Below are 67,368 nucleotides of genomic sequence, written 5' to 3'. Positions count from 1 at the left end.
AATGTTAAAATAAAATAAAATAAAAAGACAAAAAAAAAAAAAAAAGAAGGTGCTCCAAAGGTTTTTTTTTTTTTTTTTAAAGTTTATTTATTTATTTTGAGATTGAGATTGAGAGAGAAAGCAGGGCAGGGGCAGAAAGACAGACAGAATCCCATCACCCGCACCATCAGCGTGGAGCCTGAGAGTGGGGCTCGAACCCACGAACCGCGAGACCATCGCCTGAGCCGAAACCAAGAGTCGGACGCTCAACCAACTGAGCCCCCCAGGCACCCGGTGCTCCAAAGATTTTTGTTGAGTGATTGAACAGAACCAGCCAACCTCCTCCAACGGCTCTAAATGTGTCATCGGGTCTCTGGGACCTGACACCTGTTTTTCTTCAAGTGCCCTGCTCTCGTTTCCTATATATGGAGAGGAACATTCACAAACACCGCATGGATGCACACCCACCCCACATGCACGCACACACAAACACACACATACCCTTGTTCTCTCCTCGGACTTCAGCCTCTAGATCTGTGCTGGCTTTTGTGGTAACCCCTAACCACGTGTAGCTCTGGAGCCCTTGAAATGAGGCTAGTCTGAATTGGCACGTGCAGTAAGTGTAAAATATACACTGAATTTTGAAGACTTGTTTGCAAAAAAAAAAAAAAAAATCCAAAATATCTCAATAATTTTATATCGATTACTGGTTGAAATGACAATATTGTATCTGTATTGAGTCAGATAAAATATATTATTAAGATCCAGCTCACCTGTTTCTTGTGGCTGCTTCATGTGGCTACGACAAAATGAAAGTCACCTATGAGGCTCACATGACCTTTCTGTTGGGCGAGCAGGGCTCCAGATGTTCAGGGAGCCGTAGGTCCCTTCTTTCTCCAGGAGATGGCGATCCCTCCCTGCCTTTGACACCTCCGTTCCAGAAAGGTCTGGAAGGTTCCTGAGGAAACTGCCCTGTGTACTATGTCAGATATTGAACCCCCAGTAAGGACGGGGCTCCACTCAGCCCTGCAGTGAAACCAGCCTATCTATGCAAATGAGGCTTCAAAATAAATCCACAGGAAGTCAAGAAGCTAAACGCCATCCTCCTCAACGGAAGAATCAACACCTGTTGATACACACCTACTCTGGGGGACACACTTCCACTTTCACCCCGGGCTCTGTTTTCCAGGGGCTCATAAAGCCCGTTGGGGAGATGGGCGTCAGCGGATACGGTGGTGTGTAGCCCGAATCCATTTTCAGATCCCAAGAAACCCTTCCCCCACTGCCAGGCACTGGTCGCTCAGGATCACGGCTGGGGTACCTTTCCAAGGGTTGCCCTCGGCCAAAAGAAGGTGCCTCAGCCATCCGATGACTGTCCTGAAGGAGGAACAAAGCCTGGCCTTTCACCTCCATTCAGGACACCTGGGAAGGGCCACCCCGACTTCGGAGCTTCTCCTGGGCTCAGCTGAGGTCTCTCCTAGAACTTCCTCATCAAGGTTAAACTTCTCCCTCTGCCCACTTCTGCTGCCCTTGCTCCCTGAGGACACTCCCAGTAAACATCCTCAGAGTCTTTAAGTCTGTTTCCTGGGCAATCTGACCTGTAATTGGTGCCAAGTGTGGTCCTAGGGAACAGACCCTGAAAGGGATTCCAGAGGGGCTCCTGGGTGGCTCAGTCGGTTGAGCGTCCGACTCTTGGTTTCGGCTCAGGTCATGATCTCATGAAATCATGATCTGTGAGTTCGAGCCCCACCTTGGGCTTCTCGCTGACAGTGTGGAGTAGCTTAGGATTCTCTCTCTCTCCCTCTCTCTCTCTGCCCCTTCTCCTCTTGCTCTCTCTGTCTCTCTCAAAAACAAATAAATAGGAGCGCCTGGGTGGCTCCTTCGGTTAAGCGTCTGACTTCGGCTCAGGTCATAATCTCGCAGTTCATGAGTTCGGGCCTCGAGTCGGGCTCTGTGCTGGCAGCTCAGGGCCTGGAGCCTGCTTTGGATTCTGTGTCTCCCTCTCCCCCTGCCCCCGCCCCCCACTCATGATCCGTCTCTGAAAAACAAACATTAAATCTTTAAAAAAATAAAGAAATAATAAGCAAATAAAAATTTTAAAAAATGAATGGGATTCTACAGCTGGATCATCCGCCTACTAACGGGGAGCTCCATCAGCAGTCAGAAGGAAATGCGGTTAAAAAAAAAAGAAGAAGAAAATCTCAGGCATTTGCAAGGCACGGGAGAGTGGTCATTATAAGGACTACGGCATCTCATGACTATTGCTGGGGGCAGTCGCACTAGAGACAGTGAAAAGCTACGGGTGATGGGTCACCAATTCAAAGCTCAGTATATAAGCCAGAGGGTCTCCTGGGTAGAAACGCACCTCCCGAAGTTAGGGAACAGAGAAAAGTAGGGGATCCGGTTCTGGACTTAATCAGGCCAGCAGAACCCCAGAGGAGGTTGAATTCCCAAACTTGGTGAGTCAGCTATGCCAAGGAGGACCCTAACTGGGAAGAAGGGGGGCTCTGAGACACCTGGGGATATCTGGATTGCTGTGCTCGAAAATCGCAAAGCCTTGAGAACATCTCCTTGAGCCTTCTGGACCCTCACAGGTGTGGCCCCCCTCCCGCCCGTGACAGATTATTGCTTTCTCTTTGCCGGAAGACAAGACTCTTCCTGGTAAGACAAGCGCCAACCCTCCCCCACCCCCGGACCCCAAGGGTCTACTCTATCTCCTCTGTTTGGACCAGATCAATAGCTGGGTCTCAATCACAGCATAACCCAGCTGGCGACGTGCTGGGCCACCTAAGGGAGGAGAAAGGCTGTACCTGGAAGGGCCTGCAGGTGCCAGCCGCTGGTACCGACAGGAGCTGGGAGAACGTGCGACTGGAGTCAAGGACACGGGGCCAAGAGGGGCAGAACATCAAGCTGGATAAGGTGAGTGCGTAGTTCTGGGAACACTTCTCCCCACAGCGGGATTTATCACCCTGGCAAGGACCCCGGAAGTTGGTGCTAACACACCGCCAGGGCGGCTCTTGGCAGCTTGGAGAGAATGATCCAAGAGCACCCGCCCCCTGGCTGGCAGGGCTGCTCTCAGTTCAGGAAGCTTCCTCAACCAAGGTCAATGCAGGGCAAAGAGGCCTGCCCCCTGCTTCATTCAATCTGGGTGTCTCTGAAGGGCTTCCTGGCTCCTGAGCTCCCACGAGATGGGCTGAGGCCTCTGTGGCAATGACATCAACATGACGGACCTCTCCCTCCACCCAGGGCTGCTTCCCCTGCTCCCTGACAGGTTCGGCCCCCCGAGAGCTCTCCCCAGCGAGACTGCTGCGTGCAATCCTCTATCTCGGTTTCTGTTTCCCGGGGAGCCTGCACGTAACAGACTAAGTTTGAAAAGGTAAACTAGGCAAAATGTGCTCAGTGCAAGGCGTGCAGGGCGGATCTGAAGTCCAGGGAAGGAGTTAAGAGAAACAAGCCGCCCTCAAAACCACCAAATAATCGCAACCAGTGGGGCATCTGGGTGGCTCAGTCGGTTAAGCGTCCAACTCTTGGTTTCGGCTCAGGTCATGATCTCGTGGTTCGTGAGTTCGAGCCCCACGTCGGGCTCTGCGCTGACAGCATGGCGGCTGCTTGGGATCCTCTGTCTGCCCCTCTCTCTCTGCCTCTTCCCCACTCGCTGTCTCTCCCTCAAAAATAAATAAATGTTAATAATAATAATAATAACAATAAATGCAACTGGTTGCACAGATGACCTAACAGGGCTGCCTTCCCGGCCCCTTAGGGCCTTTCCGTTGCTTTGCATGGAAAATTGGGGTCTCAGAGCCATCATCAGAGTGTCTCTGGGCCCTGTCTCTCAAGGGGCCCACTTCTCAGTCTCCCCCAGGTGGACTCCCCCGGGCCCTGTAGTGGGAACCAGGCCATTATCCCATTGAGGAGAGGAGGGAGGAGCAGGTGCATCCCCGTGTGGGAAGGTCCCAGAGGTCCTGGGACCAGGGCGTCACTCACCTGGGCCCAGGTGGATGCTCGCTGCCACACTGTGCCAGGCTCTGTGGGTGCATCAGAGTCATTGCAGGTGATGGTGCTGGTGAGGGGAGAGAGGGATGGAGGGATAAGATAGGGGGTGGGGGAAGTCTTGCCAATGGGTCCGTGTGTCTTTAATTTTTATTTATTTTATTTATTTTTTAATTAAATTTTTTTTAATGTTTATTTTATTTTTGAGAGAGAGAGAGAGAGCACAAGCAGGGGAGGGGCAGAGAGAGAGAGAGAGAGAGAGGGAGAGAGAGAATCCCAAGCAGGCTCTGCACTATCAGCACAGAGACTAATTCTGGGCTTGAACTCACAAACCATGAGATCATGACCTGAGCCAAAATCAAGAGTCAGACACTTAACCAACTGAGTCACCAGGCGCCCCGGGTCAGTGTATCTTTAACAGGTGGCCTCTGCCCTGCTGTGACCTCTGCTTTGCCACCATGAGGCCGCTCCCCTGCCTCTGCCCTCACACCTCCCCACCCCTCTCTTCTGAAAGACTTCAAGGCCCCCAGGGGCCTCCGTGATAAGAGCATCTGAGATCTCTTCTCCATTCTGGCTGCACTTGACGTTGCTGACTGCCCCATGGCCGGGACTCTGGGAAATGTCTTTATCCTTTTCCTTTCTTCCTGCTAACGTCTCCTTCCTCCCAAAGAGTGGACGTTCCTTAGCTTTCCTGTGCCAACACGCAGCCCCTCAGAACACTCTTTCAGGGGCGCCTGGGTGGCTCAGTCGGTTAAGCGTCCGACTTCGGCTCAGGTCATGATCTCGCAGTTCGTGAGTTCGAGCCCCACGTCGGGCTCTGTGCTGACAGCTCAGGGCCTGGAGTCTGTTTCGGATTCTGTGTCTCCCTCTCTCTCTGACCCTCCCCCGTTCATGCTCTGTCTCTCTCTGTCTCAAAAATAAAAAATAAACGTTAAAAAAAAATTTTTTTTTTAAAAAGAACACTCTTTCAGTACCCAGACCTCCGTCGTCTGCTCCATCACGAGTATGGCCACATCTGTACCCGTCATCCTTGCCGCTTCAGATTCGTTAGTGGGATAGGGGCTCAGCTGGGTCAGAGGTGAGGCTAAGACGGGTGAGGAGTTAGGTAACGTGACACTTGTGTGGGGGTGGGGGTGGGGGGTGTCTCTATGGGCCCTGAACAGCCTTGCTCCAAACTATCATAGAATGTTCTGGAGCCCTAGAGCAGGAAGCCAAGCCATCGCCCACGGTTTGCTTGGGACCAAAGAACCGTGTGGGAGAGAACCAGAGCCCAGCCCATAACTGCCATTCACATGTACGTAGACCCGTCTGGTGGACTGGGAGACCAGACCGGAGGGAGTGAGGGCGGCACCCCTAAGGGGGAGACATCCAGTGAGGAGGAGTGTGGTTTGGAGGCCAACGGGCAGAGTCAGAACTGGGGAGCAGTGGTTACAGGACCCTTTCAAGGGAGCTGGTGCTTCTCAATGCGAGAAGACTGGCAAAGAGCAAAATTATACCAGGGCGCCTGGGTGGTCCAGTCCGTTAAGCGTCCAACTTCGGCTCAGGTCATGAGCTCCTGGTTCGTGGGTTCAAGCCCTGTGTTGGGTTCTGTGCTGACAGCTCAGAGCCTGGCGTCTGCTTCAGATTCTGTGTCTCCTTCTCTCTCTCTGTCCCTCCCCCCCGCCTCAAAAATAAACATTAAAAAAAAAAAAAAGAGCAAAATTACATCAATAGGGGATCTAAAAAGAAGCACCCTGAGCCAGTGGTCCCCACACAGGACACTGGGTCACACTGACTCCATCAGATACGCAGCTCACCTCTGGTTCTGCTGTTGGAGAGCCTGTGATGTCCTCTGTGATGCCTGTCACATAGATGGCCCTCTTCTCTTGCCCCCTGAGCCTGGACAGAGCCTCAGAACATGCAGGGGGGTGGGGGGGGGCATTCAGGGCAGAGGGCACTCTAAGGTGAGTCTGAGCTTCTGAAGGGAGTCCATTTCTCTTAGGGGGTCCCTACTGGGACCAGTCTCATCTCGGCAGGGCCCTCATGGAATTCACAGCAGTTCTGGCCTGTTGCGGGAGGGTCGGGGGGGGGGGTGTGTGGGGACTCTTGATCTGTTTTACACACTTGACCTCTGCCCAAGACTCCACTTGCAAAGGCGTGCAAAAGTTTGAACCCCTGCTCTGGGCACATGGCTAGGTAGGCACGCTCTCTCTCCCCACAAGGCAGACAAACAGGATGCCAACCTACAGCTCGGAGAACATGTACCTTTTTTTTTTTTTTTTTTTTTTTTTTAAATAAACTCGCCACGTGCGGGGCCCGAACTCATGACCCACAGACCCAGAGTCACATGCTCTGCTGACGGAGCCAGCCGGGGGCCCCTTGGAGAATGTGTACTTTGAACAGTGGTTCTCAGGCCCGGCTGCGCAGAGGAAGCCCCTGGGGGAGGAGCTATGCTCCCGAGGCCCTACCCCAGAACTTAAAATGAGAATCTCTGGGGAGGTGACACAGTGCTCGGAATTTTTTAAAGCTCCCAGATGATTTCAGGGTGCAGCCAGGCACGGGAGCCCTGCTTTGAAGCCGGGGGAGTGGGATCGGTCACAGTAATGGCTAGCGACATCACACCATGATGTACACAAGGACTTCAGCCCTGCCCGAGGCACGGACACCTTCTTCCCTGTGCCCCGGTGCAGGCACGCAATTCTTCCTGGTTCCCTCACTGCCCCTTCCCCGGCCTGTGCTGACCACTCCCTTTCTCAGACCTCACAGACAGAGTAGCCAGATAAAACACAGGATGCCCAATAAAATCAGAATTTTTTAAAAAATCTATTTTTAACTTTGAATAGGGTTGACCTAAATGTCGCGTGAGTTTCAGGTGGAAATCAGAATTTTGGATCAACAATTTTTTTGTGTAAGTGTGTCCCAAATATTGCAGGGGACAGACTTATACTTAAGAAAATTTGTCGTGGGGATGGGGCGCCTGGGGGGGCTCAGTTGGTTAAGTGTCCGACTTTGGCTCAGGTCATGATCTCCCAGTTTGTGAGTTCGGCCCTGTGCGGGGCTCTCTGCTGTAACACAGAGCCTGCTTTGGATTCTCTGCCTCCCCCCTCTCTGCCCCTCCTCTGCTGGTCCTTTCTCTCTCTCTCTCTCTCAAAATAAATAAATAAACTTAAAAATAAGTTATTTGTGGGGCACCTGGCTGTCTCAGTCAGTGGAATGCGCGACTCTTAATCTCAGGGTTGTGAGTTCGAGCCCTAGGTTTGGGTGTAGAGATTAGCTAAAAGTAACATCTTTGGGCAGCTCTTTCTGCCCACGGGGTCCTGTCCCCATGCTGTGACAAAATCACCTTTTTGCACCGAAAAAAAGTAAAAATAAAAACACAAATAAAATCCTAAAAAAAAAAGTTGTTTACCTGAAATTTGAATTTCACAGGGCTTCCTGCATTTTATTTGCTAAATCTGGCACCCTTATTCACAAGGTACATCCCTTGAGGCCACTCTGTTGGTCAGATGAATTTGATGACAGCTCCTCGTGGGGAAGGACACCCCGAGGTCCGGAAGCGGTTGGTGTTCCGACAGGCCTCCAGAGATCATCACTCAGCAAGGCTGGGACTAGAGACAAATGCAGTCACTCTTGACCTTTCTCTTAATTTCACTACAGAGGCGTCCTTCTCTGTCTCCGTCACCCCCGTGTGTCCGTCACCCATCTCTTTCCCTCTCATCGCTGATGGCATACTGTCAGGTTCTTCAGTTGATGGGGACAGCTCACCCTCCCTTTCCCTCGCCTGCCCCCTTGGGGGATCGGGTCCCCAGCTCAGCCATGTTTAGTATAATGATGTCCTGTCTTCGTCTCTGAGGTTCCATGTATCTAGAGGTGTTTTCCAGAAAGAATAGGGCCATACAGTGGTCAATCAAAAGAGAGGCAGATTCGACAGCCTGCTCTTCTCTGGTGGCTCTGGGCGGTGGCGATGGGCATGAGGGGGCGCGGTGGAGCCACAGGGTCTAAGAAGGACAGAGAAGACCTTTCCTGAGACCTTGAGGTTGGAGGTTGAGGTGCCCAGCCCCGGTCCGGGACCTGTCTTCCCAACCAGGCCCGAAAGCCAAGCGTGAGGAGGTCTTCTGGGCGGTCCCGAGAGGTCTGTCGTGGGCCCCCAGAAGGGGAAAGACAGGAAGTGCCTGGTAGCAGTTGGGGTGGGGGGCACGTTAAGCTCTGGGGGTTCTGCTGGGCCTCACACAGCAGAGAGGCCCTGGGAGGAAGGGATCCCACAGATAGGAGCGTGGGTGCGGGGGGCATCTGGGCTGGTCTGGGGACCCCGATGTCAGAGCCACGTAGGCAGAGCTCCAGGACCATGGCAAGAGCAGGCCCTCCTTCTGCGGCGGGTAGACAGGGCATCACCAGGGTGATGGCAGGGGGGCATGAGTCACTAAGGACCTCTTGCTTGTTGAGGTTGGTTTTTGTGACAGGTGATGAGCGAGCGGTGAGCGTGGGGCTTTGACTCTTACTTCTGGACCTGGGTCTTTTCCTCAGAGTGCTCTGGAAAGAGGTAGGCTGGTTACATACGTGGAGGGGGTAATTTATGAGGGCAGGACGTAGAGGGTGTGTCTGGTGATCAGTGGCTTGTCTCCGTCTACCCGGCAAGGTCTGAATACGGCTGCCTCCAGCCCTGCCTGCCTCTCCAGGCTCACTGAGATCGGGGCATTTCCTCCCAAGGCCAATGGGACACCCACTGGCTCCCCTCGCTTTGGCAGACCCTGACCTGAGGACACAGTCTGATTGATGGCCAGCAGGAGTGTGAAGGCGCGGATCTGTCATGTGGAAAATGAACACACCCTGTAATTGCGTGACACAGGGGGACAGCCCGGGGTTGCCTTTCTGGCCTCGACGACTTGCTGGGAGGCTCTAAGCAGGTTCTTCAGCCTCTCTGAGCCTCTGTTCCCTTCTCTATAAAATGGGGCTAATACTGGGCAGGCCTGTCATGTGGATTAAAGGACACTCGTCCCCGAGGCCCAGCACACAGTAGGTGCCACAAAGGGTAGCACTCCCAGCCTGCAGAAGCTGAAAGGACCCTCAGAGGTGGGCTTGCCCAAGCCTCCAGAGCACAAAGGGTGAATGCCTGTCCCAGCCAGGCAGAGCCAGGGCCGGGATTAGAGCTGGACCCCTGAGGTTTTAGCCCTGTGCTCTCCCCGCCCCTCTCTGGGGGCTTCATCAATCACTGTAATCCCTTGTGCATCCAGTAAGTCGTGCTGATGTCTGACAGGCAGAGACAGGGCACGGAGCCGCACAGCCCTGCTGGCTTTGTCCTGCTGGTGTGACAAGGAGGCGGGGCAGGGATTATAAATCGCCGAGAACATCCCATGTTCCCCAGTGACGCCTGCTGCAACAGGCGAGCTGCGCACGGAGGGGGCGTCCCAGATCTCCCCCCCGCCCCGCTCCTGTGCCTGCGGACCACCTCCGGGGTGATCGGCTCTGTGGTGGGAACACTGGGCCCCTGCTGAGGGTGCTGGTAAGTGGGACCCCTGCTCCTGGCTCCCAGCCTTCAGGAACAGGAGCTACCCTGCCTGGGGCTTCTGGATGTAGGGAGAAAAAGTAGAAGGGGGGGGGGCGGTGAGGCAAGGCACGTATGGAAGCCATGGGCTTTTTAAGGGAAGGATGGCCTCCTCTAAGAATCCCCAGGGTATTTTGAGAGAGACACGGCGCCACAGGGGCACAGCGGCTGAGCCAGGGGCAGGGCGGGAGGGGTCTCGCTGCTCCCCAGGCCCGCTCCCTTCTCCCTCAGACTACCCCTGCACTCCTGATGCCTTCCGCATGCGTGCGCGGTCCAGTCTGAGGCCATCTGAGTAAACGTGAAGGTTCCCTGAGAACCCGCTTTGGTTAAGGGCCTTTTGCTCCAGGGCCAAGGGCCGAACCCGCCTAGAAAGCTGGAGCCACGGTGTCTTTCACCCAAAGGACCAGAAAGTCTCCTTCTGGGCAGATGAGACCAACTGTGTCAGAAGTGGTCGGTGGCCACCCGTCCCCAGGCTCCGCGGAGCCCTGCCCACCCTTCCCATCACCTCCTGAGACCTGGGTGTCCCTGGAGGGCAGTGAGGCCAGATCTGGAGGTGTGGAAGGGCTGTTCCGCGGGTACTTCTGTCTGAGACGGAAAGGGGGGGGAGAGGGCACCAATGTTTACGGCCCCCAGGGTCTGCGTTGGGACTCACCTGACCCCAGGTCCGGCCACAAGAGGCAAGACGCGCCGTCACCCTGGCCCGCCCCTATTGGAGAGGAGGACCGTACCCCTGACCCTCGCTCCTCCCCGATGGGTGCCGCAGGACCCTTTCCGGCCACCAAGGCCACTTCTGAAGCTGGGCACCCGGGGACGCACCAGCATCCAGGATGTCCACGCAGAGCACGTACCCGCTGGAGCCCGAGGCCTCGCAGCTGCAGCCGGAGACCCCAAAGGCCCCAGGCCACCAGCGGCGTCATACGCTTCCCGCCAACGAGTTCCGCTGCCTCACCCCGGAGGATGCTGCCAGCGTGTTTGAGATTGAGCGTGAAGGTGAGTGGGCCCCGCACAGGGTCTGGACGCTGACGCGTCTGTCCGTGGGGAGGAGCCCCTGTCCATGGTGGCTGGGCCCCCAGAGTATCAGATCAAGTGTGTGTGTGCGTGTGCGTGTGCGTGGGGATGGGAAGGGCCCCGAATCCCGCTTTCCTATGGGGGAGGGGTGGGGAGTGGGAAAGCACACCTGGGCTTCTGAGCAGATGCTCGGTGGCCAGTGGCATGTGGCATGGTGACCGCTGAGTCACACGCCGTACCTCCCCTTGCAGCCTTCATCTCTGTCCTGGGCATCTGCCCCTTGTATCTGGAGGAGATCAAGCACTTCCTGACCCTGTGTCCAGAGCTGTCCATGGGCTGGTTCCAGGAGGGCCGCCTTGTGGCTTTCATCATCGGCTCGCTTTGGGACCAGGAGAGACTCACTCAGGTGAGGGCAGGCGCCCCTGGGCTGTGATTTCTTCCTCTGGGCCTTTCCCGGGTCAAAAGGACCCACCTCTTTGGAGGGTACGGCTCCCAGTTTGGGGCCCTCCTTGGGTAGGAATGGAGCCCCGATTGGAGGCACTCGAGAGACGCTTGCTCGGCCAGTGGAGCTAGCTGGGGAGGCAGGTATCCACGGAGATGCCCTGGACTCACATCCCTTGCCCGTTCCCAGGAGTCGATGACGCTGCACCGGCCCGGGGGCCACACCGCCCACCTACGCGCCCTGGCCGTGCACCACACTTTCCGGGGACAAGGCAAGGGCTCCATCCTGATGTGGCGGTTCCTGCACCACCTGGGGAGGCAGCCAGCAGTGCGCCGGGCCGTGCTCATGTGTGAGGATGCGCTGGTGCCCTTCTACCAGAAATTCGGCTTCCGCCTCGTGGGCCCATGCGCCATCACCCTGGGCTCGCTCACCTTCAATGAGCTGCAGCGCTCCATGTGGGACCATGCCTCCCGGCGTAGGAACAGCGGCTCCTGATGTCACTGCTCCCCGCACCCCCCCCGCAACCTGGGGGCTCCCACCCGGCCCCAATTTCCCGTTCTCTCCCCAACCCAGCTGCCCAGCAAGCTTCGGTGATACACTTCCCAGCCTATCCTTGTGAGGCTCTCTGGACCACCCCTCTCCCCGGCCCACATTCCAAATTGTGCCAGAGGTGGGGAGTGGTTGATAACCGGGGACAGCAGGAGGCGTCCTGCGACCCGCCTCAGCGACTCCTTCATTCTCGGGAATCAATGGGGGGCCCTCTGGGCAGGCAGCATTGTTGTCCCTGTGGGTTGGGCCTGGTGCTCCGAAGGCCCTTACCCTCCCCCGCCTCACGGAGCCCCTTTCTCATCCTCTGCCCGGAATGAGGGGTAGCTGGGATCAGGAAAGAGCAGAGGCTACCTCCTAGCTCAGCCCCTGTGCCCCCCACCCCCGGCCTCGGACCCCCCGGGGCCTCTCGTCACTTCCCACGTGGCTCCTTGATGTGGGGTCAGGGCTGTGGGTGGGGCCCAGTGAACGGACGAGGGCTGTGCCTTCCCCCCACCGTCTCTGCCAGGGGCAGCCAGACCCTCACCGCCCCTGGGCTCCAGGCATTTAACCCGGCCCTCTCAAGGGACCCCCCGGGACCCCAAACCTGGTTTCTGGCCCAACCAAATCCCCCACAAGTTTTCTGCCATCCCTTTAGGCCGAGGCCCCGCCCCTGAGCTCGTGGCTGGCCCCGCACCCCAAAATAAAGTTCCAGCTTTCACTCTGCTAGAGCCCCTCGGGTCAAAAGAGGTTACTTGTAAAGAGTATCATTTAATACATTTGAGACATCATCCATATAAAGTTAGCGTTACTTTTAAAAATTAGAACCTTAATATAAACCAGTAAAAAAATGGGTCTGACCGAGCCTTGGGCAACCCCTGGGGAACCCACCCCAACTCGGGCAGGAGTGAGTAGCCCAGCCCCCGCCCCAACTCGGGCAGGAGTGAGGCAGAGTGGAGTAGGGCCGGCCTTCTCGAAGCCAGCCCCATGAGGCAGAACACTGACTCCAAGGGAGGGCCAAGAGGGACACAGAGGGGACAGCTTCTGTCTGCTCGGAACAAGCAAGGGCTCTCAGCTTCCCAGCCCAGCTGTGCCTCGTTGCTCTTTTCTGCCCCAGACCGTGGCAAAGCCCTTCCCACAAGTCTGCTCCAGGAGCGTTAAGGGCAGGCTCACCAGGCCACCGATGAACGAGGGGCCCGGGCTCTTAGGGTAGAGAGGGGAGGAGAAACAGGAAGGAGGGCTGGCGTGGTGAGGCAGGTGTGGGAACCCTGGCCACGTCCCAGTAAGGGCACGCTCACAGCAATGGGGTGTGTGTGTGTGTGTGTGGCCGGGGGGCACCAGCAGAGACTGAGGGGGGTGATGGGCGAAGCCTGAGGACCTTGGGAAAGAAAGAAGCCCACCCCTAGGCAGTGGTCCCGCCAGCAGGGGAGCGACGGGCGGGCATGGCCCTGAGCCCCTGAGCTGCAGAGAAGCCCGTGCGCGGAGTGTCCCCCAGCCCGAGGAAGGGGGCGCCTCGCTGCCCCGGGGGAACCCGCCTTTGTGACCGTCTCGCCTGGTGGAGGGAGGGCCCGGGCCCCTGGCAGTGGGTCTCCGGGGCGCGGGGGAGGGGGCGCTCTGCAGCCCGGCCCGGGCCCCGGGCCCTCAGCGCCCCGTGAGCAGCAGCGATGCCCCGCCCGGGGGGCAGGGGGTCAGTGCAGCACCTGGTCCAGCTCGTACTTCTCGCAGAAGCGGCTGGTGAAGGGGAAGCAGGTGAGGTACTCGATCCAGGGCCAGTGCACGGGGTAGACGTAGAGCCAGATGACCAGAGAGGCGAAGAGGCCGGCGAAGACCAGCAGCGAGACCAGGATGAGGGCCCTCTTGCGGTACTTGTCGCTGGTGCCGAAGGTGATGTAGGGCAGGAAGGCGAAGGCCAGCAGCAGGCCGCTGAGGAAGCCGAAGATGTGGGCGATGTTGTCGATCCAGGGCAGGAGGCCGCAGACGAACAGGAAGAGTACGATGGCCGACAGGTTGAGGAAGGCCTTCCAGGGCCGCTCCAGCAGCTGCCAGCTCTGGAAGAGCTCCACGAAGAGGCAGGCGAGGAGGCCGAACTGCGAGCCGGCCGGGCCCACCTGGGGCGGGTGGGGGAGGGGAGAAGGGTCATTTCCAGGCGCCCCAGGGGGAAGCCTGGAGCCCCCCGGGGACCCGGGTCGGCCTATGGGTGGGCTCCTCCCAGGCGCGGGGACCCTGAACCTGGGGCGGGGGCGGGGAGGGGGTCAGGGAGCAGCCGCAGCAGCTGGGCCACAGCTGGGCTTGCGGCACCCACGTTTTCTGCAAACCCTGGGGACCTACTACGGGCCCAGTGGGTGGTCAGTGCAATCAACGCGACAGACAAGCCCGCTCCGGGCAGCGAACGGCGGGACAGACGGACCCTGAGCGAGCCAACAGCGTTAGGCTGAACCGATCAAAAAACTCGCTGTTTCCGTGAGTCTAGAGTGGCTGGGCGTTGGCGATTCCACACAGCTCAACCCACAGTTATGTGACAGGCAGGTAGGCAGGCAGGGTCGCGGTCACGAAGAGAAACGAAGCAGAGGCGAACAAAAGGAGGGACAAGATCTGGGAAAGCCGGAAGGGATGCCTGAGCATGACCCAGGGGCAGTGCTGTTCCCCGGCACCCGGGGATTAGGGGATCGGCCAATAAGCCCACAGCTTAGCTGTCCCATCTGCTGTTGAACCTGGCGTGGGAGGGCGCCGTGTGTCCCTGTGGCAGAGCCAGTGGGGGGGCGGGGGTGGGGAGCAGCAGAGCCGGCCCCGCCCCCTGCCCCGCCCCTCCGAGTGCCTACCTCCGCCCGGTAGGGGAGGAAGAGGGCACTGGCGAGGTTGCCGGTGATGCCGCTGAGGATGAAGATGATGGCGATGCGGTGCCAGCCGGCCAGCTTCTCCAGGTCCCGCAGGATGGTCATTTGGAAGACCACAGACACGAAGCAGTGCACCACGCTGGGGAGGGGGGCGCACCAGGCATCAGCCGTCCCGCCTCTGCCTGCGGCTGCCAGCCAGGCACCGCAGGGGCAGCGGGGTCTGGAGGCTCGTGGCGGCTGCGCGCTGGCCCGGGAGCCCTCCTCCAGGGGTCTCTGGGGGGCGGGGGCGGCAGACGTCACAGGGGCCTGGCGGGGAGGGGCGGGCAGCGAGGGGCCTTTTACCCAGCGTGGAGGAACAGAGACAGCCAGAGCCTGTAGAACTGATCTGGGACCTCGGGGTTGAGGAAGGGCAGCAGCCCACACACCTTGTCCAAGCAGTGCACCTGGGGGCAAGCGCGTGGAGGTCAGTGCCCTCGACCCAGCTGGCCCTGACGTGGGGGGGGCAGAGCCGGGTACCCGCTGCGGGAGGGAACGCGCGAGGCCAGCTCCAGCAGGCTGCGGCGCTCACCTCCTCACGCTCAGGGCCCCGCCAGGCCCTGCCTCACCTGGGAGCAGAGTGTTGCCTCTTCGTGGAAATAGCCGTGCATGAATTCACAGTATTCCCGGGTGGTGATCTCACAGCTGGGGGGACAAGGAGGCCAGGGGATGCGTCAGGGCCCTGAGGACTCCTGCCCATTCACCTGCTGCTCAAGGCCTGGCCACAGCGGGCATCGCTGGCAGGAAGGGGGTGCCGCTCTGCGGGGACCACGGCTCCGGGGCGAGCTCCCTTTCATTCTGCTCACGCCACGGGTGACCCCAGAGTCGCCAGGTAGGGAGGACACTGGCCCGGGGTGGTGGGTGGTGCCAGAGGATAAGAGGAAGCCCTGGGCAGGGTGCCCGGGGCAGAGTGCCCGGGCTGGCTCACCTGCCCTTGGTGCCGATGCAGCACGGGCGGCCCTTGATCTGGCAGTCCATGTGCAGGAAGCCCGTGCGGTTACTCTTGGCCTGCTCCGTGCAGACCTGCCGGGACGGACGCCGGGTTGGGCCCGGGCAGCGGCAGGCACCCCCTCCCCGCCCTTCCTAGAGCACGCTCCACCCCGGACACTCACTGGCCACTTGGTGATGTCGTCGGGCCAGATGTGGGCGCCGCTAGAGGCTGGCTCCTCACAGGTCCTGGAGGCAGGGGTGAGAGGGGGCAAAATGAGGAGCTGTGCCCCGCCCCCCAGCCTGCCACACTCCCCTCCAACGTCCCCGCAGGAGCCACGGGCAGGATACGCAAGGCCGTCTTCTCATGGGTGGCCCAGCGGTGGGCCACCCTGGGACCGTACCTGGGGTCCTGATGGCACACTGCCCCCGATGTCCGCCTCTGGCCCAGATCAGACTTGTCCATGGGGGGGCCCGTGTCATCCTGCCACTTGACAAAAGTGGCCAAAGTCTCCTGGAGGGTGGAGGAGGGCTGCTTACGACTAGGCGAATGTCCCCGTGAGAGTGGGCAAGGGACCCTCCGGGACAGGGGCTCTTCCCCTCGTCCCCAGGGCTCAGACCCATCTCCCAGACCTCTACCCCCGGCTGACGTTCCCAAGACCTGGCTTCCGCTCCTCTGGGGAGGTCGGCACCCTCCCCGTGCTGGCCCGTGTACAGGGGTGTGTGGGGCCGGGAAGGAGGGAGGGGATGGTCCTCCAGGGGCCCTCCCCAAGGCTAGGGCAAGCGGAGGGCTGGCCCCACCGAGCAGTCTTTCCGCTGGGTCTGGATGCAGCCCGAGTGGTCGTTCTGGACACAGCAGCCCGAGTCCCGCTCAAGGTCTCGCTCCCGAAGCACCAGCTGGTCGATCTGCTGGTCCTTCCGGATGCAGGGCGAGAACTTGGCTCCCAGGTGGATCAAATCGATCTGGGGGAGGGCACAGAGTAAGCGTGGGCCCCGACCTGGCCACTCTGTTGAGTCTCCCCTGAGGGCCCCCTGACGAGGGGGGGGGGGGGTCCCCGGGGCAAGCCGACCCCCTGCCCAGCTGGGGGTGACGGGGCCCAGGGCCTTCCCGCTGTGGTGCTGTCCCACCCGCCGGGCCCCTCACCGAGCTGGGGCCGATCCAGAAGTTCTCCTGCTGGATGTACTTCACGCTCTCATACACACCTTTGTTCCTGAGCACCTGGGGCAGAGGCAGAGGGAGGGCGGTCAGGGGGTTCCCCATGCCAGGGTAGGGCTGAGGGGTAAAGCTGTGGTGAGCCCAGAGCACCCTCCTGCACGGGCCAGGTTGTGGCCACGGGAGGGATTCGGTGGCCGACGACGCTTGACGCCTCTCGGGCGGGTGGGACCCCCGGAGCGGAGCACCCCTAACTTAGCCTGGCTCACCAGCTGGGTGGTGACGTGCTGGGCAAAGCCCACGGGTGCAATGCCATACGTGCAGATCACCAGCAGCGTGATGATGATGTGGACGAAGGTCAGCCAGTAGGTGAAGTAGGGCCTGGGGGACACAAGCCCGGGGTCAGCGGAGCCGAACCCACATCCCATCCCTCAGTCTGTCGAGCCCATCCCCCATCAGCTCCCCTTCTATTCCCCTCCAACTCATCCTTCGTCACAGTGGCATCACAGCCCCTACAGGGGGCGCCTGGGTGGGTCAGTCAGTTAAGCGTCCGATCAGTTAAGCGTCAGATCTCGTGGTTCGTGAGTTCGAGCCCCGCATCGGGCTCTCTGCTATCGGCACGGGTCCTCTGTATCCCTCTGCCCCTCCCCCACTTGCGCTCACTCTCTCTCTCTCTCAAAAATAAAAAAGCGTTAAAAAAAAAATGCACTCCAACATGTCTCTCCCTGCTTAAAACCCTTAGATGGCTTCCTGCCACCTTGGAATTAAGTCCAACATCGTCCCCTCCTGCTGGCTGCAAGGCCTTACTGTGCCCACCCACATTCTTCTCTTACAGTTCCTGGAACAAACCACAATCCTCGCGGCCCCAGGGCCTTTGCACACGGTGCCTCTTTTGTCAGAAATGCTCTTCACATCTCTCTTTACCCGGCTAACTCCTGCTCACGCTGGCTGCACCCCTCCTCACCAGTTCACTCTCATTCTCCGTCCTCCTTGGGACGCTTGCTATCCCCGTTATTACTTATTTATAATCGGGGTTTAATGTCCATCAGGTCACTGCCCATCGCACACTGGGAGGACTGCCCTCCTCCAATCCTCTAATTTCCCCCAAGGTCTCTGTGCACATCCTGCCCCACGCTCCCCTCCCTCATAGTCCAAGGTTCTGACCGTCCCTCTGGCCCACCGTGCCCTCCCGGTCTCTCCTGTCGGAGCTGTTCTGGGGCCAGTGGGGGATAGCACTCAACGCACGCTTGTCGACTCACTGCTTTCGGGAGCCAGGCTGAGGATACAGGCCAAGGAAACAGGGAGGGTGAAGAGGCAGCAAAGCGCCCGGGGACCCCTCCCAGGTGACGCACATGGTCGCAGGGCAACCCCGGGGACTCGTCCCTGCTTCCCTCACCCACGGGGGGTGCTCGCCAAATGCCGGCTCGGTGAGTAAGGGGGCTGCTGCAGGCGAGGGTCCTGGGGAAGCCGGAAGCTCCCAGGCCTCCCGGGGTGGCCCTCGGCCCTCCTGCCCTCTGCCTGCACCTGAGGGCGGGGACGCCGCCCACAACGCCCGGAGCCGGCCGCCTCGCGGCTCACCGGTGGCTGTCGAAGCTCTCCAGCTGGCGCTGCACGGTGCTGCTGATGCTGCGGCGGTAGCTTCGGTTCAGCCAGTTGCCCACCACGCCCAGGCCGTAGTGCCGCCTCTTGCGGTCAAAGGCAAAGTGCTTCACCGTGGAGGCGAGGCGCCTGCTGCGCCTGGCCCCGGGCGCCGCCGCCGCCGCCGAGGCTCGGCCGGAGTCCTTCCTGGTGGGGGAGGGCTCTCAGCCGGCTGCCCGGCTGCCCCTTCCCCGCACATCCCAGAAGGGGGCCCGGGAGGGACCTGCTGCGGGCTGGGGGAGCCCTTCCCCACCGCACCACTTCCCTCCGCTTGGAGGAAGGCTGCCCAGAACTCACAGAGGGACCTGCACCCCATCGGGGGAGACCGGGGAGGCCGAGCGTGGGATCCCCCGGAAGTAGCTGGCAGAGAGCGGGGGAGACTCGAACACATCGTCGGGCATGGAGCTCATTTCTTCCTGGGGTGGGGTGGAGCGGGGGACACAAAGAAAGACAGCGTGAGGAGTCACTGTCCCAAATACTGCTCCCGACAGCTCAATTCAAGGACAGAACAGAGCGGGACAGGCTCTTGGGGAGGGAGGTGCAGGGCATGTGCCTGGGAGCCCTCATGATTTCCCCGTTGGCACCTGCCCCGCCAGGCCCCTGACGGAGAGACAGGGGCCCAGGAGCTCCGCAAGGCAGCATATCCCTCCAACCAGGGGGCCCTTGGATCTGTCAGGGGCTCCTGGCAGCGCATGATCAAGGCCAGGTCACCAGTCCTAACTCCCAGGCCACCCCGTACCCTCTTCCCGAGGCCCACACCCCATGCTTGCCTTACTAAAAAATGAGGAGTCAAATGTGTCTGCCCCATCGACCACGTCCTCCTCCAGGAAGCTGGGGTAGGCAAAGCTGCGTTTGATCACCCGGCACCGCTGTCCCGTGGCATCCAGCACGGAGCGCCCCTGTGACAGGGCAGAGGCACGGGCATCAGGCCCCCCGCTCCAAAGGGACTGTCAAGCCCATCCTCCCTGGGCAGAGCGTGGCCAGAGACAGGGCACCATCTTCCATAGCCCTAAACGTAGCGCTCTCTCCGCAGTTGGCCGTTTTCCTCTCCCTGCTGACGTCCTGCCCTCTGACTTGGCAGCTAGCTCGCCACCACTCGTTCCACACCCTTACTTCCCAAAACTCGGGCCATCTCCCCCAGCCCCAGCTCCGCGGCACGGCACACCGTGCCCCTGCCCCCCTCTCTGACCCCCACGTGCCATGCCCCCTCCTACCTCCGGGCCTCTGCGTGGGCCCTTCCCTCTGCTGAGGAAGCTATTCCTCTCCTGGGGAACTTCTCCTTATTTTTCTGGGCTCAGCTCAAGTGGCTTCCCTGACATGAGCCCCTCTCCCGCACCGACCCCGGCACTTCTCACACTGACTAGTGACAACTGCCCCCCGGGCCTGGGGGCTCTCCCAGGGCAGGGACACTGGCTCCTGTCACTCTGCAGCCCCCGTGCCCAGCACATCACAGGGGCCGAGTAAACTCGGGTGAACTGACTGCACATTTCACTTCCGACTTGCCCAGCCCGTGTCGGTGCAGAACCCGGCTTCCCAAACCCTGGGGCGCTGGGGCTGGAAGGCCATGGGCCAGGCCCCGGGCCTCTCTGCCGGGTAACCTCATGCATCCGCTGCCCTTGGCACAGAGGGATGCGCCCAGGCGAGCTCTTGGGGGACGCTCTGGGGGGACAGAGAGGGAGGGAGGGGCGGCGGGGGCCGGGCAGAGGCATCTTCACCTTGAGGAGGGCGGCGGCAGCCTGAAAGCTCATGTGGGCCACAGACATCCTCTTGCGGCGGGGCAGGTGGGAGTAGCCGGAGCGGACGCTGGTGAAGGATGTGAGGGACAGGACCCCGGGGGTCAGGGGCGGGTGTGGGGCATGGGGCCTGTCCACCTCGTCCGGGTGGCGGAACGCCCGTCCTCGGGCCAGTGGATCCACAATCTGGAAGAGAGGGAGGGAGGGAGCAGGTCGGGCCCCTGGGCTCCGTCCCCTGCCACTGCCGCCGCCCCTCCCTCCCCCGCAAACCCACCTTGGGCATCTTGCAGGGTTTTGGAGACTCGGTGCCCTGGAAGGACGGCACCTCCTGGCTGGGGAGCTCCAGGTCCCGCTGGCACGAGGCCTTGAGGCGGCCGTAGCGCACGCTGCAGTGGTGCAGGCTCCTGCGTTGCCAATGCTGCCGCTTCACCTCCCAGTCGCCGCTGACCCCGAACCACTGGGCTGTGCCCCTGCGGGAGCCGAGAGCGCCGCGGGGGTGGGCACGCCGCGGGGACGAAGACCAAAGCGGGCCAGGGCACGTGCAGGGGGGACGCAGGGGGGCAGGGTGCCGTGCACTTGTGTCCAGGGGAGGGGACGTGGGAGGTGACAGCGTGTGTGGGCAGGGGACGACAGGCGACAAGGCACGTGTGTGTGCAGTGGAGGGGGACAGATCGGCTCCCCGCTTTTGCCCCTGGGTTGGTACCCAATGACCAGCTAAAAGGGGTGGGCAGGCCTCCCGGAGTCACTCTGTGGGCCGGTGCCTCCCCCCGCAGCCCCGCTCCCTGACCCACCCCGCAGGCTCTACGCTGTGACTTTCTACAAGGCACACATCGCCCTTGGGCCTCAGTTTCCCCCCCGGAACATGGTGTTAACGGATTCTCACGTTCCAGCCCTGCAGGGAGGGCCGCTCATTAAGGCCTTCCCGCTCCTTCTAGGAAGGGGACCCAGGGGCCAGGCCCGGAGAAGGTCCGTAGGGCTGCCGGGGACGGGGGGGGGGGGGGGGGGGGGGGGGGGGGAGGGGCGGGAAGGGTGCTCACTTTCGAATGCTCTGGGACAGGGAGGCCTGGCGGCGGAAGCCTGGGCGCTTCTCTGAGCTGCCCTCCTGCCATCGTCCCCGTGGCTCCTGGAGGCTGACACTCTTCACGTAGGCTGGGTTCCTGGGCCTCTGTGGGAGGACAGGCTGGGACTTGGTGGAGCCCAGAGCCCCGGCTGGCTCTTTTTTGGCTCCCTACGTGAGAGCACGGAGAACAAGCCTCACCCCCAATTTACACGCCCTGAGCTGCTTTCCTTCCAAATGTAAAGTCACCATCTTTTAACTCTTCAGTGACCCCCAGCGTGATTTCCTAGCTCCTGGTTCCCTGTAGGAGGAAGAGCTCCCCGGGGTGAGTGGGTGGCACCAACACAGCACCCCTTTATGCCCCAGGACACTGTTTCAAGCCTGCTCTCAATGAGCCCTTTATGGAGCGCTGGTCCAGGCTGTTGGAAACGTTGCTCATTTCCATTCTCCACGGGAGCCAGGGGCCGCGGGGTCAGGCTGCTGATGCCCAGCGCGGGGGCCCCTTCCCCCAAGTGTGACAGCCCTCGCCCCTGGGCGGGGTGGTGTGGCAGGGCCTAGACAGAAAGGGAAACAGCCAGTCCTGGGTGGAACCGGGAGGCTTTCTCAGGACCGCACATCCCACCGGGAGACCCACAGCGATCACCGGGAGACCCGGCACCTGCGCTCGGGGCCCGCTCACTGTGACATCTGGAAAGGCAGGAGGGGGCACAGGCCTAAGTCAGGGGCTACACAGGCAGCTGGGGCTCAGGCAGAAGGGGCCTCCTCCGCCCGAACAGTGCTGTGTGGGCACGGCTGTTGTCTGGGGCAGGGCGGCGAGCCTCCAGGCTGCCCCCTCACCTGTCCCTTTACCTGGGGCAGCATGCTGGCCTGCTCGCCAGGGGCCGCGGTCTCGGGTGGAGGGATGGTGATGGACAGATTGGGCGGCTTCCGGCTCTGCAGGCGGCTGCTGGACACAGAGGAGACGCTCTCGCCATTCTTGTCAGCGGAGGCCATGGCGGGCAGGGGGGCAGCGCGGCTGGAATGGAAACAGAGAGGGGGGGCACGAGTGTGTCGAGAGGTGGCAAGACAGGAGGGGACCGGGGGACCTTGGTGCCAGGGCAGGTGGCCCAGGTCAGGCCTAACTAACTCTGGGGTCTAAACCTCGCAACAAGAGACCGAATCTGACCTGGGTGGGGTATTATTGCAAGAAGGTCTATTTCCGTCCTTCGTTTGCATTCCAGGCCGGCGGGGGCCTGAGAAATCCCCACCTTTCCACCTCCTCCCACTGCAGGACCACACCCAGAAAGGAGCCTGAGGGCAAAGGACTGAGCTGCCAGGTGACCTTGGCCGCCTTGTCAGCCTGGTCAAAGTAGGCCAGGGGCCAGAGGGCAGCTTCTTGGGACCCAGAGCCCTGCCTTTGATCTCGGGGCAGGGCCTGGGGGAAGACCAGGAGAAGGCTCCGGGGCCACCCGGTGCGCTGGCCACAAAGAAGAGGTCCACAGCTGTGCGGGGAGCAGGTGCTTTCTGGGTTTCTAGCAAGGAAGTGGCTGCTCAGCCTGATTGCAGATAGAGAGAAAGCCACCATGCTGGTTCCTGTCCCCTGGGCGGCCTGGTTCCTTTTTCACAGGTAACTGAAATTGCCACCTGTCTGGTACTTCTCTCTTTTCATGGAGGAAAAACGCTATATCCCAACCATAAAAGTGACATGTGCTCAGACCCAGAAGACCTATAAAGCAGAAAGTGAGCTCATGGCCTGCCTGTCACCCCATCTGCCACCAAACAGCCTCTTTGCAGCTGGAAAAGGACACACATACTTGGGTTCTACACACGCTCCTGCCACAACTTTTCTTCCAGAGTGTGTGCGTCTTGTCCCATCAATGCACACAGAGCTACCCTATTTTTCTTTTTTTTAATGTTTATTTATTCTTGAGAGACAGACAGAGACAGTGTGAATGGGGGAGGGGCAGAGAGAGAGGGAGACACAGAATCTGAAGCGGGCTCCAGGCTCTGAGCTGTCCCCACAGAGCCTGGCGCGGGGCGGGGCTCGAACTCACAAACCGCGAGATCATGACCTGAGCTGAAGTTGGACGCCTAACCGACTGAGCCACCCAGGTGTCCCCTATTTTTCTTTTCTTAAAAAATGTTTATCTATTTGAAAGACAGTGGGGGGTGGGGTGGGGCACAGAGACAGGGAGATAGAGAATCCCCGAGCAGGATCAGCGCAGAGCCCGACATGGGGCTTGAACTCACGAACCGTGAGATCACGACCGAGCCGAAATCGAGAGCCGGTCACACTTAACCCACTGAGCCACACCAGCGCCCCTAGATTTCATTGAGTGACTACCAAGATTTCATTGAGTGGAACATACCAAGATTAAACCAATTCCAGACTGATGGCAGCTGAGGGTGTTTTCGGCATTTTGGACCTGTGCCTGGTGCTCACCGACACCCCTGCCTAGACCCAGACCGGGTCCTTGTCCCAGCACTAACCCAAGACAAACTTCTAGAAGTGGAGTTGCTGGGTTGAAGAGTAAGTTCATCTTGAATCTCAATGGATCTTGGGAAATGGCCTCGCCAGAAGGAGGTGGCAATTTACTGACTCCGCCCCGATCTGGGGCTTTTCTACTCTCACTCCGGTCACCAGCCCCCACTTCCCCTTTGACTCCACCAGAATCAAGGCCCTCTGCCTGTTCTATTCTCTTCCTTTCATCCCTCACTCTGCCCTTCTTCTGGCTAAAATCTGCGGCTACTTTCTCTCCCCACTTCCCGAAGCTGCTGGAGCGGGTTTGGTTTCTCCTCCCTCCTGTAAGGCCAGGGGCGCCACATCCACCTGCTGATACAGCGGGGCTGACCCCGGGCTGTGCACGGACGCGGGGAGTCACACGGGAGCCCTCCGGGTAAGGGCATGTGGGGCCGATGTGTGACACAGGGTGACAGCAGCCGCGTTTGTCCCGAGTCTGTCCGTCCCCTCCATCTCTACCTGGCCTCACCAAAGCTACCGTCTTCTCTCACCCGAAGGACCACAGGCAGCCTCCTGAACAGTCCACCCGCCGCCCCTCGAGCCCCCACCCTCATGACCGTCCTCTACATAACAACAAAAGTCACCTTTTAAAAGCACCAATCACACTACATCACTCTCTGCTCAACAGTGTCCCACGATTTCCCATTCTCCCTTAAAATGAAGTCCAAGCTTCTCACTGGGGCCTTTGAGCCCTGAGTGGCTTTGTCTCCTCCTTGCCCCCGACCCGGCCGCTCTAGGCCCCCGACTGTCTCGCACCTGCTAAGCTCGGCTAGGGGCGCCGCGAGCGGTCACGGTCAAAAGCACGCTGCAGGTGGGTGGTTCTGGGCTTGACCTGCACAGAGGCCTGCACTTGACCACAGGTCACCCAAGCCCTCACCTTATAATGGGGGAAAGACCTCCCCCTAACCAAGAGAGGCGCCCTGGGCATCAGGTGACAGAATGCACGACACACGCCCAGGCTGTATGCGCGCACAGAAACGTGGGCGGGAATGTTCATGGCAGCATGTTCAGCAGGGCCCAAAGGTGCAAACGACCCCAATGCCCATCAACAGACAAACGGACCAACAGAAGGTCCCACATACACACAATGGAATGATTAGTCACAAACAGCAGGGCAGCGCTGACATGGTCCAGCAGGGATGAACTTTAAGGATGTTTATGCTAACCGAAAGAAGCCAGACACAAGGGACGCCTGGGTGGCGCAGTTGGTTAAGTGGTCGACTTGATTTCCGCTGAGGTCGTGATCTCATGGCTCTCTCATGGCTCTGTGCTGAATTAAATGTGAATTGTAGCTCAATGAAGCTGTTAAAAAAAGTCTCAGGCAGGTGCTCCCCAAACGTCAGGCCTCTGCCTGCGCTGGTCCCTCCATCCCCACGTCAGATCATCACACGGTGGGACAGGTAGCTCCTTCCTCTCACTCTGGTTCCAGCCGGAGCGCTGCCTCCTCCGAGGAGCCCCCCTTGACTGCCTGAAGCAGCCCCCTGGCCCTCCCCTCCCTTCAAGTCTCTCCGTCACTCTACCCGGGGTTGCCTCCCTCTCTCTCTGCCTTGTTCACTGCTGCGCCCCCACCTCCAGAGGAGTCCTGGCCGCAGACAGCATCAGTTCGTACATGTTGAAAAGCAAACAAATGAACAAAGCGGTTGGTGCCTTGGGTCCAGCCCTGCCCCTCCCCCCACCCCCTGCTAACCGGGTTCCTACCTTCGGATCTGGGCTGAGCTCACAGCTTCCTGGGTCTTGTCGCAGGGGTCTTTAGAGCATGATCTAGTATGTTCTAGTCCTTCCCTCTCTCTCTGCAGATGCTCTGGGGTCAAGTTTCAGCTGTGTGGCAGGTGGACAGACGCAAAGGCAGCCGGTTCCAGGCCGAGCAGGGCAGCTCCTTAGGCGCGCACAGTCTCTAAGGAAGGAAGGGCAGACTCAAGCAGGCGCGTTGGGACCAAGGACCTTTCAATCTTCCTGACCTCAGTCTCTGCATCTGTAAAATGGGGTAATCCCACCGGCCTCATGGGTGAGGGGTTAAAGGATATGTTCTCGCCACCTGGAGTAAGAACCCCTCTTGGCGGTGAGCTGGGTGCTCAGACGGCCGGGCAGCCAGGGGGGTCCAGCCTCAGAGGGTTTGCCTAAAAAGCCACCTGCAAGCCCCCCGCCCCCGCTCTGGGCTAGGAACCCCAAATCAGGGTGGCCTCTACTTTATTTTTCCTGTTTCAACATAACTTCACTACACACGTTTAACTTAAACACAAAGTGTTGGCTGTCTTCTGATCATTTCCTTTCTTTAAAAAAAAAATTGTTTTTGGGGGGAGCACCTGGGTGGCTCAGTCAGTTGAGCGTCCGACTTCGGCGCAGGTCGTGATCTCACGGTTTGTGGGTTCGAGCCCCGCGTCGGGCTCCGTGCTGACAGCTCAGAGCCTGGAGCCTGTTTCGGATTCTGTGTCCCCCCTTTCTCTATGCCCCTCCCCCGCTCACGCTCTGTCTCTCTCTCTCAAAAGCGAATAAACATTTAAAAAAATTAAAAAAAAATTTTTTTTAATGTTTATTTATTTTTGAGAGAGACAGAGCGTGAGCGGGGGAGTGACAGAGAGAGAGAGGGAGACGCAGAATCAGGAGCTGTCAGCACGGAGCCCGACACGGGGCTCGAACTCACAAACCGCGAGATCACGACCCGAGACGAAGTCGGACGCTCAACTGACTGAACCACCCAGGCTCCCTTCAACATTTCCTCTCGATTAGAGTAAGGCAGGTATTTCAGACAGTGTTCAAATGATTCAGAAGTCGTATTCGTTCTTTTTTTTTTTTTAGAACATTTTTTAAAATGTTTATTGAGAGAGAGAGAGAAAGAAAAAGAGGGAGACAGACCAAGCAGGTGCCACACTCAGCAGAGAGCCCAACGTGGGACTTGATCCCACGAACCGTGAGATCATGACCTGAGCTGAAATCAAGAGTCAGACGCTTAACCGACTGAGCCACCCAGATGCCTCACAAGTTGTGTTCATTCTTTAAACGATTTATCCAGGTCACATCCACACAACATAAGATCAAGCATCTGAAGGTAAAGAACTCTGTGATATTTCGCTCTAGGAGCTCCCGCACAGGGCACACTCTGCAGCAGACCCTCAGGGAGCAGAACCCTGACAGCTACCAGAGGCAGGACAGGTCAAGTATTCCCGTGCAACCAGGCCTGGCCTGGCCCTTCACACGCATTATCCCATTGTCCTCAAGACACCTTTCAAAACAGACATCTGCCATCGCTCCCCTTTTGTGGCTGGGAAGGGAGGAGGCTGAGGGGTTAAGTAACTTGCCCAAGCTCACACAGCCAGGAAGGGAACAGCTGGGTCTCTTTAAGAAACAGGAGCCACCCCCCACCCAGCCCAAAGCTAGAGCACACTGGGGGCTGGACGGCCCCCTATCAGGGTGACAGTGGAGTCCAGCCCAGAGGGAAATTATACTCAAAAGCACTTAGACTCTGTTCCTCAGAGGCCCAGGGTTACCAAGAGGGGCCCAAGGGGCTGCCAAGGGGCCCAGCAGAGGCTAGGGGCAGGTCTGCGCCCTCCCTCTGACTCCACGGGGCAACAAAGGCTTCCAACCATAGGAGGAACTTTGCGGGGGGGGGGGGGGGGAGGGAGTGGGCGCCAGAGGGGGTCCTGAGGAAGAGCTGGGGGGCCCGGATGTTTCTGCTTTGGGTTTGACCAACAGACTCAAGCATCCTTCTTTCTTCCGCAAAGTGCTGGGAGGCCCGACCCCACACCTCAGGGCAGACTGGCCGCGGACGATGAGGCCGCCCAGAGATCACGGGCAGATGGGCCTTAGCGTTGGGCCAGATGGCTCCTCAGATCCCACTTCGCGTCTGCTCTGGGGACAGCTCCCAGACAACAGCCTCACCTGGGGCCCCTGCACGGAAAGTTCTCCAATTTAGTTTCCTTTGGGACCAGGGTGCAGTGAGAGGGCACCAGGCAGGCACTGTCCTGGGAAACTGGCACCAAGGAGGGAGGGAGGCAGGCGATGGAAGAAAGCTGGGAGAATAGGGCTGCCGAGTCCAAGCTTGGGTGAGCTCATCAAGCATGTAGGATCCTTCTGGAACTCAGGGCTGGTCACACTTGCCTGGAGTAGATACCCAGGGCCCTTCAGAACCTGCCCCGACCCCCACCTGATACACCAGTGTCCCTGCAGATTCCCAAACCCCCACTTTCTTGTCTGAGTCCCTGCACCTCCCCTGGTCGCACAAGGCTCCACCTTGTCTGCCTGGGCGACGCCAGGTGAAATGTCACCTCCTCCAGGAAGTCTGCCCTGTCACCAGACAGAACCAACCACTTTCTCACTTGCCTCTCCTGGCATTCTGCAGAGATCTGCCCGTGCGTAGGCCTGGGCCCTGGGCAGAGGCAGGTCTGGGCAGAGGCAGGTCTGGAATAATCAGGCCCCTGCTAAGGGCTGATGGGATGGGAGGCAGGTGGGGGGGGGGGGGGGCGCGTGCATGGCTACAGACTGTCAGTCCACATGGACCCTGGACCAAAACTACCTCCCCCCATCCTGCACCCAGCCCACTCTGGAAAGCTCCACAAAGTGCCCACTGCCCTGCTGTGGCTCTGTGACCAGATGCTGTCCCAGGATGAGCCCCCACTGGGTCCCCCGTTCCCCCCTCCCCAGCACAGCCCAGACTCCCCAGCCTGGGACCCGCTGTGTTGCAGACCATCTGTGCCACTGTCTTGACAGAAATAAGGGCAGACCCAACCTTAGGCGGTAGGACTGGGGAGACTGGACCGGCCCCAGGGCACTTCTGGGGGTCACAGGGAGAAGCGGCCTGGCCCTGGAGAACAGAGGCAGGGCTGCGCGCGTGCCTTCCTGGGGCGCAGCATGGTACCCAAGACCATTTTCACCATCTTCGTGGCCCAGGCCATGTCCTGGCCTGTAAAGAAACTTTACCCTCCCCCCCTTTCCTTCACTGCTAAGCAAGGGAGTTGGACGAGGTGATGGCCCAGTATTGATGCCCACGAGGCCCACACATTTAGTACAAAACACCACTTTCCCACAGCCCCTCTCCACCACGGAGGGGTGAGTCTGTTCCTGAGACTGACCCCAAACTTGTACAGAAGCACCAGAATCCCAGTTCCTTCCCGAGAGCGGCAGGGGGCAGAGGGTAGGGCCGGTAGTGTGGTGGGGTCATGGAGGAACCCAGACAGAAAGTGCTGGAGTTTTGGGAGCACCCCGCCCCACACATGTCTCCCACGCCCCAGAAATGCTTGCTCACTGCAGAGGAAATTGTGACATCCTGGGACCGGGCTTCCTCCTGGCCCACAGTCACATCCGCTGCTCCAAGACCCCCTGGGTTGGTGCAGCGGCCAGCCTCCGGGTCGGGGTGGGGGGAGCGTGGAGGGTCTGAGAGCCTGTCCCACGCAGCGAGGCCAATGCCACCTGCCCAAGCTGGATCCTGGCCTCGCTGGGGCCCTCCCCCAGAAGGACCTTCAGCCCCTGCCCAGAGTAGTTGGAAGACTTCGAAGGGGCCTGGGTAGGGAGAGAGGACTGAGGGTGGAGTCCGTCCGTCGTGGGGTGGGGTGGGGCAGATCCAAAGAAAAAGTGAAGTGCACAGTTCAAATGACCCAGAGGGACCCAGGGGCTGACAACTCTGTCACCCCTGCACCACGCCCACAACCAGTGGTGTGACCCAGCTGCCGGCAGCCAGGCGCACATGACAGAAATGCAGACTCAGAAACCACTCAGTGATGCCCACAGAAAACCTGGTTTCCTCACAAAGGGTGGGGCTGGGCACTACCAGCTAAGCCCTATCCCGACAGTCACAGCCCGGCCTCGGCCGGAGAGGTCCCCTGCCCGAGATCTGGCAGCGCACATCCAGACGGGGCGCTGGAGGGGCCCCCAATCCCCTCCCCACCTGCCTGTCACCGATGCACCCTAGCAGGTTTCTGAATGCTCCCCTGGTCTTGCCCATGGTGGACGGGGTCTCCGGAATCCCCAGCCTCTGAGGACTTCACGACCCAGGGCAGGGAGTGAGCCACGGCAGCTGACATCAGCGCTTAGCCTGCGTGTGGCCAGAACTGGGGACCAAGGGGAGGGAGGGAGGGACTCGGGCAAGGGGCAAGCATGCCCTCTGGTAGAGGACAGAGGGAAACCACTACCAGCCACCAGATCGGATCAGGAAGTTCAGGGGACCTCCTGGGGGGGGGGCGGCGCAGGTCCCCTGAACCGAGGAAATAAAGAAACCGCCACTTGGCCGTGGTGGGTGAGTGGGCCACGGGAGGTCCAGAGGGAAGGGAGGCGGCTCGGGGCTGCGGGGAACCTGTCTGTCCCCTGATGAATCACAGGATGACAGGATGACAGGATGACGGCCAGGGGCAAGGAAGTGGCCTCTCTCCCCTGTTTCCCTGCCATAGAAACTGAAACCGGCCTGTCCCTCCGCCACAGCCCTTCTGGGAACCAGGTCGTTTTTAGAAAGCTGCGAAGAGGAAGCTGGCCCTCACCCACTGTGCAACCCCCAGGCAAACCCTGGCTTCTGCTGACCTCGGGAAGTTGCTCCAGCTCAGGGCCCAGGCGCTTATGTAAAGGCGGTCGTTTGTCTAACCCGTCTCCCTACGGGCTTCCTGATGGCCAGTGACTCACCCGCGCACCTCCCTGCCCTGCTGAGTGGGGCCGGGAGCAAAGGCCGGGAAAGTGCAGAGGCGACTCTGAGGGCCGGGGATCAGGACTTAGGAAGGCAAGGGACGCGGGGAGACGGAAGGGGAAGGGACCACCACGTCCCCCTTGGAGGCTTTGAACTCCAAGTCACTCCCCGGTCAGAGTTAGAGAAGCCAGCAGGAAGTGTCCGCGGGCCTCTCCGTCCCTTCTGGCCAGCACCCACTTCCCCACTACACTGGCACCTGTGCTCAGCCCAGCCTCACCCTGCCCTGCACAGGGAGAGGCCGCACCCACAGAGGACCCCGGCCCAGAGAGCCCCCATGTCTTCACCCCCCCACACCTTTAAGGGCTTTGCTCACACTCAGTTCAGAAGGTAAAGAATGGAGAGGAGGGGGCACAGTCAGGGGCTCGAGGACCTGCTGGCTTGTCCCCACTGTCCCCACCAGACCCCAGGTTCTGGATTCCCCTTGACCCAGTTAGAGTGGCTTCGGTAGCAGGGCCGACCACAGACCCAGGAAGCGGGCCCCGGGCTCCAGGCTGAGGCTGTGAGCCTGTGGGAGTCCGGGGTGGGGAGGCCAAGTTCTTAGAGCGCCGCAGACCCCGACGCCCCTTTGTAGTACGCATCAGCTTTCTCAGGACCGCACGCCAGCGGGGCGGGCGGAGATGTGAAGGCCCCGTCCTCTGTGGGGGCCCTGGGCCCAGGAAACCGGCTGAGCTGGATGCAGCAGCCGCTGGCAACATGCAGGGGCAGGCAGGTGGCACTCAATGCCGCCACATGTCCCCAGCTGGACACAGTGCTGGGCCCTGCCCTCCAAGGTGCCCTCTGGGACTTTCTGGACTCCAGAAGCTGCTCGTAGACGCACACGAGGGGACAGCAGCTGAGCAGGGATGCACGTGCCTTTCCACACCCCAGGAAAGCAGCAGCTCCCAGAGCCTAGGGGCCAAGTGCAGCTTGGGGACAACAGAAGAAAGGGAGCACAGGGGCCCGTCCTGGGGTGCTCTGCCCAACGGCCCAGCCTCCTCTGGGAAGGTGACACGTTCTGTCCCAGTTCTGTTACTCCCTGAGCATCACAGTGAAGAAGGGAGGAGGCAGGGGGGCCAGGCAGCTGGGTGGCTCAGTTGGCTGAGTGTTGGTTGAGCTCAGGTCATGCAGTTTGAGCCCCACGTCGGGCTCACTGTATTGAAGCTGAGGTCGGCACACGTGGAGCCCACGTCAGGTCCTCTGTCCCTCTCTCTCTGCCCCTGTCCTGCTTGCTCTCTCTCTCTCTCAAACATAAACTTTACCTATCTAAAAAAATTGTTTTGTAATGTTCATTTTTGAGAGAGAGGGAGGCACAGGATTCAAAACAGGCTCCAGCCTCTGAGTTGTCAGCACAGAGCCCGACGTGGGGCTCGAACCCACGAACTGTGAGAACGTGAGCCAAAGTTGGACGCTTAACAGACTGAGCCACTCAGGTGCCCCCAAAATGAATAAACTTAAAAAAAAAAAAAAAAAAAAAAGAAGTGGCATCGGGGGTCCAGAGGCCCTGACTCTTTCTGGGCCAGATACCGGGGCAGAAGAGGCTCCTAGAAAGGGAGGACACACCGCTGGAAGCCATGTTGACCCGAGCTGGGTGCGGACTGGGCTTTGCTCCAAACAGGCAAGAGGATCTGTCTCTCTTAGGATCCTGCCGTGCTGGGAATTGGTTTTTGTTGTGTTTTCAAGTTTATAATTATTATAATTTCACAATCTCTGCATCCAACGTGGGGCTGGAACTCACAACCTCGAGATCAAGAGCCAACCCTTGAACCAACCCAGCCGGGGGCCCCTGGCAGTTGGGTTTTCACTGGCTGAGGCCCAGCCCATGCTCAGTGGTTGGGGGAAGGATGGGGTCCAACATCGGTTGGGGAGCGGGGCGGGCCTACTTCACCCCTGCTGGAAGCTCCCTGACACCGAGGGGTGACCAGACTGTTTCCAGACAGGACCACACTCACTACACAGAGCAGGGCTCTGTCTTGAGTTTGCAAGGGTGGGGGTCCACCTACTTTCCACCCACCTCCTTGTGGCCTGGCTCCAGACGGTGAAAAGACGGTCCAACTGGGGCACCTGGGAGGCTCCGTCGGTTAAGTGACTCTTGACCTTGGCGTAGGTCGTGATGTCACGATTCATAGGTTCAAGCCCCAGCTCAGAGCCTACTTGGGATTCTGTCTCTCCCTCTGCCCCTTCCCCCCTTTCTCTCTCGTATGCTCTCTCTCAAAAGAAAAAAACACTGTCCAACTGGGGGAGACTGGTGCCCAGCCCTAAATGCTGTGTGCTGCAGGCAAGCCGCTTCACATCTCTGACCCTAGTCTGTTTATGCATAGCCTCCCGGGAGTCTGAAATCTAGGCGGCTTTGTCACCATTAGCCAGGGCTCACTTGGGTGGACATTCAGCAGAGGGACAAAGGCTTACCATAGTTTATGGAGAGGTAAGCACCTTGCCCACGACCACTCAGCCGGAAGTCAGGCCCTGGGCTGTCCTGGGTCCCCCTCACTTCTGGAGGCCCAGGCCGGCCCCACGGCTGGGAGGGAGCATGCCAGGCAAACAGTTTTCAGCTTGTAAACAGTCATTAAGGAGCTAATAAACCTGACTTCCCAGAACCCTGCCCTGGAGCTTGCTGCTTCCCTCCAAGGGGCTGGTCCCAGCCCCAATGGCTGCTAGACCTTCAGGGCCCTTGGACCCGGGCTCATCCGGGCCATTCAGACAGGGGAATGTGGGGATTTGTAAACCCTACTCACCGAAGTCCCTGCGTCACTTTGGGGCAGCATGGATTCTCCTGTTGAGGAATGAGGAGGGCTGCGGGGAGGACAGAGACAGGACTCAAACCCTGGCCTGGCCACCTACTTGCTGGGAGACTTTGAGCAATTTGCCAGAGGAAACTGAGCCTCGGTTTCCTCTGCTGTGAAATGGGGGGATGCCTCCCCCATCCAACAGAGAGGACATGAGATTATGAATGCACAGAACCCAGGCCGCTATCGCTGGCCAGTGATTGGTAGCTTCTTTTATTCCTGGTTGACCACGGCTCAGTTGGGTCCCTACATCTGAGCCAAGAGCCCCAGTGGTAACAGATCTCTATTTGACAGGTGGGGAAACTGAGGCTCAGAGAAGTCAAGTCACCTGTCCAAGGCCCCAGAGTTAGGGGGTAGTGATGCCTCTTGCCACCCAGGCACTGGTGAGGCAAAGCGGCCAAAAAATGGGCCTGGGGTGGTGACCGAGTGGTCCATGGGCTGGGGGCGAGTGTAGGTGTGGGCCTCTGAGACTCAGGAGTCCCTCCCAGCAGCCCCTAGGCAGAAATGACATCACCTGGCACTTAGGTAGTGCTCCTCAGCTTATCACAGGGTTTTCTCAAACATTCTCTCACACTGCCCTTATCTCATCATCACCAGTGAGATCAAGGGCTCAGGCCAGATTTTAGTGCCAAGTCCTGCTCTGGCCCCATCCCACAGCGGGTCCCCCACCTCCTGTCTCAGGCCTTCTGGGGGCCACCCTGGAGGCCTGACCTGGGGAGGGCCATCCGGAGAGGAAAAGATGCTTCCTGCCGTCCGGCAGGGGCGGGCCCCCCCGAGGATGCTCTTGGCACAGGCTGTGGGGCCGCACGTGGGAGGTAGAGGAGGCAACCAAGGCTCTGAATGGCTTACCCCGTTCCTGGCCCCAAGAGCCCGGCCGGAGGGAGCAGAGCTGAGGGTCACCGCCGCCATGACCCCCTCGCCCCCCATCACAAAAGCTGGGGGGGGGGCAGGGAAAAGCCCCGGCTGGGAGAAGCCAACAGTTCCTGGTCTGAGACTCCACTCCCACTTGGAAACCCACCCTCCCGTTCCCTCTTCCCTCCGCCTCTCGGAGCTGAGGTTCCCCACCCCGGATCAGCCCCCCTACAGAGTAATTCTAGCACTGTTCCCCAGCATGTTCTTATCGAGTCCTCCCCAGAGCCCACGAGGCAAGGCCCCTGTCGTCCCCACGGGCCTGTGCCAAGGGCCACAGACACGCTCCTAACAGCAGGCGTGATGCCACTATCGTGGCAGCTCCTACCTCAGGCTCCCGGCCCCCAAGACTTCACGTGCGACACCACTGGAATCCTCCCGGCAACTCGTCCCGAGGCTCTACTGTTACCCCACTGTATAGCTGAAGAAACTGAGGCACGGGCTCTAAGTGACCCTCATCCTACCGACCACTATCTCGTAGGCCACTGTGCCCGCCAGCTTCTGGGCCTTGCTTCTTGGCTCCCCGCGCTGGGAATCCCCCTCCTACCGCCCTCCCACCCTCCTGGCCGGCATCCCTGATTGGCATTGCCCACTTAGCTCCGACCATTTTCCTAGCACCCCGCCCCCACAACATGCCTTCTGGCAGCGTCTGAACGGCAGACAAATGACTTGTGTCTGGGTCCCCGGGTAAGCGCACACAGTGACGGAATGTGGACGCAGTGCTCCTACTTCCCTGAAGACGAGGTGATGAATTCTTATTTACACACCTCCAACTCCCATTAGGGAAGCAACAGTAACTTTATGGGCTGGGTGGGAAAAGCCCTTGTTTACCCCCCAGTGACGGGACAGGTGGGGCCACGTGCCCTGGCCTGTATCCTCGGAGCTGGCCTCGCCCGGTCGCCTTCCCAGCCCAGCCACCACGGGTGAGTTTGGCCTGCACTCCCAGTGGCCACTGACATCCCCGCCAATCCTCCCCCCAGCCTGGCTCAGCTGGAAGGGAACCCGGGAGCAAACGGGTGAGCTCACTCCGGAAATCCCCGAGGGCGGCCAGGGTAACACTGCTCCAAAGTGGGTGGTACAGGCCGGAGGGGATGTGCAGAGATGGGGGGGGGGGGGGAGGCAGCCCAGAGAGCACATCTCCCCAGATGCCGCACCGCGAGGCAGGCGGGAGGCTGGGGCCACCCCGATGCTGCTACCACTCGTCCTGAACCAAAAAGAAGTGGCAGGTGGCTCGCTGAAGTCACCTGGGCAGGAGCAGGTACGGGCATGCACAGACACACCCCCTCGGCGTCTTCCTGCTCTTATCTGCCGTCTCATCGGGCACAGTCTGTTGTAGGTTGACGGGAACCCTCTGAAGGGCTCCAGCCACCGGTAAAAACACCACCACCGACGAAGAGCCAGGCTCAGACCCCGGTGGCCTCTACAAGGTATTTGTGCCGCGGTTAATTCCTCCTCTGAGAAGAACAGAAGCGCCCTCCTGGGCAGTGTGGGTCTGTGCGTGTGTGGGATACCACGGAGACCTACAGCTCACAAATGAGCGAACCAGATAGGAGTCAGCTGGCCGTTTACCAGCAGGTGGCACAGGGTTTTGGGGCTGGGCCTGGGAACCGCGGCCCAGGTTCAATATCAGGCTCTACTGCTTAATTCCTGAGCAGCTTTGCACAAGTCTTGAATGCTGCTTTGTGCCACGAGAGACACTAAAGACAGAGGCCCCTGTTCCGGGGTTTTCGATCAACAAAAAGACGGCAGTGCCATTCCAGCCCTTTGAAGTTTAAAAGCAAAACAGCCGACAACAACAAAAAACAAAACCCACCAAGAAACCCCCCCCAGAAACTGCCACCTGCCCTCTTGCCCTGCCAGAGTTCTGGGGGGGTCCAGGAGGCCAGGGTCCAGAAGTGAACAGAACGTGGACAATGGACACTGTCAGGAAATGGGAAGGGAGGGCAGTGGAGTGGCCCGGGCTCCTGGGCAGGGACAGTGTCTTCATTCCATCCCATCCTTCTAGGACAGCACCCCCCCCACCCCCGCCCCAGCCCCTGAGAACTGAGCCAACACTTCTGAGCCCCATTCAAAGGACTCGTCCCTACTGGGGTTCCCCTGGCCTGCCCCTTGGCTAACATCAGGAGCAGGGGCTGCCTCGCTCTGCCAGCTGGGGGACCCACCCTGGGGCCTCTTGTCTAACCCAGGGTTCCCACAAGCCACAGAGGACCTTTTTATTGCCGGAGGGAAGCAGATTGGAGAGCCACAAGGAACTAGAAGCCTGTCAGTCCTTGGATGTTATTTTCCTGGTGTAAATAACCAGAAGAGTTAGGTGTCAGGTTAGAAGGGAAAATTCCAGCAGGTCACATGGCATTAGGCGTCCATGCCTGTCTCAGCAATCCAGCTTTGGGAAAATCTATGAGAACAGAGTTGTCCCCATTCCCTCCCCCGCCCCCACCAGGGGGATATTTGAGCTGGAGGGCTGTCCTGGCTCACCCTGCATGGGAGGCTGCCTTAGGGGTGAAGCACTCCAGGACTGAGCCTTGAGAGGGCCCTGTGCCCAGCCCCTGGGACTCAGCTCCTCCCCCACAGCACCCAGACCTGCTTCCTGTAGGGCCCCCGCTTTGAGCAGGGAAGAGGCAGGCTGATGGCACCAAAGGAAGTCCTATTGCTGGGGGACTAACTGCCCTCACAACTTAAGTTTACTCTGTTCTTCTCCTAACCCCTGGGGAAACTGAGGCAAGCAGGGGCAGTCCAGAAGTAACTTGACGGGCCAGGTGCGGCTCCAGGGTCTTTCAACCTCAGCGCAGCAGTGACATTTTGAGCTGGTTAATTCTCTGTGGTGGGAAGCTGCCCTGTGCACCGTAAGACGTTTTTAGCAGCATCCCTGGCCTGTACCCACCAGATGCCAGTGGTAACACTCCCCTCCTTCTCCTGAGTTGTGACAACCAAAATGTCTCCAGACATGATCAAGTATCTCCTGGCACCAAAAATCAGTCCCCTGCTTGCCCCTCTGCCCTCCCTATGAAGTGGCAGGAACACAGAGGCTGGGCTCATCCTTTTACCAGCAAATGTCACCAACGCGGGGTCCTAAATTATTTGGGAACCAGAAGCCAGTTCACGTGTGGGGTCATCTGGCAAGTCTCCCCCCCCCCCCCCGGCCCCCTTTAGCCTTTCACCCAGTTATGCAGGGGCTGAGACCTCAGCTTCCCCTCTGCCCTGGGATGGGAGAGTATGTCTAGCAGACATAATCCTTTCTAACGCGCACCTAACCCAAGGCCCTTGGAGCAACAGAGGGGACTGCTGGGTCCAATTTCTGAGCTCCGACCTAAACTTGCTGTGAGTCCACTCTCCCGCACCTGTTTCCACCCTGGCGAGGCTGAAAGCGGCCAGGCGGCGGCCCGCTCGTCCAGGAAGAGAAAAGGGAGGAAAGGGTCTGAGTTCCAGGAGCTTCTGAAACGAAGGCGAGACTGCGCGGTCCCGTACCCAGACAGTCCCCTCTCTTCCTCCCGGGGGCTTTACACTTCTGCTCAATCGTCGTGCCCCCTACATCTGGTGACCCGTGGCCAAGGGACCTCTTAGGCGTCTCGCCCCAGCCGAACCCCAGGGACCGGCAGCCCGGGTCCAGCAGCCCCGTCCGAGCCCAGCCCCGGCCTCTAGCCTCGGGCGCGGCCCACGTGGGGCCCGAGCGCTCCGCAGGTCGGGCGCCCTCGCGGGCCCCGCACAGCAGCCCCAGGCCGGGCCCGCGCCGGACCCCGCGGACCCCTCTGACGCCTGCGGCCCGGCCGCCGCGTGCCGAGCTCCGCCCTTCACCCCGCGCTCACCTCCCTGCGGCCCCACGTCCCCGGGACGCAGCTCCGAGCGGCGCCGGCCAGCGGCTGGGCGGTGGCTCCTGGGGGCGGGGCCCCGGCGCTCCGCCTCTTCCCTACCTGCGCGCGGGCGGAGGGGGCGTGGCCTGGCGGTCTGGGGCGGGACCGGGCGGCCCCGGCGACCTGGGGCGGGGCCTGGCGGCCTGGGGGCGGGGCTCCGGGCGGCGCGGGAGTAGGCTGCCCGCCCCGGGGCGCCGGGGCGCCGGGGGGCCGGGGGGCCGGGGGGCCGGGGGGGGGGGGGGGCTCGCGCCTCTCGCTCTGCGCTCCGATCCCTGGTTTGGGGGCGGGCGTCCCCGCCTGGGGAGAGCCCTGTTTTCTACGGGAGCCGATCTCTTCCAGGCGTCGTCCTCTCCTCCCGGGACAAAGCGCATGATCTAGGTCTGAACTGCCATCACGTCACCCCTCCCCCCCAAGGAATAGTCACTCCAGTGACGACCACCCCCTCCCCATCCCGCTCCAGCCAGCGCTCTCATTCTAAGGCCAAGTGGACCTGTCCCTCGAACCTTTAGCCGCTCACTTTCCCTAAAACGCATTTGGAGCATCTCGATTACTCCTCGTCCTACTGCAGCTCCCGCCTCCAGCAAGCCTCTGATCTCTGCCCTCCTCTGCATCCTCCCGGGGCGGACGCGCGCTCCTAGGCCGAGTCTTGCTCCACTTCCTCCGCCCCCGTCCATCCGACCCCCACACGAAGCCGCGGGTGGGAGTGTTTGCCGCTGAGCGAAGCACGCGCTGGGTGCCTGCGGGCGGAGGGGGTGGGGGGAGGAGGGGGGTGGGTGTCTCTGGAGGAGTCCCGGGAATCTTCTTTAGGGCCGACCCAGTGAAAACTCACGTTGTCTCTGGCCCGACGACACACGACCTTCCTGATGGGGCAAAACCTTGGTTCACACGGGTGCCTGCAGCAGAAGAGGAAAGCGTTCAGGATCTGGAGATTCGGTGAGGCCAGCCTCGGGGACAGGGTGGCCTCAACCCAGGCCCTAGCCCCTCTGAGCCTGTTCTTAATTTGCAAAGTAGTAAAGGCTGCCTGGCCTTCTCACGTGGTTGGCAGTGGGGATGCTGTGAAGCGTGGCATAGCAGTGTTAACTAGGTGGTTATCACCCGGGCGGAGGAGGCTGACAGCCAGAGAACCTAAGTTCAGATCCCGGCCCTGCCGCCTCCTCTCTGTGTGGCCTTGGATAACCTACAACCTCGAAAGCTTCTGCTTCCTACCCTGCAAACGGGGGTGATAATAGGCCCTGCCTCTTAGAAGCCCCTTTGAAGGCACCTGGCATTGCAGCTGCTATTGTTAGTATTAGCTATTATTGTTACTATTATCACAATGGGACCCCATGTCTCATCAATTTTGAGCCAATTTCTCCTCCCTCTCAGCCCAGAGAAGCTGGCCTTTGATTCCTGATCTCCCTTGGCCTGGCTTCTCCACAGCTCTGCCGCTCCCCTGGGGTGCGGACCTGGCATTGCTCTCTCCCTTTCCCCCAGGCACCCATAGTTGGGGGGGGGTGGAGGGGGGGTCCCACCTGCATCACCCTGTGGCCAGGGCCAAAACTCATGAACCTACCCCCTCCTGAAGGCATTGACAGGACTCAGCCAATTCCATCTGCAGGCTGGGTGCGGGCTGGGTGGGTGCTGGGTGTGGTGTGCCCACTAGCCCCTCCCTCCCCCCCCACCCCCCCCCCCCCGCCGGCACTGGGCCACTCCGTCCTTCTGCCCTCTCGGCCCTTTGGCCTGGGTCTGGCTACCCAGATGGACCCTTCTTTCTCCTCGGCATAAGGAGGGCTTGATTGACCTAGCCTCCACACTTCGGCCTAGACAAAACTGTGGCGAGGGGAGCGAGGAAAAACTCCAAGGTCCTGGTGCCCCTTTCTCAGCCCTGGTGGCTCTTATCTCGCCCTTCCACCTTGGGGAGGCCTGGCCTGCCAGGGCGAGTGCAGTTTGAAGGGAGACTCTACTTGGGGGGAGGGGGAGGGGCCTGGACCTGTGGGGACCAGAATCGAGCAGTCCTGTTGGTCTCAGGGGACAGCCAAGACCCTGGCCCTTTACAGAGTTCCTGTGGATGGGGGTGGGAAGTTAAGAAGTGGAAAGAGGAGGAGGGGCTCCTGGCTGCTGGGGATTATGCAGAGGAAGGCATCCCTCCTCCTCCCCATCCCCCAGGACTTGGGGGTGGGGAGTGGGCCAAAGCTGGAGGGTCGCTCCCCAGTAGCAGATGCAAGGACCATTTACCCACCACATCCCTGGGGGCTGTAGGCAGCGCAAAGAGGAAAGAGATCAGGGCCTGTGTGCAAAGGGGGGTGCTCAGTAGGGATGTGGAAACACACAGGGACTATAACAGGAAGGTTAGGGGCGCCTGGGTGGCTCAGTCCGCTGTGTCCAGACTCAGGTCATGATCTCGCAGTTCATGAGTTCGAGCCTTGCATCAAGCTTGCTGCTGTGAGCATGCCCCCCTCTCTCCTTCCCCCGCTTGTGCTCCCTCTCTCTCTCAAAAAGACAACAACAACAACAACAAAAACCTTTTTAAAAAACCCAACAGGAAGGGTAAAGGCAGCTGGCCATTTGGGGTCCTTTCCCTTTGACGCAGTTTTGGGGTGATGGTGGAGTTCGAAGCTGATGGCCAAGAAAGAACTCTTGAAGACCTCTTTGGTGCAAAAAGGTGGTTTTATTAAAGCACAGGGACAGGACCCGTGGGCAGGAAGGGCTGCACTGTAAGTGTAGAGGGTGACGGTTTTTATGGAATCGGGGGAGACAAAGTCAAGAGGGAGTTTCCAGAGACTTTCACATGGAGGCCTAGCTACTGTCAAGCTTAGGTTGTTTTTCCCCCTCTAACAGAGCATTAATGTTAAGACAGTCGGGAGTTCCTGGACTTTAGGCTATTGATGGGATTGCCTTTTTCTGGCAAACTGGTGGAGACTCTTATCAATTTAACCGTTTGTGGGTTTTTGGTTTGTTTGGTCCTTTCCTGTTTTGGGGTAGCCTGGGGAGTCCAGGGAATATCACACATATCCTAGGTGGGGGGTCGGTGCTGTTAGCCTGTACTCTGCCCTCAAAGCTCCCTTATCACCCTGATCTAAGGGCTGTACTGTGTTATCTCCCCTCTTGTTGACGTGGTTTGAAGTGGGGTTCATTAGCAAACCGTCAAGAAAGAATTCTTGGGGCGGGGGCCGCCTGGGTGGCTTAGTCGGTTGGGCGTCCATCTTCCGCTCAGGTCATGGTCCCACCGTTTGTGAGTTTGCGCCCCGCGTCGGGCTCTGTGCTGACGGCTCGGAGCCTGGAGCCTGTTTCAGATTCTGGTCTTCCTCTCTCTCTCTCTGCCCTTCCCCTGGTCACACTGTGTCTCTCTCAAAAATAAATAAGTGTTAAAAAAGACATTAAAAATTTTTTTTGAAAAAAGGAAGAATTATTGAGACATTTTTGGTGCAAAAAGGTGATTTTATTAAGGCATGAGAACAGGACTCCTGGGGTTGAAAGAGCTGTACTGGGGTTGTGGGGATCAATTGATTAGATACTTTGGAGTTGGGAGAGGCAAAGATTGGGGAAGACTTACAGGATCCTGGAGGCCTGGCTATTGTCAGGCTAAGGGATCCCCGCCCCCCCCTCCCCAGCAAGGTATTAACATTAAGACAATTGGGAGTTCCTGGAGAAGAGTTATCCTTTGCCTGTCTCAAGTATTTGTCAATGGGCTGCAGGTTATAGGGAAATTTAATTTCACCTACATTTCTTTTTGCCTTTGTTCTCACATCATTGTGACAACTCCAGGAGAGGCACCATTATGATCGTGGGGCTCTAACTCACGATGAGATTAAGAGTCACGTGTTCTATGGACTGAGCCAGCCAGCCGCCCCTGGTATAACTTCATTTACCTACGTTTAAAGAGAACATGCCTGTGTTTGCTGGTAGGTGCGTTTGTGGAGTGACCTTGCGTGGGAGGGTAGTGGAGGGGAGGGGGACAGAGACCGGCTTTTCATTTTATACCATGAGCGCGTATTACTTTTCATCGCTTACAGAAAATACAGTCTAAGCTTTTTCTAAAATGAGCCTCAAGGCATCGGGAGGGTCTTGATAGGTAGGGATCAGGAAAGGAGTTCCTGGTGGAAAGAACAAGAAAAAGGACACAGGAGGGAGGAAACCCCGGTTATAGGAGGGGAATTTCTGGCCCCTGTTTTGGCTGCATCCCAGGACACGCGGGAAGAATGATGGGCAACGAGTGTGGGGAGGCAGGCGGTGTCCGCTGAAGGCTCTGATGGGTCAGGATAGGTGTTTTTATCCCATTCTGCAAACAGCGGGGAGTTTTTAAACTGGAAAATTGGCGCCTAATAGTTTACTCTTTGTAAATTACTTTCGTAGATATGATAGCATTTTTAATCTTGACAGAAATCCCGTAGGGTAGACAAGACAAGCCTTGTAGATGATGAGGGACCATAAGGTGAGCTGAAGGCCATGCACCAGCTAGCAATACCTACCCCCCCCCCCACTCAGGTGGGATATGTGTGATAGTCCTCAGGCACTCGGGCTGCCCAGGAACAAAGGAAAGGAAAGAAAATGGTTACCTGATAGAGGTCACACTCCTGCAGGACACGAGTCTGTACTAGTTTACAAATGTCTTAGTCAATTACCAGAAAAAGGCAATCTCATCAATAGCCTGCTCTCCAGAAACCTATAGACTCAGTTTCTTGGAGCCCCCACATCGCCCTCCCCTCCATAGTGATGCGGGGAACAAAGGCCAGAAGGAAATGGCAGGTAAAATTCAATTTCCTTTTAACCTGCAGGCCACTGGTAAATACCTGAGGCAAATACAAAGAAGTATAACATTTCTACGGGAACCCCCTACTGTCAGTGCCTTATTGACTTTATCTCCCCCCAACTCCATAGTGTATAAATGGTCACCCCTCACACCTATAAGGCAGCTCATCCCGCCCAAGGGTCCTACCCCCGTGCTTTAATGAAATCACCTTTTTGCACCGAAGATGTCTCAAAAATTCTTTCTTGGCCGTTGGCTCTGAACCCCCATCTCTCCAAAACCCCATCACTTAACAGCATTCAGATCACGAAGGTGAGACAGTGTGACCCTCAGAAGAAAAGGGCAAAGTGACCCTGAAGTCATGAGTTAGCAAAGCCAAAAAGGTTCTGATAACATACCTTGGAAGGATGTCCTTATATTTGTCCAGGGGCATAAAATATTAGGGGCTCTCTTTGTTAGTTGAGATTAAAGGAAAACTAGAATACATAATGAGGTTCTATTGAATGAAGAGATGCTGATTTTCTTGTCAAGGTTCAGAGAGGTTTAGGGCTGTGCCCAAGGCCACACAGCTAGTGGAGTATAGAGTTGGGTACTGTCCCCAAGGCCCATGCTCTTTCCAGCCATCGTGGACCATACCCATATGTCAGAAGGGTCGTTCTGGCTGTGTTTAGGACACGCAGGTTTGGCAAAGGTAGCAAGGCTCGTGAAGAGGCTACTGCAATGGTCCAGGTCAAAGGTATAGGGAAAGGGGGCCAGGGGACCTGAGTGGAGAAGAGGGATGAGAAAACATCCCCTCTGTCCAGAATTTGGCTAGCCCAGGACCCCAGTTGTCCTCTCCATTTATGCTGGGGAATGTACCCCCACCCCCACCCCCACCCCCTCTAGGGGGCAAAGTCAAGAAAGAGTCAGCTCAGGTGGGGTGTCGTGCCCTGGCAGCTGGTATTGATGGTGCAGAGTCGCCACCTAGTGGTGACCGGGGGTGCTGCGCCAAGGAGCCCCACCTGGTCCAGGAAATCCAGGGAAGCCATGATTCATCCTTGCTCCCTCTACCTGCTTTCTCATCAGAAAACCTGGCAGCCGCACCTAAATTCTACAGGCATTAAGGCCACAGGCTAAGATGCCAAAGCCTCTATAACTCCTCTCTGCCGTCCTGCCCTCCTTTCAGAACGTCCTGCCCAGAAAGGGGCACCAGTGACCCTCTCTCTCTCTGGGTGTTCCTGACCTACGAGACCCCAGGTACCCTAAGAGCTGCCTGCCACCCACGTGAAACGCTGGGGCGTCCGGTGTCCAGAGGCTGATGTGGTTAGACTCCTGGGCCCCAGAGATGCTTTCCAGCTCTGCCTCTTCCTGGTGCCGTCTCCTCCCCCACGGTGACCTTGAAATCTCTACCCCCCCTCCCAGCAGCCTGCTCCCTGCACTTGCTGTCTTCAACCCTTTATCAGCCCTCCTCTGGGGCATCCTAATCTCAGCCAAAGCTCGGTCATTCTGACTGGCCTTTGGGAATGGACTTGGAATGTTATTGCAGAATCCACACTACCTCCCACATCCTGGCTGGGCTCACCCTGCAGACCCCAGATCACTGCCGTATCTTTCTTCCCTCACCTTGGAGGCTGCAGTCACCCAGGGAGGGTGGTAGGGGCGGGGCGGGGGCGGGGGGGACACTGGCTTTGGTGGCAAATACTCCAGTCTACCCAACTCACCACTCACTAGCTGTTTGATGTGTTACGAAAGCCGTAGACTTTTGTGCCATAAAAGATGCCCTCGACAAGGTTAAAAGCCGAGCAAATGGGAGAAAGTACTTCCGGTGAATGTAACTGATAAAGGATCAATATCTAGAAGCTAAAAAAGAGGGCCCACAAATCAATTTTAAAATTACAAGATAAGAGAGGCACCTGGCCAGCCTGGCTGGCCGTCTGGGGAGCATGTGACTCTCGACCTTGGGGTTGTGAGTTTGAGCCCCACATTAGGAGTAGAGATTACTTAAAAATAAATTTTTTTTTCAGAGAGAATGAGAGAAAGAGAGAGAGCGCGCACACAAGCAGGAAGGGGGAGGGGAAGGGCATAGGGAGAGAGAGAGAGAGAATCCCAAAGAGGCTCCCATTTGGGGAGAGCGAGGCGGGGCTTGATCCCATGGCCCTGGGATCATGATCTGAGCCAAAATCAAGAGTCGGATGCCCAACCGACTGAGCCACCCAGGCACCTGTTAAAAATAAAACCTTAAGGGGCGCCTGGGTGGCTCAGTGGGTTAAGCGTCCGACTTCGGCTCAGGTCACGATCTCACGGTCTGTGAGTTCGAGCCCCGCATCAGGCTCTGTGCTGACAGCTCAGAGCCTGGAGCCTGCTTGGGATTCTGTGTCTCCCCCTCTCTCTGCCCCTCCCCTGCTCATGCCCTGTCTCTCTCTCTCAAAAATAAACATTAAAAAAATTATAAAAAATAAAATCTTAAAAAAAACAAAATAAGAGGAAAATTGGATCAAAGATATGAACAGATAATTCAAAGAAGAATATGTAAAAACAGCCAGGGAATATATCCGATGCCCAAGCCCACTAGTAACTGGGGGGAAATGCCAATTAAAACTACAAAGACCCGTGGCATCCGGATCTCAGTACCTAAATGGAAGGCACCACTGAAGGAACCAGGGCTCCCTGGAAAAATGGCTGGCTCCGGGTCTGGGGCAGGGAAAGTGCATGGGGAGCTCGAGACATCTTATTTGTGGCAGAAAGCAAGGAAGCTTTCAGAGATTAATGGCATCATGTCAAAAGGACATACTAACCCGCTGGAAGGGACTCCCACTGGCCAGACTGACACAATCTGAGCATCTAAAAGAAAAATGAGTATAGGTGATGGAAATACACTAGAATCACAAAAGGTCAGTGTTCTTGAGAAATGTAAACAGGAGAAATCCAGAGAAGCTCTTAGGACCCCCTGGAGAGGCATTTATTAAACCAATACCTTACTCTGAAAGCTGATGGGGGGCAGGGGGCATCTGGCTGGCTCAGTCGGGGAAGAGCACGTGACTCTTGACCATGGGGTTATGAGTTCGAGCCCCATGTTGGATGTAGAGCTTACTTTAAAAAAAAAGGTCAGGGGTGCCTGGGTGGCTCAGTCGGTTGAGCGTCTGACTTCGCTCAGGTCATGATCTCGCGGTCCGTGAGTTCAAGCCCCGCGTCGGGCTTAGTGCTGACAGCTCAGAGCCTGGAGCCTGCTTCAGATTCTGTGTCTCTCTCTCTCTCTCTGACCCTCCCTCCATTCATGCTCTGTCTCTGTCTGTCTCAAAAATAAATAAACGTTAAAAAAAATTTTTTTCTAAAAAAAGGTCAATAAAGGGAAAATCTCAAGCATCTCTCCTGCCTTTTCAGCAGGAAATGTGTTTTAAAGTAACCAAATAGCCCTACTTTGGAGGAAGGAAAGATCCACTTTTCAGAAGAATGCCAGGGGTATTCCTTAGTTATGACTGCACTAACGAGTTACCCGCTTAAAACAACACACACTATTCTCTCACAGTTTCTGTGGCCCAGGAATCCAGGGTATCTTGAGAGACTATAATTGAAGTGTTAGCTGGGCCTGTGGACAGCTCAACGCCTGGCTAAGGGAGGATCCATTTCCAAGTTCATTGGCAATGGCTGTTGTCCAGAGAGGCAGGGCCAGCTTCATGGGCATGTGACCTGGACAACAGCACAGGGCCCTGTGCTCAGAAGGGCTCTGTGCTAGATTTAATGCGCTGTAGTCTGTCGCTACTTTTGTCTTTGAACTTGTGTTTTGTAAGTGAACCAATGGGACGATGTGCTGTGTACGTGAGCAGAGGAGACATGCCATATATGTGTCCCCCATCGTTCCTTGTGGCCCCATTTACATAAATTATCCAAGATGCCCCATGAGCACCAGGCACGGTGCAAATGCTTTCTGTATGGGTGAATTCATTCCATCCTCCAACAGCCCATTATACAGATGAGTAACTGAGACACCATAAATTCAAGTCGCCTGCTCAAGGCTTTGCAGCTGGCAAGTGGGGGCTGTTCTCGGGCAGCTTATATAGAGTTCCTGGAGAGAGACTGTTCTATTTTACTTTAAATTCACAGACTTGATTTCAGCTCGGGTCATGATCCCATGGTCGTGGGATGGAACCCCCCATCGGGCCCTGCATTGGGCTCTGTGCTGAGCATGGAATCTGCTTAAGATTCTCTCTCTCTCTCTCTCTCTCTCTTTCTCTCTTTCTCCCCCTCTCCTTCTCCCCCACTTTCATGCACACAAGGGCATGCTTTCTCTCTAAAATAAAATTTAGGGGTGCCTGGGTGGCTCAGTCCAATGAGCTTCTGACTTCGGCTCAAGTCATGATCTCGCGGTTCATGGGTTCGAGCCCCACATCAGGCTCTGTGCTGACAGCTCAGAGACTGGAGCCTGCTTCGGATTCTGTGTTTCCCTCTCTCTGGCCAACCCCCCCCCCCCCCCCGCCGCTCACACTCTGTCTCTCTGTCTCTCTCAGAAATAAATAAAGACATTTTAAAAAATTTTTAATAAAATTTCAAAAATTCATAGGTATTTCTAGACTCTTTTACAATGAGAATATATAAATGTATATTTATGTAATTGAAAAAGAAAAATAGTTAGAGAAGGAGGAAGAAAAAAAGAAAAGAAATCCTTGTTCTTCATTCTTCCTCCTCCTGGGGCCTGGTCCTTGCCTTCCCGGAACCCTCGCTGTGGCCCGGTGCCCAGACCCTCTCTGTTCTCAGGGGGGCTAGTAGTCACCTCTAGGGCTTTCAGTTCCCTGGGGCCCCCTGAAGTAACTCTCAGGGGAGACTCTGGGCTCAGCAGAAAAGGGAAGAGTTCAAGAGCCCGTGGACTGCAGTGGTCACCTGGCCCTTCGTCTGGGGCTGCCGTCACTGGGGCTTAGCACAGGAGAGATTTGCCCACGGTCGCACAGTAAGGCAGGGCAAATCTGGACCGGTGCGTATCTCCTGACGCCCGTCTGAAATGGTGCTACCCACACTCTGTCCTGAGAAACACGAAAGCTCTTCTGAAAAGCTTTGGTCCCTCAGGCTCCCAAAGTCTTTACCAGAGTCTGGGTCCCACCACTCCTCCCAAGCTGGGAACAGGGGGACTCCTACCATCGGCCCAGATCTCAGTTCGGGAAAGAGAAACTGAGAACCTCAGGTCTGTGAACGCTCACTGTCACTTCTCTCCCTGAAGCTCTGTGGGGCCTTTTTGCTTCTCCCCAAAGTCTCAGACCCCAGCTCCTTTATCGACTTCCATAACCTCCCCCATTATTAGCTGGTGCTTCTATAGGGCCTTCTAGACCCCGGAGGGCTGTCCAGGACCTGGAGGCCTTTGGTAGGTCTGAGCTGGGGCCAACAAGGTTCGAGAAAGCGTTGCCCAGCTGCTAGGTGGAGACAGACTATGGAAGTAGCAGAGTGGTGAGCAGGCCAGGCCACGGGTTCAGGATTCAGGCGAGGGGGGACGACTTCTTGCTCTGTTCCGTGTGCTTCACTTTGCTTTTCTCTGCTGAGTTGTTGAGGGGCTCGGACTTTGGGGTCAGCCTGGAGTTCCTGCTCTGTGACTGTGGGCAAGCTGTTAACTGAACCCAGTCCTTGGGCCTTAAAATAGGGTCACGAGGAGTATCTCTGAGGCCATTGCAGGAGAACAGATGAGGCCCGTCTATAGGTGCTCCCTCCTACCCCCAAGACTATTGTCCTTGCTGGTCTGAAATTATTTCGGGGTTCACACATTCCCAGGCGCCCCTAGTCTGCTTTTTTTTTAATAGAGCATTTAACTTTTACCGCTGGGTTCAAACTATGGGAGGATATTTTCATATATAGGTGGGAGGGCTCACATTTTTCCTTTTTGCCTCAGATTATGTCCGCTAAAGCGAGGGAGGAAGGCGGGTCCACAGAGAAAGGGAAGCAGGAAAGGGAAGGTCGCCGGCCCACAGTGCTCGGCCTCTGGTGAAGGTCTCGCCCATCGGCCAGCAGGGGGCGCTGTGGGGCCGCGTGGCCAGGACGGCTTGGCGGGGAAGGAGCCGGAGCCTGGGCACCCCCGTTCCTGACACCCCATCACTCACTTCCCGAGAGCGCCAGGGGGAGCTGGCCCAGTTGCTTAGCTCTTCAGCGACAAGGCCATCCCTGAGTGTAGAGCACAAAAGCCCAGACATTGCTCCCCTACCCTGGGGACAGCCCACCGGGGACACCTGGGTTCTGCCCAGTTGGCGGTAAGTTGCACTTGTCCCTCCCCCACCCCACTCCCCACTCCCCACCCCTGTCCAGCAGGTCTGGGGGGAGTCGCTCACTGCCTGCGCCCCCTCTCTAGGTGGTGGGGAGCCGAGATAAACTTTCTCAAGGGCCACATTCCAGAATGATTCCAGTTTTGCTGGGTTCGGAGGCCCCTTCACTAAGTGAAGTGAAGGAAGGGGTGTCTTTCCTCCCAGAGGCTCTCCCCCGCCCCGCCCGCAGATGCCCCTTTTCCTCTCGCAGCCCTGCAGCCCCCAACCCTGGCTCTGGCTCAGCCTGAGCTCCTCAGGGTCCTTCAGGCCACCTCACTGTCCTTTGTCCTGCTTCCTGAGAGTTTCCTCCTTCATTCACTGCCTTCCTCTTTCCATCTCCGCCCCTCCTCTCTCAAGACCCAACTTGGCCAGTCCGCCCTCTCGCCTCCTTCCATTTGCTGCTTCCGATGGCCTGACAGTCAGGTCACCCTGCCCCGAGCAGCTCTTACGTCCCCAGTGCCGTGGCTGGCTTCCGTCCTCTTCCTCCTGGTACCTACCTTGTTCACTTATTTTATTTTTTATTTATTCATTTTGAGAGAGAGAGAGAGAGAACATGAGCAGGGGAAGGGCAGAGAGGGAGAGAGAGGGGATCCCAAGCCGGCTCCGCACTGTCAGCGCAGAGCCCGACGTGGGGCTCGAGCTCACGAACCATGAGATCATGACCTGAGCCGAAATCAAGAGTCAGACGCTCAACCGACGGAGCCACCCAGGCTCCCCTCACTCCTATCTTAAGTTTGAGGTGACCACGCAGCTCAGAAAGGCGAAACGGCTTGCCCAAAGTCACACAGCATTAGGAAACAGGCTGGCCCCGGGAGTCCAGCGCTCCATCCCCGGGACACAGCCTCCCTGGGAAGGCCCTGCCCCATTGACGTCCTCTCCACCCCGCACTTACGTCTCATGCACACAGCTCACTCTTGGCCCCGTGTACGGGTCTTGCTTTCTATGAGTGGAATTCATGTAGTCTCTGGATTTCTACTGAGCGCTTCTGCTGTCCCAGGCCCAAGAGATTGAAGGCATAGCCTGCATTCAAGGAGTTCATGGTCTGGGAGATAAAACTTTTCCTGTCTGTCAGCTGAATCTTCCCAGGCAGCCAGGGGTCCTCCCAAGGGGCGGAGGCTGCTTCCTGCTTCTCCTGCAGCCCACCCAGGGGTGGTGACCTCCCCACCCCTCCTTGGGGAGCTCATGCTCTGGCTGTTGCTTCCATTGTGTGTGGGGGCTGGGCAGGCCAGCCTGAGGCTGTGGGATACAGGATACAAAGCTGGGGAGGGGTGGGTGTGGAGAGCGCAGGGAAAGGGCTAGGGGTGTCAGGTTGGTACTAACAGACTTCCTTTCTCAAACTCCGGAGGGTTGGCCTTCCGCAGGGAACTGGAGAACACTTTGCTCTCCCCGTGTGGGATGCTGGGTGCTCGGGTCTGACAAGTGGGGGCCCGATCGATCCTTGGCGCTCTCACTGGCCCGTGAGACCAGCAGGGGCCCTTCTTCCTGAAAGTCTCTCCCCGATTCCTCCCTCACTCATTCTATCCTCCTTAGGGAGGAGAGTTCCAGAACCAAAGATTAAAAGCCCCTTGACGTTTGAAAACAAGCACAGGGGCACCTGGGTGGCCCCGTCAGTTGAGCATCCGACTTCCGCTCAGGTCATGACACCGCGGCTCATGGGTTTGAGCCCCGCGTCGGGCTCCGTGCTGACAGCTCGGAGCCTGGAGCCTGCTTCGGATTCCGTCTCCCTGTCTCTCTGCCCCTCCCCCGCTCACACTCTGTCTCTCAAAAATAGACAAACGTTACAAAAAAATTAAAACAAGCACAAACACCCTTGCTGGCTCCCCCACCACCCCCGCCCCCGACACAAGCCCCAAAGCCCAGCTTCCAGTCTCCAGCTCTGTGCTCCTGATGAAACAGGTTGGGGCGTCCACTCCCGTGGTGAGCCCCAACTCAGAGGAGCCCCGGCCAGCCTAGGCTGAGGTACAGGAGAGCGGGCCCTTGGGTGGCTCCCAAGAAAAGCCCTGAGCCCTGAACTGAGGAGGGGAGGCAGAGGCCAGGGACAGCTGGCAGGAAAAGACAGAATGAGCAGCACAGACGCGGGAAGAGCGAGTCTGTTTAATGACACGGCTGGGACTGGTTACAAACATCAGAAACTACAAAAGGGCAGGCGGTTGACGCATGGCTGCAGGAGGAGGGACGGGAGGGGACACAGGCACAGCAGTCACACAGCAGCCAGACACCCTTGAGGACGGTACACGACCAAGGGACACACATGGGGGGGCGTCCCCCGCATCTCTGACCCAGATGGGTGGGCAGGACCAACTGCCAGTCAGCAGCCAGGGTGGGGGGAGGCGGGGAGGGAAGGCCCGAGGCCCGCAGAGCCCCGGGATGGGGACATCTGGCCTGTCATCTCTGACAGTAGCATAGAGCCCCTGCTTCTGCTGGGATCCTAAGCAGCAAAGGCAGATGGGGCTGGCATTCGAGGCTTCTTTACCACGGCCCCTCCCCCAGGGCAGGCATCCTGTCCCACACGCTGGCCCCTCTGCTGGCCCTTGCCCATATGGGCTAGAGCAAGTCAGGGAGCCACCTCCTTTTGGGGGGGGGGAGGGGGGAAGCCAAATCTTTTTAACCTAGAAGTGGAAAGCAGGAATGTGGGGAGCTGGTCAGAGAATGGGCTGGACTTGGCTGGCAAAGCTGGGTCACCCCAACCCTGCCCACCCAGGCCCTCGGGTCACCCCAACCGTGCCCACAGGCCTAGATTCTCTCCGACACGGGACCCCCCATCTCTGCCACAACACTCTGTCCTCTGCCCAGAAGCATGACAAGGACCCCTCCTTGCCCCACACGCAGATGGGCAGAACCCAAGCTTCCCAAGTGCCTCTGGGCCCCTGGGCCCCCCAGATACACAGTATAGATATGTATGTATATATATATATATATATATTTTATATATAGATCGTATATAGAATATATCTGTATATATGGTAGATGTGTGTGCGTGATGCTCTAGATAGGTGACACGGGACCTGCATGCTGGCCGGGCAGACAGAAACGGGGCTGGTTTATTCCCGGAGAGACTCGGACCTGCCCCGGACTCCTGCCAGCTGCTCAGCTGGGTCTCTGACAGAGAGTAGAAAAGCTAAGAAGGGTGGGCCCAACTCTTCGAGGAGGAAGGGTACCCCATCCCCACAGGCCACTGAGCTGGGGTCAGCATCCAGGCAGCCAGCGCCACCTCCTGGCGGCTCCGGTGGGGACCGTGGCCACAGCAGAGGCTGCCTCTTTCTGGGAAGACGAGTCAGGGATTCTTCCAGCTTCCTTGGCACCCAAGGAGGGTCTTCAGAACTCGGCCTTCGGCTCAGGGTGCTGCCTGGGAGGGGGGAGGAGAGAGGGGGGGTCCTATGGCCCCGAGGAGGGCAGCGTGGCCGGAGGGCTGTGGATGAGATAGCAGATGAAGTGAGAGGTTATGGGGGGAGGGGCATGGAGTGGGACCAGGGGACGCCGGGAGGGGGGCAGCGGGGAGGGATCAGGGGATGGCAAGGCAGGACAGTATCTTCCAAGAGACCCATCACACTGCAGCTTGGAGACAACCCACTAGACCCCAGTTCTGCTAGGAACCTGCTGTGTGGTCTCAGACAAGTCAGGTCCCGCCCCCACCCGCCCCCGGCCCCCAGATCTTTCTCTCCACCATGCGAATCACATCTGAAGTAACATCAACCGTGTGAACGTGTTTCACACGCCGCAAAGAACCCTTCCAACATCAGCTCTTTTTCTGTGAATTCTGAGACCCGTGCCTTCACTCTGGTTGACCCGGCTGGGTACCCTTCCTGCCACACAAAGGCATTCTCTGCCCGTAAAGCCCCTGTGCTGGCCCACCACCGCTTCCCTGATGAGAGAAACTGGATGGAAACCCTGCCAAGACCCTGCTGTGTAACTGCCTCCCACTGTCTCAACGCATTTGAACCTTAGCAGTAGGTTGGGTGTGTAGGCCCCGGGCCCAGGGAGACATGCCTTCTTGGGGCCCACACCCCCGCCCTCAGGAGACCCGGGTTGGCGGGGGGGAGAGTGTGCAAAGGGACGAGGGGACATTCCCCTTCATGTCTGGCGGGGGTGGGGGTGGGGAGTGACCTAAATTCGAGATGCCCAAGTCTAGATGGGGGCGGGGCCCCTGTGGCCCTTCGCGGCTCACTCTGCGAGGAGCAGAAATGGGCAGACTGAGATTCTGCTGGTTTCTTCGTGTTTGGGGTTTGGCGAGATGGAAGTCCCAGGGGTCCAGCTGGGGCGAGAGAGGGGAGGGGACAGGGCTTCGTGTCGGGAAACGCTGTCCATGTGTTTCTGATTCACTGGGGCGTGCACTGGCCAGCTCTCTCTCCTTCTCCCCCTCCGGTCCCTCTAGGCCCCTGTCAAAAAAAGCCCTTTTCTCTAGAAGCAGGAAGTCTTGTCTCCTGGCTGTAAACAAACTCATCTCCGGCAGCAGCGAAGAAGCCAGGCTGGGGAGAGGCGTGGGAGGGCAACCCCCTTCCCCCCAACTGACCCTCCCCGGCCCCTCTGTCTGCTTCCGGCAGCTCTCTAGGCTCTGCCAGCACCCCCTCTGGCAGGTAGAGGTCTCTTGCCTGCTTCCCGTCCACCCTGGGGATCTGGGGCAGATCCCCAGGGCCCAGCTGTGCACATCTGGAGTTGCTGCCTGGCTGTAGCCAGAAGTTCCCGAGCTCCCCGAGCTCCCCTCCCTCCCCGGGTGGTGCCGATGTGGGGGGAAGGGAGCAGGAGCACGCTGGGGCCAGTGTGGTCAGCGGCAGGAAAGTCAGGAGGCCTGGCCTCCCAAGGTTGCCCTCCAGGGACCTCCCCCAGAGCTGGGCCCGGAGGCCTGCGAGCAGGAGGTCTAGGAGGTTCCGTGGGCCAGCTTGGAGCCTGGGGAGGAGACGCGCCTTTTCTATGGGAAACTGCTGGGAATGTTTCTCTACAACGCGTGTCCTGAGCTGCTGGCTGACCCCTGCTTCCCATTCCCGCCCACGCTCCTCTCCCTCTTCCCTACTCGAGCTCTGCCTCCTCCGCCCCTCCGTGGAGCTCCCAGAGCCGCCTTGCCCCTTGGGGGCCCAGGCAGGCCGGAGTGTTCCCAGCCACCATGTCTAGGAGCCAGCCCTCCCCTCGTCCTCTGACTCGGCTGGAGTCACTGAGGCTGGCCACCCTCCTCGAGCCCATCCCCAGAACTGGGAACCCGGCCTCCAGGGCCAGCCTAGAAGTAAACACGCCCCCCACCCCCCGCCCCATGGCGTGCGTGGTGGTGATGCCCACGCAGGCCCGTCGTGGGCCTGGGCACGTGCACGTGTGTGCACACGTCCTTGTGATTCTCTGGCTCCAGCCCTGTTGAGGCAGAGGCAGCGGGGAGCACTGGTCAGCCTTAGATGAAAAACAGCCCCCACGTGGTTGGTACCTAGGGAGGAAGTTGCAGGAGCTGGCCTGGGCTGCCTCTGGGCTCGATGAGCCAGCCTTCCTGCTAGGAACCTCTAGCTGCTGCTAGACCCTCCCTCTCTGCCTTGGGCCGCATTGGTGTTGGGCCCTCTGGGTGCTCTCTGGTTCTAGGCAGCGGGATGGCTCTCCTGGAGGAGGACTTGTCCGAGGCTCACTGCTCTGAGTAGCCTCGAGCAGGCGCCCTGGGCTCAAGCCGGCCCGTGCCTTTCCCATCGTGCCTGTTCTTAAGGGTGCCAGACCCCAGACCCAGCCTCCCGGAAGGGTTCCCGCCCCAGCAGTCAGCTCCAGTGCCCCAGGAGAGATGGGAGGTCAGGGGGCAGGGGAGGACACAGCAGGGAGGCTGCCCGGCCCACCCTCACCCCTCCTCACGTGGTGGCGTTGGGGACCTGCTGTACCCAGCCCACTTCCTTGTAGGCAGCAGTCACATGGCTGTAGATGAGGCCACGCAGCTTGGCCCAGGCTCTCTGCGTCTCTGGTGGGAAGTCATTGGCAAATTCCTCGGCGATCACTTCCAGAATTACCCCGGAGAGGATCTGGGGGCAGAGGGAGGAGCGGGAAATAGATGCCTGGGCGTCTTGCTCCCCGAAGCTTCCCAGGGCCCGCAGCACCCCTTCTACCCAGCGTCTGGCCGAGGTTATTACTCCCGACACAGCAGCCTGGCAGCTTTGGGGACCAGACACCTTCGAGACCCAGCCCCGGCTGCCCTCCAATCCTGCTGCCCCTCGCTGTCACAGCCACCCCAGGGGAAGAAGCTGGGCTGCCCAGTGGTCACCTCTGCTGCCCCCTCCCCGAGCGTTCCCAGAGCAAAGCAAGGCGGGTGGTTAGAGTGGCCGCACCCACCCAGCCACGTACCTTGAAGTACACGGGCTCCACCTTATGCTTGAGGGCGTGGGCTTTGCCCACAAGGGCGAGCACAGAGGATACCTTCTCGGGGTCATGTAGGTTCTCCACGACAGTGTTGAGGGCCCCCATGACCCGGCAGGCGTGTTTCCGCAGCTGGGGGCTCCGCTCCATTTCCAGGGGCTCGGTCATGTGCTTGAACTGGCTGAAGTACTGCTTGGCGGACGGGAAGTTCACGAAGAACCTGGCAGGAGGTGGGTGACCGCTGAAGGAGGGGCAGCCCGGCCCCGCCCCGAGGTGGCCAGGATACAGGGGGTGCGGGGTGGGAGAGGCAGGACCAGTCATTGTTTCGCCACCACGGGTGCTGTCTCTCGGACACAGGCCCTCCGTCTGGCCGAGCAGGCTTACATGCAGCCCCCCACCCAGGTCCTGGCCATTTCTGTCGGCCAGACTTGCACAGACCGTCGGCTCTGTCTCTCAGGCCTCTGCCTTCCTTGCTCTGGCCTCCTTTCTAGACCCTACGCGCCCTTCGACGCCTGCTCCAGTCACAGCAGAGACACTAGGAGCTCTAGTTCTGGGATCTCGGGCCAGTGCGACCCGGGGCAAGTGACTTCACTTTTCTGGGTCTCAGTTTCCTCATCCGTGCGATGGGCATCGTTGTTCCTAGCTTGTTATGAGGCTGCACGGAGAGACCGCGTGGGGAGCCCTCAGCACAGTAAATGCCAGCCTTTATCACGATAAAGGTAGGGCTTTCTCTGTGAACAAAGTACAGCCCAAGTGACTTAGGTCACCCGGTCAATGGAGAGAAGAAATGAGACCCAGTCCTCCCGCCAGCTCCGTCTGTTCCCTCTTCACTACCTGCTTCCCTCCTCGGCCTGCAGAACATATCGATTGGGTGATTTAATTAAAGCTATTGACTCACCTTACCCACCTCGCGTGGTTCTGTAATCACTTCACAACTCTCCGACAAGCCTGCGCACGTCTTGGGGGCAGACCCCAGGTCTTTCTAGCTCTCTCCTCCCCTCCCCAGCTTATCTGAAATTGTCTAATACACTTCGTTAGGTCAAACATCACTTTCATTAGGTCACTCTCCTGCTCAAAAACATTCACCGGCTCCCCATTGTCTACCGGCCAGAGTCAACGTCCTTAATCCGGGATTCCAGTCCTTTAATTTGGGATTAAACCGTCCCAACTCCAGCCATCTTCCTGCAGCCCACGTACTGCGGGTAAAACATTCCTTGAGCGTGCCAGCCTTTCTGTCCACACAGTGGAATGTCTTCCTTACTCTTCCTCTGGTCAGACTTGCCTTCCCAGAGTGCCCAGGCTGTGCCCGGGGGCTACTGCTTTCCCCTCAAGGCCATTAGGGGTTCCCTGACACCTTTTATGGACTCTTTCCTTTCTGCCTGTTGGATTGGGTCCCACAACCCAACGGCAGAGCCTGGCTCTCACACACCCTCTGACCCATCACCTCAGGGCCCAGGGCCCTGTGGCCTGCAGGATGACACTGGAGAGCTGACTGTGGTGGGAGGTCACACCCAGGCTCCATCGGACCTTCCCACGACGGGATGGAATGTCTTGGGCCTGTTTTGTCAGGTTGTTTCACACCCCTGGGGTATCTCCCCCCTTTGCGATCAGAGAAAGCCGACAATTTGCCAAATCAGCCCTTTGGCCAAAGAGCCCAGAACAGATGCAGAAAGTAAGGCATCTGGCCCAGGCCATCCCTCCCGGCGACAAAGCGGCTGCTGGCGGGGGGGTGTGACGGGGACACAGTCCATGTGGAGACCCAGGGTGACCTTGGGCAAACTACTTCACAACCTCCTGTCCGCAAACGCGCGAGAGGAGATCCTCTGGCTCGATGCTTCACAGATATTCTGGTGGGGGCCAAATGAGGCAATGAGGCTGGAAATACACTGGATTTTTCTGGAGAGGCCCTGTAATGAAGGACAAATGTAAACAGCCCAATCTGGACTTAAATGAGTATCTTAGACTTCGGGCGTTTCACATCGCAATAAAAATAATGATCGCTGTTCGCCCGGCGCGTGTAACGATATGCAAAACGTCCCAGCCTGTTATTTCATTTAATTGCCTCGACCAAGCAGGCATTGTATCCATTTCACTGAGGAGGAAATAGCAGGGAATACTCACTGAGCACTTACTAGCTTGTCTCATTAATCCTGCAAAACGCTCCTGAGGTTGCCACTGCCTTTATCACCACATTCTGTTTTAGGAATCTGTGCCCAAGATTGCCCAGCAAAGTGGGTAGCAGGGCCAGGAAGGAGCCCAGACGGTCCCTGCCTCGACGGCTTCCCCATCCTGCCTTCGGGGAGGCGGCTGTGCCAGGGAGATGGTGGCCTGGAACCCAATGGGGCTCCTGCCTCAACACCCAGGGCCAGGTTGTGGCCCCTGAGAAGTGACAGTCCCAGGGAGCGGCTGCGCCGGACCAGGGGAGTCTAGGGGTCCTGTGCTCTGTTCCTTCATCCGGGCTTCTCTCCCCGGCCCCTCCACCCTTCCACGTGTACTCTCGACCCTCCCAGTCAGCCTTGGGGAGTTTCTCAGCTCCCAGAGGCATCTGGGTTTCCAGTAGAGCCTGAAATAGGCTCGTCTGAGTGCGAGGGGGAAGGCGGCAGAGTTACAACCGGGAGGGGAGGCTTTCTAGAGCTGGGAGGGGAGACTTTCTAGAGCTTGGGCGGTCGCACTGCAGGTGCGGGGTCTGGCTCAGACTCCAAGACTGCTTCTCCACGGCCACCGGCCACCGCCACTCCACTGCTTCGTGGCAGCTCACTCCTGGGGCAGGGGGAGGGGGGAGGGCGTGGGGGTGCGGCTGGCCTTAGCCCAGTGGGGAGGGAGGACCTGAGAGTGATGGGTCAGACCAGTTTCTCAGGCTCTCACTGGGGCCTGTCCCTGTGGATGTGAGTAAAGTTGGGGAGGGGGGCGTGACAAACTGGGGAGGGGCCTTTGGGACACCTGAGAAGCTTATCCCTTATAGCCCCTTTAACCCAGCCCTCCCCCAACTGGCAGGTCATGGGGCCGAGAGCAGGAAGAGACCCAGGAGAGGAAGGCTGGTGTGGCTTGGAGGAGGGAGGCTGGCAGGGAGGAGCTGGGCTCCAGTCAGCACAGAGGTGGGGTCAGGTGAAGTGTGGCCTGGGCTGACCGGCAGGCGAGACCTAACTGCTATCTCGGGCCTTCTCAGATTAATTGTGGGCCTCTCACTGAGCACTGAGTACATTGGTAAATGCCCCCCTCCCCCAGCCCAAACCCAGCCTCCCTAAGAGTCGGGAATGGGGAACTGCAGGGGCACAGAGAGAAAGGAAATCTTGCCAAGACATCAGCCTCTCCAGAAACAGCCCTGGCCTTAGTGGTCAGTTCCCTCTTCTGCATCCCCCCCCCCCATTCCTGGGGAAGTTGGGCGGTACCCCAGGAGCTGGATCTTGGACACGTCCCCTCCACGTCCTCCCTGGCAAAGGGCAAGGTATCTGGACGGAAAATCTCCAGGGTCCCGTGGACTCCACCTCCTTTCTTCCGGGTGACCCATGTGCTCACCGGGTGCATCCTGAGGCCTGGTGGGCTGGCGTGTGCCAGCATACACGGCTGAGAGCCACCCTCCAGGGATGCAGTCTGGTGCGTCTGTGACTCCACGACCCACAGTGTGCTTGTGTGGGTGCTCCCACGTGCAGGTCGGCGCCTCAGAGTGCCTGAGGGCTTCGGGATCTGAAACCCCCTCTTGGTCTCCCCGCCATCCCCCCCTGTGTTTCTGGGCCTCGGAGCTGCCCACATCCCCATATCCCTTCCTCTAGAATCCTCCCCCAAAGAAGAGGCCACTCAAGAGTGCTTCTTGTTCTTTTTTCTCCAAAATCTGTTTCCAAGTTGGAATCAGGGCATATCAATATGGAGTTGGGCAGGTCCCAGGCCTGGGGGAGGCAGAAGGGAGAGAGCGTCGGGGAGGTGCAGGAGCCAAAGCCGGGCCAGGACTGGGAGACGGGCATGCATTTCAACTCTCCTTTTCACAAGCAAGGGTTCACCCTAGCTCCAAATAGTAAGACTGCCCTACTCTGCTGGAGATCCCGCAGCTTCCCTCTGCTGCTGACAGGGGGTTGAGGGTGAGTTGCGGGTCCCCCCCCCCCGCCCCCCCCCCCCCGCCCCGGGGACCAGCGCGTGTGGGAAGAGAGCATCAATCTGCAGCTATAGTCAGTCACTAGCTTGTGGGGGTTGGGGACATTAACTATAGAGGAACGGTATGTGTCTACGGGGCCTGGAGATGTGTAAATAAGTGTCACTTCAGGGGCATGTGGTACCTGGATAACCTCTGAGCCCAAGACACATGGCCTTTCCTCCCCAAGTGGTGGTTTCAGGGTGGAGCCTTGACTCCTGAAGCTTCTTCCTTTCCCTCCACCAAGCTCAGCAGGGACTGTACCCTAGGGACTGCTTGCTTCTCCACTCACCTGTGCCTCACCTGGGAGCTCCCTGCCCTCCCAGCCCCTAGGGGCAGGAAGGGGCCGGCTGGGAAAACTGGACCCCCCTGTGACCTACTCCTTCTGACCTCTATTCTCTGGCCCTTGGCTCTGTCCTTCCAAGAGGTTTTGAACACAGAAAGGGGCTGCGCTGGAGAGAGGGGTCTGCTCCTCTTTGCCCGCCTTCTAGGCTGAGCCTCAGTGTTCCTGCCTCTAAAATGGGGAGCCCCGGACGAAGGGTGGGTGAAACGTGTGCCTGTGACAGCTGGGCTGGGTGGCTGGGGTCGCTGGTGAGGAAGGCACGGCCAGGAGTTCTGAGGCCCCGGGAGAGGAGGGGGACAGAGGCGTCCTCCTTCTGTGTCTGCCTCTTAGTTCCTAGCCCCTCGCCCAGAGCCAGGACGGGCTCAGCCAGGGCTTCGCCCACCCCGGGGAAGCCCCACGCTGCCTGCACCCGGGCAGGCCCGGCCCCAATTTCAGCCGGAGAGGTGGCGCCGGAGGAGCTCAGGAGCTCGGACCCGGGGCCGAACCCGCCCCTGCCTGGAGCCGCTGCCGCCCGCCCTCCCCCGGACTCGGGCTCGGCCGGGGCCGGAGTGACACCTACCTCACCAGGATGGCCACCCCCACGTCCTCGCAGTTGGCATAGAGCCGGGCCCACGTAGCCTGCACCGCCTTCCTCTCCGCCTCGGACAGCTCCTCGCTCCGCTCCCTGCGCTCAATCTCCATCTCGCCCGGCACTTTCTCCATGAGCAGCTCCAAGCCCAGCCCGGCTTCGCTCGGCGGCGGCGGGGCGCGGGGCGCCGGGCGCGGGGAGCCGGGGCCGGCTGCGTGCGCGGCGGGCGGGCTGGCGAGCGAGGGGTAGAGCGCGCCGGAGGGAGGGAGCGTGTCTGTCTGTGCGCGCCGGGTGTGTGTGTGTGTGTGTGTGTGTGTGTGTGTGTGTGTGTGCAGGGTATATGTGCGGGGGGCGGGGGACCGCGAGCGGGGGGCGGGGATGTGGTCTGCTGGAAAAATGTTAAAAAAAATAAAGCCGCTCCAAACCCCCAACCCCGCGTCGGTGAGCCAATTCCGGCAAGGTGAAGGCTGGGCGGGGTGGGGGCGACGCGGCTGGCGCCCGCCGGGCCACCACGGACCTTGACCGCCGGGCGGGGCTGGGGCGTAGGTGTGGTGGGAGCGCTGGGGGGCCTCGGGGGGAGGGGGCGGTCACGCGGCGCCGGGCTGCGCGGGCCGCACAGGAGTGCGCCCCAGGCTGGTGCGGGGGGCGGGTCGACGGGGGTGGGCGGGGGGGTGGGCACGGTGTCCCCGCTCACGCTGCGGGCGGTGTCGGGCCGTGTGCGTGTGTGCACCCTTCACGCGGCGGGGAACTGACTCAAAGTCAAACACTCCCAGGCATTTGCGGCGTGGCCGCCCGCCCTCCCGCCCGAGGGGGCGGACGCAGCCCCTCCGGCCGCGCCGGGATCCCAGCTGAGCCCACGCTCACTCCCGGCCTCCCCCGAGCCAGCCGCTGGGGGCGTCGGCGCCACCCCCAGAGCTGCGGACCCCCGGGCCTGGAGGGTTTAGGACTGGGGTCGCCTCTCTGCTCCAATCCCTTATTGGAATCCACCGCCGCGGGGATGGGGGCCAGCTGTCCAACTTCAGCGCCAGAGGCCTGCGGCCCCCTTTCCTTCCGGCCAGCACCCCCTCCCCCTCGGTACGTGCACAAGGCGTCCAAGGCGTCGGAAAAAAGTCCCTGGGTGGCTTATTAATGACACGGGCAGGCAAAACAAAAAAAAAAACCAAAACACAAAAAACCACACGCGCTGCCCAGAATTCCGGCCCTGGTGGAGGAAAGTCCGAAGAAGAGGCAGCCGGCTGGGCAAAGAGGTCCTGGGAGAAAGGTGTCAAGATATCTTGGGGAGGCCCAGGCCGCTGGAGACATCTCAGCTACCGAGGCTCTGATTAGGAAGGGGTTCTGGGAGTGGAGGGGACAAATTCTTGTCCTGCCGGCCCTGCTCACAGAGGTGTGAGCGCCACTGGACCAGAGGTGGGGGCTGGGCCTCAGATAGCCAAAGGGTCCCCACCCTACAGGCAACTGTTGGACCTGGGACAGCCAGGTCCCCCCTCTGACTCCCAGACCAAGCCTGATGCCTCTTCCCCTAGCGCCTGGAGACTCTGCCCTTCTCAAGACTTTGTGTCCCAGTGCAAGTATCAGAAGACCTTGGCTTTGGGTAATGTATCTTAATGGGGTAATGTAATGGGGCAATGTATCCCCTAGGCTTTGGGTAATGTATCTTAAAAATCATGGGGCACCGGGATGGCTCAGTTGGTTGAGCGGCCGACTTCAGCTCAGGTCGTGATCTCTCAGTCCATGGGTTCGAGCCCTGTGTCGGGCTCTGTGCTGACAGCTCAGAGCCTGGAGCCTGCTTCAGATTCTGTGTCTCCCTGTTTCTCTGCCCCTCCCTCACTTGCACTCTGTCTCTCTCTGTCTGTCTCTTAAAAATAAATAAGCATTTAAAAAATGTGTTAAAAAAAATCTTGGGGGCACCTGGGTGGCTGACTTTGGCTCAGGTCACAATCTCGCTGTTTGTGAGTTCCAGCCCCATGTCGGGCTCTGTGCAGACAGCTCAGGGCCTGGAGCCTGCTTCGGATTCTGTGTCTCCCTCTCTCTCTCTGCCCCTTCCCAGCTCTCTCACTGTCTGTCTGTCTGTTTCTCTTTCTCTCAAAAATAAACATTAAAAACTAAAAAAAAAAAAAAAAAAAAAAAATCACGTTTGGAAGTAGAGAGCCCACGTGCAGCCCCAGCTTGGGCCCTCCCTGGAGCTCAGGGTTGAGGTCCCTCCCTGGCATCCTGGGCAGGAGACCTCCTGACACTGGCTCCATCCCAGTTGAGGGAAGGAAGATCTAGTGCCTTCTTCTGGAGGACTTGGTGAGGGATGGAGGAGAGGGGATGTTCAGAGCATGTCTGCTCCACATGCTGCCTGGGCCAATACTGAGCACACCGCACTGGGCCACCTCACTGAACCCCTCTGATCGGACACCCAGAGCAGTGCCATGCCCTTCCAAGTGGCGGCCCAAGAGTTTCCACTGGGACGTGGAAAGGAAGGAGGAGAAATCATCTTTCTGTTTGGTTTTATCTCATCCTTTACAAGTTTTATCTGTGTTTACGGGGCAGGAGTGTGTTTGCACAGAACTATGGTATATAAGTTTTAACCGGATGCGACTACCTATCTCAGGAGTGCCCACTTGAACTCAGTCTTTACGGAAGAGGGTATGTCATCAGTGACATCTGGAGAGGATTGTCCAGAGGGGACAACCGAGTCACGTAGCCGGCCCTTCTTCACTCTCTGGCCTCCCTTGTCTTCCTGGCTTCATCATCTAACATTCTCCTCCCTTCCTCCCCTCCTGAAGCCTCCGCGTGACATCATGGTTCCACTGCCCATCAACTTCCGGTTGCTGGAATATGCTTTGTGCTTTCAGGTCTGCAGCGCTGGCAGTCTTCCCTCTGGGGGCCCAACCTTCCTTGAGCACCTGCAAATTCAGATGCCCCCGGCTCCCCTTTGAAGCTTTCCCTGCCGCTTACAACCTCCTGCAGATGCCTTCATTCACCCAAGTCACTCTATTGTGGTCATTTACCTCACCTGCCGGTGCATGTGTCTAGACGAGAAGCCGCTTGAGGGCCAGACCCAGGCCCTAGTCACATCTATATCCCATCCACATCCCGAACAGACAGGTGAATTTACCCTGCCACGGTCGGGGACAGCCTGGGCCCAGCGAGGTTAATCAGTCTTCACAAGGTCGGGTCTGCTGACCCCACTAATCAGCTTGAGCCTTCTAATCCATCACCAGCAGGAACCTCGGGACAGACCCAGCAGTGCTTGTGGGAGCCGGCGGGGCCGTTTCGGCCTTCTTCTGCAGACCCCGTCTGGGAGGGGATGGGGCGGCTGAGCCATGTGTACCACCCTCTTCCTGCTCAGCACCTTGGCCATGCTCTGGCGCCGCCGATTCGCCAACCGGGTCCAACCGTGAGAGGCCGACTGGGCCATGGGCTCGGGTGGTGGTGGGGAGAATCCACTGGGTGGGGCGAGAGCCCAGCCAAAGGCGGGCAGAGGCTGCCTGGACCTCCAGGGAGGCTGGGAGGGGGGTTTGCCGGGAGTCCCTGAGGGGCTTCCCCTCAGAGCAGGGGGGAGTTTGCGGCCCTTCAGAGACTCTGGCCGAAGCCCCCAGTGCCACAGCCCAGCGTGGCTGGGTCCCGCGGGAGAGAGGGGGTCTGGGTCTGGGCACTGCCCACAGCCCTTCCCGCCTGTTTCTCCCACCCACAGAGAGCCCAGCGGACTCGATGGGGCGGTCGTGGGCAGCAACATGGACACAGACCTCCAGTCCTCAGGCGGGTAAGGCAGCAGAGAACGTGGGGTGGAGGAGGGAGGGTGCGTCTAAAGAAGCTGCCGCTCTCCCTGCCCCTGTCCGAGCCTGGGGAGGGCCACGAGTGTGTGCGCGCACGCTGTATGCTGGCCCCTCGCCCCAGCCACCCTGTTCCCCGTGTGCCTGGTGGGCAGACTCAACGTCTGTTTTCTCCAGTTGGCCTTGGGAGCCCCCAGCCTCTCCTCTGGACCACAGCTGCTCTGCCTGTTTGTCCGAGTGTGGGCTGGTCCCCAGGGTCCCTTCTAGCGGCAGGCGCAGGGGGACTGGAGACGGGGATGGGGCAGAGGCAGCCCTGCGTTGCTTTGCTCGCTTTCCCTTCCCCCTCTCCTGCTGCCCCCGCTCAGCCTCAGCGACTCCTCTGCCTGAACCTCTAGCGGGATTCGCTGTCCGGTCCCCAATAGAAGGCGCAGGAACAGCATGACATCATCGGCACTGAGTGCCATTGGCTGGGCAGCCCCTGCGGGCAGGACGCTGTCTCCAGTGGCCAGAAAGTTAACTCTTCCCTGGGCTGAAACCATGTGGCCTTTACAAGGGGTGAAGTTTTGGGAACTTCTGGGTTTTTCCTTCCCTGGGTGACCAGTGTCCTTTGATGACAGGGGCTCCTACGCCCATCAAAAAATAAAAAAACAAAAAAACAAACCAACAACACTGAAAAAGCAACAAATCTTTATTAATAACATACTGTTTTGCATGTTCTTTTGTGCCTGGGGACCTCCGGCTAGCGTGGGAGTCCTGTGTGAAGTGACATTCTTTCCTGCAAAAGGTCGGCTAGCCGCCTCTCACCCCTAGTGAAACAAAGAGCATGATGTGCTTGGGCTCCAGGGCCCTTGGCAGGAAGGAGTCTCCCCACAGGGCTCAGGTGGCTGTGCCGGTCAGCATGCCTGCCTGCTGATGCGCCCCCGTGTCTCTTTCCGGGTGTGGGACCTGCCTGCAGCACCCCTTAGACACGCAGGGACTGGCGAGCCATGAGAACATGAGTCTCTCTCCATGCGTGGCCCCTAATTCCTCCTTGGTGCTGGGACTCCCCCAGGCTCTGAATGTCAGCAGGCCCCCTGGGAAAGCTCTGGGCACGTGCCAGAAGCAGGCATTCCTGTGATGCCCTTCCTTGACATCTAGGCTAGCTGAGATGGTCACGATAGCGCCCAAGTACTCGTACCGGTGAAACGGGAGGACGGCTGCAAAATGACGGACACCGGGCCTCACACAGAGGAGGCTCTCACGTGACTGGTCCTCCCTGTTGAGTTTGGGTCTGCAGGTGCACAGAGTTCAAGTCCTGACTCCACTCATGCTGACTGAGAGACTCCGGGAAAGTTACGTGATCTTTTTAGTGGCATATAAACTGGGATTAGTAAGAGAACGGTGTGAAGGGGTTTGTGAGGTTGAAATTAAGATAATCGTAAAGCACTTGGCACGGCTGCTTAATAAATGCTGGCTGTTCTCTTGTTACGTGACACTTGATTGGTGCTTTTTTTCTTCCCCAGAGGTCTCTCGTGTATTAACGCGCTTGGAAATTTCAACAGTCCCAGAGGGTTGGCAAGACAAGTCTTGTCTTGTCTTGTTTTCTTTCTTTCATTAATTTATTAATTTATTTTGAGAGAGAGAGAGAGCACACACAAGCCGGGGAGGGGCAGAAAGAGAGGGAGAGAGAGAGAATCCCAAGCAGGTCAGGTCCGCGCTGTCAGCGCAGAGCCCGAAGCGGGACCTGAACCACGAATCGTGAGAACATGACCTGAGCCAAAATCAAGAGTTGGATACTTAACCTACTGAGCCACCCAGGCGCCCCAAGACAGGTGTTTCTGTCTCTCCGTTAATGTGGAGGAAACTGAGGGACGTGGCGTGTAAATTGCTCGCTCAAGGTCATCCATCTGATTTGGGGCTGATGGGGATTGACAGGTCCCTGAATTCAGGCAGGTCTATGTCCCTTGCAGCAAATGGGCCTGGACCCCCTGTCAGGAGAAACAGAGCCAAATCTGGACCATCTGGCCTGGCCTGGCCCAGTCTGGTCTGGCTGGAAGGGAGTAGTTGCCTGTTAACTCCTCAGGACTCAGTTCATTGGAAAAATCGGCCCAACATCTAACCCCTCCTGCTTATAGTGGCTGCTCTGAAGGTCTGGCCTGGGCGGCACATGGGTTGAAATTTCTGCTCTCCAATTCCAGCTGCTTTCCTGGCCACTCCTACCCCCTTGGTAGTGGGGTGAATCGCTAGGCATGGGCTGGGAGGAAGAGGAAGTCCAGAAACACGGGAAGGCCATCCCCTTCAATCTTCTGACTACTGTGCTTTTCTGTTTAGGGAGAAAGAGCCTCTGAAGTAAGTCCTCATCTCTTCAGGCAGAGCTCGGCCCCGGGGACTGCGATCAGCTGGCAGAGGTGGGTAGGGCAGGGCTGTGAGCCCTGGAGGGTAGAAGGCTGGGCTGGGGACAAGGAAGGAAGATTCTGCAAGGCCTGGCCGTGTGGGAGCAGAGCAGGCCACCTTCAGCTCTGTGGTCATCGATGGAGGTTGAGAATAAGGGGGGTGGGCTCCCATCCACTCCTACCTTGAGCCCGTTGTGGTCCAGGCCACGGGGCAAGGGTTAGTTTTCAGGGAATGACGTATGACCCTGACAGCATTTTCTAGGCTTGGGGATGAGGTGGTGGTCATGCAGGGGGCCTGAGGGTAGTGCCAGAGGACTTGTAAGGGAGAGGTGGTGTTCTGGAATATCCATTCTGCATTGACACAAGCTCTTGCCTTGGCATGGGAGGAAGTGCTCATCTGGCCTGGTCTTCCGTTTCAGTTCAAGTCCTGGTTTGCCCCCTTCCCCACAAAGGGTGCTTTGGAAGCAGCAGCAAGAAGGAGAATGGGAAAAGGCAGCAATGGAGAATGTAGACCCCTCCCTTTCTGCCCCTGGACCTGCCTGTCCTCTCTTCGCCCCAGGCCCTGGTCGTGGGGCTCCCGAGGGAAGGCCTGGCTGGGGCAGGCAGGAGGGGCAGAGATGTTCATTGCTCTGAGATGGGCTCCCTTCCTCTGAGGTCCAGAGAGGGACTTGCTGGGGTCTGCTGGATCAACTCTGGGGCAACCCCAGCAGCCCAGGCTCGGGGAGGCATAGGTCGGGAATGAGGAGCCCCAGGACCGAGGGGTTGCTGATGGCTCATGTGCACCATGGAAGGGTTTCTCACAAATTAAAAAAAAAATTTTTTTAACGTGTATTTATTTTTGAGAGGGAGAGAGAGAGAGAGAGAGACAGAGTATGAGCGGGGGAGGGGCAAAGAGAGAAGGAGACACAGAATCCAAAGCAGGCTCCAGGCTGTCAGCACAGAGCCCGACGCGGGGCTTGAACCCGTGAACCGCGAGATCATGACCCGAGCTGAAGTCGGCCGCTTAACCACTGAGCCACCCAGGTGCCCCACGTTCACGAATTTAATCCTTGCAATGACCTGAGGAGACCGGGCATGTTATTATCCACATTTTGGCAACGAGGAAACACAGGTGAATGACTTTGTCCAGGGTCATCTAGCCAGGTGGGGGGGACACCCAACTGGGGGACACCCCCCCTCCCACAGCCTCAGATGGAGGCTTTAAGCCCACGCTCTTACCCCCCAGGACCCAGGCAGCCACTCTGGGAGAGAAGGGGTTCTCGGGCAGCCCCCCCCAAGCTTGTGGTCCCAGGCCGTGTGATCTCAGTTTGCCGCGGGGGCGCTCACTTCCCTGTGGCACTTGCCTCTCCCCGGTCCCTAGAGCTCACCCCCTGTCACTCGCTGCTC

The 67,368-nt window shown here is 58.7% G+C and overlaps 4 protein-coding genes across 5 annotated transcripts; 2 read left to right on the top strand and 2 right to left on the bottom strand.

Moving 5' to 3' along the window:
• Positions 1 to 10,305: 10,305 nt before the first annotated feature.
• Positions 10,306 to 11,563, top strand: AANAT (aralkylamine N-acetyltransferase). Its single transcript, XM_047081040.1, has 3 exons — positions 10,306 to 10,480; positions 10,750 to 10,904; positions 11,130 to 11,563. Exons 1-3 carry the CDS (start codon positions 10,318 to 10,320, stop codon positions 11,433 to 11,435), a joined length of 624 nt encoding a protein of 207 aa, XP_046936996.1. The 5' UTR covers positions 10,306 to 10,317; the 3' UTR covers positions 11,436 to 11,563.
• A 653-nt stretch (positions 11,564 to 12,216) lies between these two features.
• RHBDF2 (rhomboid 5 homolog 2) lies at positions 12,217 to 37,567 on the bottom strand. 2 transcript variants are annotated; one of them, XM_047081327.1, is made up of 19 exons: positions 37,482 to 37,567; positions 25,042 to 25,237; positions 21,693 to 21,858; positions 20,824 to 20,951; positions 20,061 to 20,256; positions 19,769 to 19,972; positions 18,824 to 18,952; positions 18,351 to 18,469; positions 17,994 to 18,200; positions 16,685 to 16,796; positions 16,407 to 16,481; positions 16,064 to 16,225; positions 15,667 to 15,776; positions 15,448 to 15,511; positions 15,264 to 15,358; positions 14,905 to 14,980; positions 14,642 to 14,742; positions 14,285 to 14,438; positions 12,217 to 13,573 (listed from the first exon to the last, which is right to left on the bottom strand). In XM_047081327.1, exons 3-19 carry the CDS (start codon positions 21,834 to 21,836, stop codon positions 13,154 to 13,156), a joined length of 2,496 nt encoding a protein of 831 aa, XP_046937283.1. In that variant the 5' UTR covers positions 21,837 to 21,858; positions 25,042 to 25,237; positions 37,482 to 37,567; the 3' UTR covers positions 12,217 to 13,153. The 2 variants fall into 2 exon arrangements, with proteins under 2 accessions (XP_046937283.1, XP_046937284.1); XM_047081328.1 differs by lacking the exon at positions 37,482 to 37,567 and adding an exon at positions 32,719 to 33,723.
• A 14,314-nt stretch (positions 37,568 to 51,881) lies between these two features.
• Positions 51,882 to 59,983, bottom strand: CYGB (cytoglobin). The gene is made up of 4 exons (XM_047081735.1): positions 59,841 to 59,983; positions 54,804 to 55,035; positions 54,321 to 54,484; positions 51,882 to 51,915 (listed from the first exon to the last, which is right to left on the bottom strand). Exons 1-4 carry the CDS (start codon positions 59,981 to 59,983, stop codon positions 51,882 to 51,884), a joined length of 573 nt encoding a protein of 190 aa, XP_046937691.1.
• A 3,177-nt stretch (positions 59,984 to 63,160) lies between these two features.
• On the top strand, positions 63,161 to 63,877 carry PRCD (photoreceptor disc component). The gene is made up of 3 exons (XM_047080425.1): positions 63,161 to 63,234; positions 63,532 to 63,600; positions 63,766 to 63,877. Exons 1-3 carry the CDS (start codon positions 63,161 to 63,163, stop codon positions 63,875 to 63,877), a joined length of 255 nt encoding a protein of 84 aa, XP_046936381.1.
• The last annotated feature ends 3,491 nt before the right edge of the window (positions 63,878 to 67,368 follow it).

Source organism: Lynx rufus, unplaced genomic scaffold (genome assembly GCF_022079265.1).
Source record: "Lynx rufus isolate CCGP_SWC_20201006 ecotype Redwood Valley unplaced genomic scaffold, mLynRuf1.p SCAF_18, whole genome shotgun sequence".
Taxonomy (NCBI): domain Eukaryota; kingdom Metazoa; phylum Chordata; class Mammalia; order Carnivora; family Felidae; genus Lynx; species Lynx rufus.
The sequence above is the reverse complement of the archived record's forward strand: the minus strand, read 5'-3'. Positions and strand labels throughout refer to the sequence as shown.

Bases quoted from the DNA above. Each gene is read 5' to 3' on its own strand.
- CYGB (XM_047081735.1), bottom strand. From the start codon at position 59,983: ATGGAGAAAGTGCCGGGCGAGATGGAGATTGAGCGCAGGGAGCGGAGC. The intron at 55,036-59,840 runs GTAGGTGTCACT...ACCTCCTGCCAG, and splicing joins GGGGTGGCCATCCTGGTGAG to GTTCTTCGTGAACTTCCCGT. The intron at 51,916-54,320 runs GTGAGGAGGGGT...TCTCATCCACAG, and splicing joins CAGGTCCCCAACGCCACCAC to CCCTCCGGCCACGCTGCCCT.
- PRCD (XM_047080425.1), top strand. From the start codon at position 63,161: ATGTGTACCACCCTCTTCCTGCTCAGCACCTTGGCCATGCTCTGGCGC. The intron at 63,235-63,531 runs GTGAGAGGCCGA...TCCCACCCACAG, and splicing joins TTCGCCAACCGGGTCCAACC to AGAGCCCAGCGGACTCGATG. The intron at 63,601-63,765 runs GTAAGGCAGCAG...CCTGGTGGGCAG, and splicing joins GACCTCCAGTCCTCAGGCGG to ACTCAACGTCTGTTTTCTCC.
- RHBDF2 (XM_047081327.1), bottom strand. From the start codon at position 21,836: ATGGCCTCCGCTGACAAGAATGGCGAGAGCGTCTCCTCTGTGTCCAGC. The intron at 20,257-20,823 runs GTGAGCACCCTT...CGGCTCCCGCAG, and splicing joins CTGTCCCAGAGCATTCGAAA to GGGCACAGCCCAGTGGTTCG. The intron at 16,797-17,993 runs GTGAGCCGCGAG...TGTGTCCCCCAG, and splicing joins GAGAGCTTCGACAGCCACCG to GCCCTACTTCACCTACTGGC.
- AANAT (XM_047081040.1), top strand. From the start codon at position 10,318: ATGTCCACGCAGAGCACGTACCCGCTGGAGCCCGAGGCCTCGCAGCTG. The intron at 10,481-10,749 runs GTGAGTGGGCCC...CTCCCCTTGCAG, and splicing joins GTTTGAGATTGAGCGTGAAG to CCTTCATCTCTGTCCTGGGC. The intron at 10,905-11,129 runs GTGAGGGCAGGC...GCCCGTTCCCAG, and splicing joins ACCAGGAGAGACTCACTCAG to GAGTCGATGACGCTGCACCG.